The following is a 72,089-nucleotide window of genomic DNA, read 5'->3' as shown; positions in this document are numbered from 1 at the left end:
AGATTAGCTTTGCTTTCAGCTCATTTGCAAGTCCTTCTTGTTGACAGTTTTGATGTAACTCTTCATTTCTTGATCAATAAAGATGAATCCAACTTTGCACCAGCTCTAAATCTCTCTTGGGAGGCTGTAGCTCTTGGGGTTGGGCCCATCTCAAGCGCCCAGTACCTCCTTCGTTTATCTTTATGTGTTTGCTGCGTTCTTAAAATAAAATCTGCTATTTGTATTTAAATCTTGCTTTGTTATTTAGATTTCTTTTGATGGTTAAAGTAGATTCTCATGGTTAGAATAGATTGGTAGGATAATAACAAGAAAAAGGCTACCAAACACCTTGGATCTCACCTCCCCCTCAGTGGAATCTTGAGTTGGGACCAATGTGACTTTGCTGCCAACAAAAACGTTGTTTTGCTTTGCCATGCAATTCTTAGTGTTGGAATCCTCTTTTGTAGATGTTGATATTAGTAGTGTTTAAATGCTTCAGTTGATGATTTATTAGTGGCATAAGTTAGTTCATGCATTTCATTTCGAATAAACTGCTGTTCATTTCCTTTTGTTGTTACTTAGGTCAGAATAGAGTAAACTAACTAGGACATAGGTTTTTTTCAGTGTTTGTGTGTTCAGTTTGAAATACCAATTGCAGAGTACCTATTACCCTTCTCTACATGCACATACCCCATCCAACCTACCTGTTTCATCCTTCACTCAGAACCCTTACCTTACATTTACCTCATTCGCTTACTTTGCCATGATTCTCATCTTCTTGTACAACATCGTTTCATCCCTCCTTGAACAAATCTCACCATCTACACCTTCTCCTCCACTCCAACCTCCAAGTCTTGAACTCCCCTACACCCCTATTTCACCTCCATACTCGTTCCTCCACCTTTTTCCCTCCATCCATTCTCCAAATCCCTCTTTTCAGAACATCCTGTAGAAATCTCTGAACATCCTGTAGAACCCCTGCAGACTTCCTTTAGAAGCTCATAAACACGGTTTCTTGGCAGCCAAACTTTGTGAGACTCTCTGGAAGGGTGTTAGGGACCCTTTAGACCCTCTTTGAACCTTCCCAACCTTTCCCAAGTGCTTCTTCTCCTTGATCCACCTCTGCACAGTGAAAAGCTAATTGAAAGCACATGCATGATAATTCTAATATCTTAATCAAAAACACAAAAAGATGTTCTCTTCAGATAGTGATAACCTAGACACATGCATTTTACCTTCCTCGAAGTAATGGCATCTCTTTCAGTAGTTTGCATGCTCTCCTTTGCGTCAGTAGGACTAGCTGGTAGAATTAGGGTTTGCTAGGGTTTGCGTTCCTTTTTGGCTTTCATTTTATTTTCGCAATTAGATTAGCTTCCTTCGAGTTAGCTTTCATCCATCAATTAAAAAGCTTCTTCTAAGAGCTCATAGAAGTTGGCTTAAGCTCCTAGCGGACTTGTGTCAGCTGACCAAGTGACAGCTGCGGCAAGAGCTAGTACTTGTGCATACAGCACCGTCGCTTCCAAGTTTGTTACGAACTACCGGGTTGATAAAATTAAAGAAGGGAGTTCCAGGAGTTGTAGCATTATTGCTACAATACTGGAGCCCACCATCTTTTTGGCGCCGTTGCCGGGGAAGCATCAGAGTATTGGTGATTGCCACTTTTCTTCTATTTTCAACTACAATCTTTTGCTAAGTAGTTTATTTCATTTCCATTATGCAATTTCATTTATGCAAAAGTAGATTAGCCTTTCCTGCTTTCATAGATTAGCATTTCAATTCAGTAATTTCATTTCTGCAAGCGTAGATTAGCATTTCAATTTCGCAAGCATAGCCTAGCATTTCATTCCGGCAATTTCATTTGAGCAAAATAGATTAGTCCCCTCCTGCTTTCATTTCAATTCCGCATTTTCATTTCAGCAAGATAGTTAGTTGTAGTTCAATCTATTTTAGTTTTGCAGGTACCAGAGAAAAAAAAAAAAAGCAATCAAAAGTCTTTCCATTTCATGCCTTGTAGGAGTAGAGATAAGTTAGAAAAATGATTGCACAACACCCCCACTTCTTCACACAGCCAACCTTCTCTCTCTTCTTCGATGGCTGTGATTAAAGAAACCTTAGGTGGACCGCAAGACATATTTGAAGAACCTTAAGGGGAGAAGAAGAAGAAACCATTCCTTTGGAGCAAATGGCTACAAGCAGAAATGTTGGGAGCAGTCCCTTGTCCAAAGATGAATTTGAAGATCAGATAGAAGATTTCAAGAGTGATATGAGGCAGTTTCTTGCCATGCAATTGGATACCTTGTGGATCCAAAAGAAGCAAGAGGAAGCCAAGAGGGCTTTGGTCATCTTTTTTCCTAGGTGCACTAGAAAGCATCCTAGGAACGAATGTCCAATGCACTCCCTAGAAGTGTGTTTTGTCTGTGAAGAATACCATCCTACGAATCAGTGCCCTTCCTTGCCTGGACTTAAAGTTGCATATCAAAGAGTTAAAGGAGCCACTGAACCACTCTATCATATGAACCAAAGGAAGCCGCCTGGACCTAAATCTTACCAGCAGGAACTGCAAGGGACACCTGAGACCTATTATGACCCCTACCAAGCCACTTTCATGCCTTCTTGGGGTCCCCCTGCTCATCCTTCCTGGTTCACACCTCCTCCTTGTTCCTTCACAGATCCATATTATGCCCAACCAGTTTCTCATTCATTTCACTCTTATGCTCAGCCACAGCCTCAATGGAATGCACCTTATCAGGAGTGGAGGCCCCAGTACAACTCTCATCCCGCTCATTTTCCTCCACCACCTGCTCATCCACAACCATCGCCTCCTCCTCCACCAAGGCAACCCCAAATGCCTACCCAACCACAATGCCATCCATCTCCATCTCAATTTCACACCTCCACTCAACTACCCGTACCATTTCCAAAGCCATACAATGGAGCAGCTCAACCCCATTGCAAATCTGAGGCACAACATATGCAAACAACTCCTCTTGAGCTCAATGATCTTCACCATAGCTCAGGAAGAGTGTTGCAAAGCAGAGACTATGTTGCAAGCATTGAAGGACCGCATCCAGCAAAAGAAGATTCAAAAGAGGAGATCAAAGAACCATGGGCTGCACTTGATGAAGAGAAGAGATCAGAATCAAAGATCGAGAGAGTTTCCTCATGGTTACCATCAAATCTTCCATGTATTCAAGAGAAAGATCAGCAAAAAGAGGAAGATGAGGAAGTCATGATAAAAGGTGACATGAAGAATGATCCAAATCAGCAAAAGGACCAAGGATATCAAAGCTATATTAAGACATGGTTCCAGACAGTCACTAAGTTGCAGCAGTACTCTCTTCCCCAGCTATGTTTGATCCCTTCAAGGTCAGATCATTTGGTCTCTAAGATCTGGATACCTATCCAAGCATGCATTTCGAGCCTCCACATCATTTTGTCTCTAATCTCGATGTGCACATGGCTCCATTGGAAGTATTCTTATACTTGAGAACGATTTTGTTTTTCAAGTAGGGTAGGGTAGAAAAAAAGAAAAAAAAAAGAAAAAAGAGAAAAAAGAAAAAGAAAAAAAAATGAAAAAAGAGGAAAATAGAAATCTAAGGTGAAAACCTCCTCGAAGGTGCCTTAGATTGGCTCATTGATTGAAAACCTCCATGAGGCGGTCAATGGGTTGAAAAAAAAGAGAAAATAAAATGGAATAAGATCCCTGTGTGAAAACCTTCCTTGGAGGCGCCCAGGGCAGGCAATTAGGGTGAAAACCTCCATGAGGCGCCCTAGTTGTTTTTCAAAAAAAAAAGAGAAAAAGAAAAATAAAAATAAAACTAATTTCCATTGGCTAATTGCAGGTTGCAAGAAGGACGTTTCATGACAGGAGGAGCACTCAAATCAAGGTCGAAGGAATTTTTCTTGTGCCTTCTACAGGAAGCTCTGTATTTCTACAGTAAACATCCCGTAGAACCTTTGGACGAGCCAAATTCAATTTCAAAAGTGAATCTAATGGTGGGAGTCTATTGGTTAGGCCTGCAAGCACTTGTGTGTCCATCCCTCGCCTTCCTCCATCATCTCCACACCTGTATCACAACCCAAGTTCATTTTTCATTCCATGCAAAACTTGCAAAATGCCTTAAAGAGAAAATACATAGAACAAAATTTGTTTTTGCCATAACATGAAAACCATGCATCCATTTGAAAAACCAGTTTAAGGGAAATTGTACAAGGGTGATGGCAACATGCTTGAGCAGTTTTAGCCAATTCCGGTGCACGGTTTCCAAGAAATCAGCCTCCATCACCATCAGCCATTTTTTCATTTTCTCCATATCCGTGCTTCCATTTCAAAACCTGTTTCATGGGGATATGCATGTGAGTGATGGTAACCTACCCAAGCAGTTTCAGCCAATTCTGATGCACGGTTTCCGAGAAATCGATCTCTGAAATCTTCAGCCATTTTCCATTTTTCTCAAAATCCGTGCATCCATTGATCACGATTTTGCTATGGGAGATGCATAATGATGATAGGAACACGCTCAGCAAGTTTTAGATCAATCTGGTTTACCGTTTGGGAGAAATGGCGAAAACAAGTTCTGGTTCTGTGACATTGTAGCAGCAGCAGCTTGAACGTGTAGATCTGAACGTGGAAACAAATGCATGCAGCTTAGATCTGGTCAAAGGACACCTGCACAAGGAAAAGCAATAAAAAATCATCATCCAAGCCCTCATGCAACCAAAGGATCCAAGCATGCAGCAGCAAAAAGCTTCACAAGCAGCCGTTTGACTTTAGGTACGTGACTAAACCTTGTTCATCTATTACATGAATCTAGTCTAAGCATTGCATGAACGAATGGAATGGTGAAATTAAGCCATGAATATAGCAAGACATCCAGTTCTCTAGCACTCATGAGAAATTCACGCAGCATGCATGGATCAGTCATGCACGTGAAATTTAAAAAACACGGACAGTGTGGGTAGTCTAAACTCCAGTGCAACTGATGGATGAGATCACAGGCAGAGAACACACAGTTAACCACTGCAGTTCATGATAGCACAATAGTTGCATGGGCCAGCACACGTCTTTGCCACCTCACTCCACCAACAATCACGCAGAAATTAATGAGCGCTCAGCTGAAATTCGTAGGCTGTTATCCAACTTGCACTTACAAAACATGTTCTTTTTTTTTCACCCAAGCTGGCTACGTTGTTGCATCCAGGAAGCAATGTTCGGGTTTTCTTGCCTGGTTCCCTTTCTCACATTGTCCAGCACACAGCTCCAGGTTATAGATCTTTACCAAAACCAGGTAGTCTGTGTCAGATTCAAAGTTCCGCTGATATAAATGACAATACATCTTTGTCTTCTGATTGTTCCTTTAGTGAAGGAAGTTTGCAGGGCCCTGAAAGTGGATCTGACCAAGAAATTGATCAATCACATGTTAAGTGAAGGCTCAGACCTTGAAATTATGTGCAAGGATAGGTCAAGACATTCACCAAGTAGCTTGACTAGAAACTCTTGTGTGAAGTTGAAAGCTTCCGAGTCAAATGATAAAATGAGTAAAGATGTAGAAGGAAAGAGCAAAGTTGGGAAAAAAACATGTCGAACCACTAATCTCTTTATCGGATGGTGAGCATGGAAAAGACAAAGAAGTTGATCACTATGATCTGTCTACAATTTCTGACAGTATACCGCTGATGTGCCATGATGCATTTGAGTCATGGCTATGGCCAGTCCTGCCTGTTCCTGGCCCTTTTTCATCTGCAAAAGAATCTATACTATCTGGCTATGCCAACTTGTCAATAGGAACTATGGATAGAGAGCCCAGGAAGTATACACTTTTAGATTTTACAAATGGGGATGGTATGAATGTCATGTATGCATTCTCTAATGAACAGTCATGTTATTCACCAATGATGGTCTGTGCTCGTTTTTTTTATAATCGTTCAGCAGATGCAATTTTTAACATTGTTGTCAAAGCTAATGAGTCAATCGAGTCTCCTGTTGAATCTAGAGCACCAACAGCAGAATACATGATCAACCTGTGGTTTCATCAGAACCACCAAAAGTTATTCCTATGCAAGAGATTCCCTGTCTTGGTCCAGGTCAAACAATAGAGGCAGAGTTGTATGTTTCTTTTCATCATCAGTTAGTACCTCTCAAGTTGGGTGTCTATTGCAATAAGGATGGCTAATGACAGCAGTTCCTCACATATCTACAGAGAAGAAAACACTGAAGCAATTACAAGCTCGGCATACCTGAAACGCAGTATCCTGGATGGACAAAGAAGACTATGTATATATATATATATTGCAGAAATAACAAGGGTTACATCTCGGCTCTATATTCAGATCTGTCTAGACATATCACAACGAATATATGTGATACTCAGTATACCTATGATTAAGAAATATCTATGGAGGTATAAACCTAGGAATATATATGAACATCATCTTGTCAACCTGCAAGTGTTTTCATCAAAGAGATGAAGTTGAAGGATTTGTCCTATGATCAAGGATCTCAGCATACAATTTATATTGGCCTGCATACCTCGGTGTGAACTGTAATTTGATATCTCTCAATGGGTATTTGAAATAAAATTCCACGGTTGCAATCACAGTTTAGACACACATGGAGATCTAACCTTCAGGTAGACTTCATGGATATGATAAAGAATCAACGGTGAGGGTCTCAATGATGATGTAACAAACACAAGAAAGACCACCACAGAAGGAACAGGAAGAGGAATGAGGGAAAAGGACAAGCTGTTGAGGCCAAAGCAGGGGGTGGTAAAATAACACAAATGCCAAGGGAGAAGCGGTTGCAAGCACGAGCAGAGAAGACTGAAAAAGGCCAAACAAGTAGGGACACACCCAAGGCAGCCATAGCACAGTTCAAGGAGAAGGCACCCCCAGCCAAGCAAGCAAAATCAGAGAAAATTGGTTCTACAGGAAGTTAGTAAACTGTTTCTACAGGGAGACAGAGGACTGTTTCTACAGGAAGCCAGCGAACTGTTTCTACAGGAAGTTTGAAAAGAGGGAAGCCAAAGGGGAAATCGGCCGAGATTTTAGCCAAGGAGGCCACCAGGGCCATCAAAGATGAGGAGAGAGATTGGTTGCTCAGAGTATGAGGAACACTTTCAGTAGGGGGGTGATGATGAGCCCCAAAAATGGACAATTATTTGGGCTCATTCAACCTCCTAATTTGACTTAATCCACCATTCTCATTAGTTTATTGCATGTTTTTGATTATATTTATGTTAATAGAGTGAATTTGGTTAGTCATTATGCCAACAAGTCTAATGGGTGCTTTGTGTAGCCTTTTTGGTCAACTTGGAGACAAAATTGAAGGTCTTAATGAGCACTTGGCAGCCAAATTCGTGGGACAACAAGCTAGAGGATTTGTAGGAAGGTGTCCCCTTCATTTATGGGCCCTTACCTCGAATTCTCCACCATCAGCTCGGAGTTCAAGGGCCACCGAATCAATCAGCACAAGGGCAGCCAAGCAAGTCAAGTAGGACTGTTGTTAACTCCAAGTTTTGGGCAGCCGAGTCCCTAAAGTTTAGGAGGACTGTTGGGTCCTCAATTTGTATAAATAAGAAGGCTTAGGGCCTCATTTTGGTTAGCCAGTGGATGTTATCTAGTTAGCCAGTAGATAGTTAGCTAGTGGTTAGTCATTTTGTAGCCAATAGTTAGCTAGTTTATGGTTCGATTTGGATGCAATAGATTAGCTTTGCTTTCAGCTCATTTGCAAGTCCTTCTTGTTGACAGTTTTGATGTAACTCTTCATTTATTGATCAATAAAGATGAATCCATCTTTGCACCAGCTCTAAATCTCTCTTGGGAGGCTGTAGCTCTTGGGGTTGGGCCCATCTCAAGCGCCCAATACCTCCTTCGTTTATCTTTATGTGTTTGCTGCGTTCTTAAAATAAAATCTGCTATTTGTATTTAAATCTTGCTTTGTTATTTAGATTTCTTTTGATGGTTAAAGTAGCTTCTCATGGTTAGAATAGATTGGTAGGATAATAACAAGAAAAAGGCTACCAAACACCTTGGATCTCACCTGCCCCTCAGTGGAATCTTGAGTTGGGACCAATGTGACTTTGCTGCCAACAAAAACGCTGTTTTGCTTTGCCATGCAATTCTTAGTGTTGGAATCCTATTTTGTAGATGCTGATATTAGTAGTGTTTAAATGCTTTAGTTGATGATTTATTAGTGGCATAAGTTAGTTCATGCATTTCATTTCGAATAAACTGCTGTTCATTTCCTTTTGTTGTTACTTAGGTCAGAATAGAGTAAACTAACTAGGACATAGGTTTTTTTCAGTGTTTGTGTGTTCAGTTTGAAATACCACTTGCAGAGTACCTATTACCCTTCCCTACCTGCACATACCCCATCCAACCTACCTGTTTCATCCTTCACTCAGAACCCTTACCTTACATTTACCTCATTCGCTTACTTTGCCATGATTCTCATCTTCTTGTACAACATCGTTTCATCCCTCCTTGAACAAATCTCACCATCTACACCTTCTCCTCAACTCCAACCTCCAAGTCTTGAACTCCCCTACACCCCTATTTCACCTCCATACTCATTCCTCCACCTTTTTCCCTCCATCCATTCTCCAAAATCCTCTTTTCAGAACATCCTGTAGAAATCTCTGAACATCCTGTAGAACCCCTGCAGACTTCCTGTAGAAGCTCATAAACACGGTTTCTTGGCAGCCAAACTTTGTGAGACTCTCTGGAAGGGTGTTAGGGACCCTTTAGACCCTCTTTGAACCTTCCCAACCTTTCCCAAGCGCTTCTCCTCCTTGATCCACCTCTGCACAGTGAAAAGCTAGTTGAAAGCACATGCATGATAATTCTAATAACTTAATAAAAAACACAAAAAGATGTTTTCTTCAGATAGTGATAACCTAGACACATGCATTTTACCTTCCTAGAAGTAATGGCATCTCTTTCAGTAGTTTGCATGCTCTCCTTTGCGTCAGTAGGACTAGCTGGTAGAATTAGGGTTTGCTAGGGTTTGCGTTCCTTTTTGGCTTTCATTTTCTTTTCGCAATTAGATTAGCTTCCTTCGAGTTAGCTTTCATCCATAAATTAAAAAGCTTCTTCTAAGAGCTCATAGAAGTTGGCTTAAGCTCCTAGCGGACTTGTGCCAGCTGACCAAGTGACAGCTGCGGAAAGAGCTAGTACTTGTGCATAGAGCACCGTTGCTTCCAGGTTTGTTACGAACTACCGGGTTGATAAAATTAAAGAAGGGAGTTCCAGGAGTTGTAGCATTATTGCTACAATACTGGAGCCCACCAGTGGGCGCATTAGGTTGAGCGATACTGCGTGGCCTGTGCATTGATAACGCTTGTCCCCATTAGAGGTAGGGTAGGTAGGGCGATGTCGAAAGAGCGATGGCGGCCTTTTAGTTCTTCAAGTTGATGGCGGCCTTTTAGTCGAGCGTGCTAACGCACCCTTATGGTCGAGCCTGCTGTAGCATCCTCTCACTCTCCCCGGTAATCGAGCAATAATTTTCCCGTGGGTCATTCTTTATATATGTAATTATTGACCGATAAGAGAGATAATTACATATATAATATATGCTTTGAATCTCCCTCATTCATCCGGCGATGGCATAATTACATATATAATATATGCATTGATAAGAAAGCGTAATGACATATATAATATATGCATTCACGCTCTATCGATCGAATAATGAATTCGATAGCATAATGACATATATAATATATGCACTGTGTCTGCTTCTTCCAGTAGTGTCGAAATGACGCGTAGAGAGAATAAGAGCGACAATGACGTAATTACGTATATAATATATGCATGATCTGCTAAAGCGTCTCTAATGGCGCGAATCGAATATGAAGCAGAATCGGCTGCTCGGCAGGGGAAATGCGTAATGACATATGCCCATAGATTGTCTGCTAAAGCGTAATTACGTATATAATGAATGAACGCATAATGACATATCTCATTCATAACTTCACGTACAAGGACAAGGTCCTTCGTGATTGATCGATTGATGGGTGCCGACCACGCCATCAAAGCGGTGTGAAGCAGGTTCAATGCCTGCAGAAGGGTGAGGAGCGAAAGCGCTCACCCACCTCAATCCCCGGTGAGGAGCGAAGGCAGCGGATTCTCAGGGTCTAATCTGATCAGAAAGACACGTTGGATTCTAGTTCTCTTTTCCTGCCAACCAAGGCCCGGTAGGGTGAGCTTGCCGAACTCTCGACTTCAGGCCGCCATCGACTCAGCCGAGGAGGTTGAGGCCGCCATCGACTCGGCCGAGGTTACGAGGTTGAGGAGAGGAAGGAACTATTAAGACTCTTTCCTTCCAACTAGGGCAGTACCACTAGTATCATTATTCTTTTTATCCCCTCTTACTCTCGATGAGGACAGGGACTACTCATACCCTTCCTAAGCGAGGTAAGGAACTACTATATCCTTTCCCTTCAACTAGGGCAGGCTACTCTTTCCTCTCCTTCGATTAGAGGTCGGGGGCTTATATACTCTTTTTAGAACTCCATCCCCTTCCTTCATCTGTGAGGTAAGGAATTAACTAGACCCTTCCAAGTAGGGCAAGCACTAATACCTTTCCTTCGTCAGATTGACTTACTTTTTTCCTGAGAGAATTATTCCATGAGGTATGGAATTGATTTATACTCCTTCAAGTAGGGCAATACATTGATTCTCTCCCTCTCTCCTCATGAGGTACGGAATCGTTATACTCCTTTCAAGCAGGGCAAGTACTAGTATTTCTTCCTTGTAATAAGGTAAGGAAATACTAATATCCTCTCCGTCCGGGCAAGCACTATCATCTTGCCTCCCTTCATCAGGTGCTCTTTGATAGACCCATTCGATGAGGTATGGAACTATTTATACTCCTTTCCTTGAAACCGATGAGCACTATTATCGCTCCCTTCCAATCAGGTAGGGATCATTTTTTTCCTCTCCCGTTGGTCGAGCCTGCTTACGCATCCTCGAATCAGTGCCATCACCCTTCTCACTAGGTTGGAACTATTCATACTCCCAGCAGGCAAGTGCGTATCTCGTCTCCGTCTTCTCCCATGAGGCAAGGAACCAGACTCTATCCTCCCAAGTGGGTCAACTACTACTATTAGACTTATCCTTTCCCTCTCAACGGGGTAAGGAACTACTATACCTTTTACCTTCACCCTTCCACTATGAGGTGTCGAAAAAGACGGGGTTGGAGCCTTGTCAAAGTGGTAAATTCAGTAAGCAAAGGTGGAATGGGTAAGGGAATAAGCAAGTGCAAGGGCAGGGGAAGCACACGTTGGTGAGTACGTTGATCCAGCAGATTCAGCCTTTTCTTCTTACCTTTATTATGCAGTCCTTTATACAGATCCAAAGCCAACACCTCGTCTAGTAGTCTAGAAGGAGCAACAGAAGCAAGGGTAGTAGATGCATCAGTAGATTCTGTTTAAGCAGCACGAACAGTTCCATACCCAGGAACAACATACCTAAGAGCAGGAGAAGCACAGGTACCTAGAGCAGCAGTTGCTTCAGTCGATCCAGCCATTGATTAAGTACAGGGCCAAGACCCTACAGGACAATACCCTACGGGACCAGATCCGACAGGCCGAACACAGAACCAGTAGTGAGCAGCAGCAATAGCAAAGGTAGATAGCACAATGGTTTCCTCCTGGCTGTATCGATCTGTGCACCAATGAGAATGTAATCCAATTGGCCTCTCTCTCCTTGTGTGTGCTTATGTGTGCTTCACTTCAATTAAAGGAGGTAGGCCAGGAATGAGTAGGAGCAGTAGCCAGCTTAACAAGACTATAGATAGCTCCTCCTTGCAATACTATTTATAACCAACTAATCCTCTTTGACTCCACTAGATAGAACCTCCTCCAGCTAACTCGCTTCGGTTCTTTCATGTCTAATTTGAATAGGGAATATCTTGCTAGTTTCATAGTGAATGTCATATCGAATAATCATACTGATCTTAGCGAAGAGTCATACTGGGTTATATAATCATACTAACTGATCATAGCGAATAAGAGTGATCATACTTGTGAAAGATCATGGTGGTCCTGTTCTAGGTAACGTAAGTCATAGCAAGAATCCAACTTATCGAATCCGACTTCTCATCATAACTCCACTTGAATAATCTCCACTTCATATCATGCTCGTAATCATAGGGCTAACTTTGGGTAGTCGTCATGGGTAATAATCAGACTAGAGATCATGGTCCCATTTTGTCGGGGTAAGACTAAGATGATGGTCCCATTGGTTTTGGGAACAAAGATAGGTTGCATGGTGCTGCTCCACTATAGGAACAAACCCTGCTGCTACTGATGAACAACCATACTCTAGCAGACGAGAAAACCCTGCTGATGAACTTGGGGTGTAGTTGACATTAGAATCCTAATAGTGCAGTTCCACTTGATAAGAGATACCTGGCTTGGTTTTTCTGGTCTTTTTCTAATGGGGTTTATTCGCCAGATGAAATGACCATTTTCGATGCCCACACAACTTTCCTGGCATAGAGATTGGTGTGGTATTGACAAACAAATGCCAGGAAGGTGTTTTGGGGCACTATTGTTGGCTTTCAATGTGACTTCAAAGTGAAGTGACTCATCTGGTAGCGGTGGCTATATAGTCTAGTTTTTGTCTATCCCACTACTATGCTTTCAATTCCTTATGCCTGCCTTCCTTACCTGCCCGCCCCCTTACCTTATATGTATGCTTGGGGGTCTTTTTAGTTAAGTGGCTCGGCATTGACGCCTCGAACGATTCGACCAGAAGCTAATAGTGATTCGCATTGAGCTAAAATAGCCGGCTGATCCTCCCGGAATAGAAAGTGAAAGGGCAAGAGCTAGCTGCTTTCTTATATCGTCGAATGAATACTTCTTTCTAACCGATGACCCTCAGCTCAATAAGGGTATTCATAGGTTCCCTCGGCTTTTCTTTTGACGTCGTTCTATGAGCAAGCATGCCCTGGTAGCCGGTAACACAAATGCATGCCAGCACTGCCAGTAGCATGGATCTTATATCTTCCTTCCTCAGTATTTGATCTCGACAGCCAGTGTCTGAGAACTAACTAAACTTCTCGTTTCATCCAGCCTCGCAGACAAGGCCATTAGTAATGTGAGGCCTGTTCTTACTGGCTGGCTGGAAGAAAGGTATAAATGCCCTGTTGTTCCGCTTCTTCAGGGCTTCTCGATCTGATATTTTAGGAAGAAAGAAGTAATAGATGCGGCGCCCATGGAAAGTGTGTGATAGTGTGTGGCACCCCACCCCAAATAAAGCATTTCGCTTCATCCGATCTAGAATTAGAAACCCGCCCGTAGGATGCTCACTGACTTCAAGGCTTAGGGCTTTCTATTATGTCTGTATGCAATAACTAACTCGAGTAAGTGTACAGCATCTGCGCTTTATTGAACATGTTCAATCAATTTGGGCAAGTGCAGAGATCCCTTCCACTTACCGGGTGAAAATCACCTTAGTATTGGAATACCGGAAAAGAACACTGACTTACCTTCCTTATAAGATAAGGCAGAGCTATGCTTTACTTACACTCACTTCTTTTTCCTAGGGGGAGGTAAATAAGAAATCTCAGGTATTGCCATAAGATCGTCTATAAACATAGATCCCATTATATATTTATATTATATAATAGCGTCTGGATTATGAGAGCATCCCAGACGATTCCCCATAAAGAAATACAGAAAGAATTATAGATATAAATAATGACCACTTGAATTGCCAGCACAAATAAAAAGAAGTCTTTCCATCCCATCCATCATACTCATACTCATACTACTGCTAACAAATATACATCATCTACGTATAGATTGCTATATATTCAAATAGATATAGGAACAAACCATGTACCTCGGCGAACATCATTGAATCGATTCATAGTGGTAGAGGTCAGGTAGTTCAAATGGTGATATTCCCATTGGAGTGGGGAGGACCAACACCGTTCAATTCGATCAAGTGACAATGCATAATTACATATATAATAGTTGCGTGAATGAAGACTAAAGGCCTTCAAGCGTGAATGAAGTGTGTTAGTTCACTGCTATCACTCACTGCACTTCGTTCATTCTTCCTAGAAGCGCTTATAAGAAAAGGGAGCGAAAGAGCAACAGACAAGCATGACTATCTATTATGAGCACCATGACTATGTCCATTCCCTCTGATCGCGAGGGGAGAAGGGTAATCCGAACGAAGTGGGGATCCAACCTCATAACTGCTTTTTGGAACGAGGTTTGAAAGGTCTCGGAGGGCGCTTTCCTGTAATCAGGTAAGGGATATTCTTGTTTCGATGATAGTCTTTATCTGTCTAGTTGCAACCCATGGTACTTTGGGAAAGGCAAGTGCCGCTTCCTACTTGAATCTTTTTTTTGAGAAGCCCACCCTACTATTTTCGTCCGGGCCGGGAGGTTGGTCCAATAATCCCGGGGAGCGCAAGCAGTACATATTGGTCACTGGGCTGCTCCTACACAGGGCTAGCAGATAGAGGTGGATGAGATGGGCCTGCAGAAGTCTCATGCACGTAGTAGCTGACACCATCCCGCATCATCTAGATCCCACCCAAATGCACCACACTCTTAGGTCTGTATCGATCCGTCCAGTGGAAAACCCATTCCGGTAGATGTAGGCCATCAATCCAATAACTCACTCCTAATCGGTGCACTCACATCCTCGCAGTGTTGTCAACGTGAACCCTGCTTTTTTGTGTCCCTATATGGGCTGTCTAAACCGGTTGGCATGGGGGCTATTTATTGGAGACCCAGGTGTAGTTAATCTCTAGTGTTGTACCATGACTGTACCATCCGTGTGTCGTGCCATCCCGTGCCCGGTCAGTTTTGAACCATCCGTAGTCCACCCCGCTCTGTCTCTGTTGGCAATGAATCAATTTCATCGATAAAGATCTCTCCATCCCCTGATTCAATCCGATCCGAGTAGAGTAGCCCATCCAAGTATAGTGGCCAAGTAAAGAGTAGCCAAGCGGAGTGTCCCAACCCGGCGACTGGTATGATTGGCAATTCCTATAGCTTGTAGCACTGAAATTCTAAAGCAAAGACTAGAGCTTCTATCACGGAGCTTCTAGCAATGACCTTAAGGCTCCTGCTACGACTGGCTAGACCTTATGGCTAGGCCTCTTTCCTAGCTATGATCGACTTCTTTGATCGGCATAGCTATGACTGTCTATGACTACTGGCAATGACTAGAGCTTCCAGCAATCAATGAGACTGTCGAAGACCTTAAGGCTTAAATGATACTGGCACTGACTAGCTGCTATGACCAATGACCTAGTGTCAATGATACTGGTAATGACTAGAGCTATGACTGGAAAGTACTAGTAGCAATGATCGACAGCTATTATTAGCAGCTATGATCGACTATGATCAGCTATGACTGGCTATGATTAGAGTCGTTGTGTCGTATTTGGTCTCCAGCAGAGCAATTTAGAGGTTTGATTAAAAGTCCAATGTATGAAGAGCCCTCAGATCCGGGAGAAGCCTAAGTGAGGGAGAAGCCTACTGCCTGAGCCCACCCAACCCCATGCAACCTTCCAACCAAATCATCGTAGAAAATATCCCGGTGCCCGCCATCGGTCCCATGCTCCCTATCGGTTTCGGTGATCCAATTCTAGTTATAGTGCCCGACCGCCCGATAGTGTCAGGGTTGTGGCAGGTCTGAAAAAACCAGCCAGTATTGTATAGGTTGGATGATCAACCACTAGTATTATGGCATAGCATCATATATAATATGCGATGATCTGCCCGCCTATCTTTCCCTAACGGCCCATACAGAAATGAATTAATGGGCAGTATGGCCTTTTAGTATTACCCACCCATGTACGGCACCTACACGCACGAAACAGGGGCAGCCTGCCTTTCTCTCTCTATATGATATTGGGAGCACGGAATGAATGCGTAATATCGGGATTAGGGGGGGGAGGGAAAGAAAGGGGGAAGGAAGCAATAAAAGTGAGGGACAGCACCGCACGGAAACTCACACGCACGAGAGTCCCAGATAGGACTTGTTGTCTGGGGTGTGACTTCCTTGTTGGTTGTCCAGATCTATGTTGGTATCTGACTTCCTTGTTGGTTGCTTACTGGATACTTATTCTAAAGGATGGACTTATTGTCTATGTACTTTTTAGAGATGAATGAATCTTTCTTTCAAGATCCATGAAATAGATGTATGTCATTGATAGAATTGGTTCGAGTAATGGAATCTAACTAATGGATTGAATGAATTCTTCGGTGAGCAAAGAAAGGTAGCTACTGGTTGTCCTGCAGAGCCCGGCCCCCAGGAAACACTCCTTTTAACCTAATGATGCCTTCTTTATGCCCTAATAACCGATAAACCTCCAGATTCGTCTGTATGCAAAATGAGAAGTGCATAGTCCGTCTCAACGTTTGTGAATGCTTGAAGTCAGTTTCTTGTCCGTCCAGTGCTATTCTGGTCAATCCTTCTTAAGTCAATTGGTTAGGGACTCGATTGAGGAGAAGCCTAGCTCTATCTTTCTTTCATCTAATCCCGCGAGTGCATTCGTTGAATCGTTCGAAACAGATTCTCCCAAAAGCTTTTTCCATAAGTTAATACACCATAAAATAGGTAGGGTAGGAAATTACTTGCTTTAACTTTCAAATAACCCAAATATAATTTAAAAGCACCTCCAACTCTGACAGTACCTCCATCCTCCATCCTTCACCCCTCCACATTCCTTAAATGCTCTCCCTGATTCTGACACCTTGTACAAAATAGAACAAATCTAGCTTGGGTGGGTACACCATTTTTAGCAGAGTTATCCCAGCCCATATATTGCGTGTGACTTCCTGCTCTCCCTGATTCTGACACCTTGTAAAAAATAGAACAAATCTAGCTTGGGTGGGTACACCATTTTTAGCAGAGTATCCCAGCCCATATATTAGGTGTGACTTCCTGCTCTCCCTGTGGGAAAAACTGGCTGTATGCCTGGTAATGACTCCTCTACCAGGCCTACCATCTGCCAAGGTAGATTATCGTCGGAACTTAATCCAAGGATCCATACGTGCTAAAAGACGGAAAATTATGATATGGAAGAGGATACAACCGAATGTACATTCCCTTTTCTTTTTGAAAAGAAAAGAAATACCCGCTTATCCTAAAGATTATTATGACACGTCCGATTCTGGTAGAGTGGATCTGGGTCGATGGATCACAAATAGAGATTCTGTAAATTGCTTTAGAGTTGTTTTAGTTGCAATATTTAATTTCTGAAGGGAACGTCTTTATTGAGAAGTATCTAAAGGGAAGTATCTCAAGCCATCTGGTCATCCCTATGGCTTCTCTCGCTAGCTGTTGGGCTGAAAAGCTGTGACCCAAAACAAGCCACCTGCCCAAAAGAAAGGGGGATCAGAGATAGTGAAAGACTTTACTAAAGTGAAGATATTTTGGCATAATATAAACGTAGCTCTAAGCTCAGATCCCACCGAGTCATAGCTATAGAGCATATCCAGTTTCACAAGGACCCCATATCGTTATCATACCCGAGAGATGAGGAAATTGAGCTGGATGAGTTACTATAACAGAGGAAATCGATCGATATGTCTTCTGAGAGGGGTGCACAAAAGAACTGTCTTATGAGATGGGTCACCAACAGCCTGTCTTCTGATATAGGTGCTCCCACGGACGAATGACTGCCCACATCCTCACTGGCCGAGATAAAGGAGATGTCCCTATTGAGCCACATACCCTCTATACGCTTCTTTGCCCCTTGAGGTTGGAACCTACCCAGGAAGCTATAACGCTTATACCCGTGAAACAGGACAGAAGCATATACCTTTGATCCTAAACGAGAGATAAACATAACATAGGGTAAGTTATAGATGTAATTATCCTTCTCCCCATACTTCCTTTAGTCCAACTACTAGCCAGTAAGTAAGTCCCATGGGAGACCTTAATAGACTTCTTAGTCCATGCATTAAGAAGTTCTAAGGAGACGATGCATTACATACGTGAAATTCACAAGAGGGAAACCCGGTCCCGCTGGCAGATGTGGAAGGAAGTAAAGAAGGAGGAGCCCTATGAAGAGGAACACCGGAACTGGAAACTGGGTATATATTCCCCTGCGAGCCAGCCCGTTGGGTGCTGAACCCGAGCGCGTCAAGCCAGCCTATGTGTTATTTTAATGACTCTTACCTTGCTAGTCTGTCTGGGAAGTCAATCCCCAGGTCATAATGGGAAAGAACCCAGTGGGATGTACCTGGAGTTCTAAGTGCGGCCTTGGCCTCCCCACCTTCTCCTTTGGGAGCCTTCCGACTCATTAGACACTTGTGAAAGCATAAAGTCGGCATAGGGGTAATCCCTCCCATTCAGGCCTTTTGATTTATTCCCCTCAAAGCACAGGTGTTATCATACTAAGGGCAAGGAAATTGGCTATTGGCAGGCATAGAGGCAGTAGCCATGAAGCTCTTCCATAGAATGTGACTAGGGGTAGCAGTTTCAGGGGTAAGGGGAAATATATCCTATTGTGGTACCTCCTATTCCGATTCCTAATTAAGTAAGTGGTTGTTGGGCAGCACTCCATCGACTAGAGTACTACGTATGTAATAACTAGTATACACATCTCAATAGAGATAGATATGTAATTACACTTACCTTTCATGTTTGTTGTAACTCTGTATGAAACATCTGCAGGTTAGTTAATAGGGATCTGCTCATACCAAACTAGCTATCATATTCAATAGGATAACCCTATCATGTAAGCTATACTACTAGGCTGTTGACAAACCTAATCAATATGGAGATCACTCATTCCTGGGATTCAAACCCATTACCTTTGTTAAGCCTATAGAGTAAGCTCATATCTTATCACAGTAAGCAGTTGTATGTATGGTACCTGTAGTTTATGTAACAAACCGTATCCAGTTTGATTGGTACCTGTCTTATTAACACATACGTAACTGATGATTGTTTCAGCTTAATAGATTACCTCACCTTTATTGAATGGTAATAGCTCATCCTTAAGCTTAGAATAGGGGTGTAGAAGGAATTGAACAGAGCTGATTATATTAGTACTACTTATGTGTATATAGCTTATGAATCCACAGCTAGTAACATAGAGTAGCCGAGGTGAGGACATAGAGCTTTCTCTTCTCTTGTAGCTTCACTGATGTAACTGCAACCCCCGTGATGGCCTCTTTTGCTTCTGGCTTGTCCTGCTCTCGGACAATTTCCTCTCCTGTTAGTCGAGCCATGCTTACGCATCCTCTTCATTCCTTTGTCCATCTTCCTTATGGACCTTTTCATCTTCCTGCTCCTCCTGCACTCAATAATCTTTACCTTCGGATCTGACTTCAAATTTGGTAGCCTAATCATTGTTGCCTACTCCAACCTCTGCCATCGCTGTAACCTCTGCATCTGCTTTATCTTCTGCAGTCTCCTCATGGACTGCAATCCCCTTCACTGCTCATCGGCCTCATCTTGCTCTTTCTTATACAGCAGGCAGGATTTCATTTGCTTTGTTTAGCGCCTTGATCCTTGCCATATAGCCGATATCACATACCATATATACGTTTCTTATTGAATACCTGCCATGTTGGTTACTTAATACCTTTTCGACTTGCTATGGGGCTTGACCTGGGACTATGGAGGCTCCTATAAAGAAACTATCTCTCCATGAAGAAGGCCTATTTCTACTATGCTGCTATTGGGTGCCTACCTCTGAAGTTTGAAGCAGACTTGGACGGATACACTGCCCAAAAAAGTACATAGACAATAAGTCCATCCTTTAGAATAAGTATCCAGTAAGCAACCAACAAGGAAGTCAGATACCAACATAGATCTGGACAACCAACAAGGAAGTCACACCCCAGACAACAAGTCCTTGAAGGTCGAGACATATAGCTCAGCGGTTAGAGCCTTTATCGGGTCGCAGGGTTCGAGTCCCGCTGTGTCCGGCATACCAACAAGGAAGTCACACCCAATATACCAGAATGATGATTCCTACAAGGCATGGTGTTCCTGGGTTTGATGCCATCTCGGGAATGAAATTGACCATACTCGTATGCGGCTCACTCCGTGCAGGCAATATTGAGCTTGAAGCAACACTGAGCCGTAAGCCATTGGGTGCAAATAATAGTACGTCACACCTTTAAAAAGGGCATCAACAACCCTATGCCTTGTCCTGGAATCACTAAGGCACTGAGAGTCCTGTGGGGCTATCATTAATGATGGAGTTTGGCCTTCTCTGTAGATGTTGACTCTTATCGGGACGTGAGATGAAATCAAGTAAGAAAGCTAATTATGTCCCAACTCAATGATGATTTCTTCCAAGGACTTTATCCTATTGTCCTTGGCCAGAGAGGATGCCTTTTCCAACTCTAATTGGGCAGATGTATTGTTTAGTGAATTCTGAAATTGTTGAGCTTGTATGGCTTTGTCTACCAAAGTGGAATAGACCATTTCACCGGTTTGCCTATGCAATTCAACCTGGTCCAAAGGGTGAATGCCTTTGGCAAGAACCTCCAGATTTGTTTTAATATAATCGGTAGCTGACTGTGGCTGCTGCACTTTGGACTTGAAATGACTCAAGATCAATTTCCCTTCCTTGATATCATATGCAGACATCAATCTCTGTTGTTTGGTAGGAGTCATTTTGAGGAACTGATCGTAAAGCTGCATTCTTATTGGCTCATTTTGTGCTTTTATGTCCATGAATGGCCTCTTAATATCAGAACTTTGTTTTCTTTGTGGCCGTGCTGATGAAATTTCCATACTAGGTTGTTTTCCCAATTGCTCTCCATGAGAACTGGTAGGTGATTCTATCACTGGGGAAGTTAGTGGGCTAGCTACCCTTTCACTTCTTGGACTTTCAATGATCTCCTCAATAACTTCCTCTTCAGGTAGAGGATCCACTCTCTGTCTCTTCGCTTCTGGCTGCTCTGTTGGCCCACTTATGGGTGTGGCCTCTTCCCGGTCCCTTTTTCTGCCCTTATCCTCATTGAGAGGAGTCTGCAATGCTGATATCTCTGGTGCATTGGTCTAGGCAGGAGGAATTTTCCCTTGGCCTTGCTGCTGTGATGATGTTGACTGATCGGTCATTTCTTGTTGCCCTAAGTGCAGCGCTTCTTTGCCTTTGGATGTCCCTGCAGGTGGAGTATTTTCTTGGGCAGGTTGTTGTGAAGTTGTAGCAGCTAATGTGCCCGCTCCAATGTGTTGAGGCAATTTGAAAGAGACCTGTCCAAAAGAGTCCAGGTCAAGAGTTTTTTCAAGGTTTTTCATTGCCTGCTCGATTTTCTCTTCCTCAGTAATCTGTTCTACCAATGTACCCTCTACCCATTCATCTTGATTAGCATATTGTTCTATATCATGGTTATTACAATGTTCATAGCCTGATAGCCTATATTTTATCTTTCTATCATGGATAAATCCTTTTAGGTCATAGGGTACCCACCAAAAACTCCTTTTTCTTAGCTTCAACTGAGCCTTTTTCTTGGCATCATAAAAATGAGTCAAATCTGAGCTAATAAATTGCCTAAAGTATTCAAGGGCAAACAATCTCATAGGCACATACTTTGGCAGCTTGTAGGGGCACAATTCACAGCCATAAATCCTGATCTCTATGTGATTTTGGTAAAAGTACCAGTCACCTATTTTATAGCTTTTCGACAGCTGCAAGATTTTCTGCATTTCAGCTGAGAGTCTAGGAGGGGGACTTCTCATCAGCATAGATGAGACTAGATATATGAATAGATCAATGAACTCACAATAAGTATAAGGAGAATTATGGACTATATGGAAGACTGGGGTCCAAAATATGACAGATCTCCTTTCTCCTTTTGCATCCAATTTCTTGACAGGGAACTGAAAACTATCTGTTTGATAGTATAAGAACAGATGATATATAGATGTTGTATACTTGAAAACCCCTTCTCTATTTAGGCTCATGAATTGTTCATGGATTTTGTTGCTAATGAAGGTAGAAAAGTCAAACTTGATGGCAGGAGGGTGTCCTGGAATAAATATGGACATCATGGCTAAAATGGTCTCATCCACATACTCACTTGTTCTAAAACCCAGGACATAGGATATCATGTCTATGACAGTTCTCCCAACTTCATTGAAATAGACCTGCTGAAAAGGAGGTGAGTCTTTGGGTTGGGAGTCTGGGCTCATGAATAACTTGGCAATTCGGCCTATTTCTATAGAGGATAGTTTGGAGCCTTGGTCCAGAAAATGTTTCATAGACAGAGGAGCCAGAGGCTGATTAGGCTTGAAATGCAACATCTCATTGATTGAGTCATGAGTGATATAGAATAGGACAATGCCAGTTGGGGACATGACTGCTCTTTGAGTAGGCTCATAGTTAGCACAGCACAAGTGGATTATATCTGGAAATACATTAACTGATGGAAGATAATATATGGGCAGATTGGACTCCCATATGCCATAGAGATCAGTGTTGTTTAGGTAGCTGTTTCTAATTTCACAAAATGTTTGCAGATGGTCTTTGATACCCATTAAGTCTTGTATTTGGAGGTCCCTATCAGCTAAGGGCAACCATTCCAACTCCTTGTGTGGTGCATTCAAGGGGGCAACATTGAGGAGCCTCCATTTTTCAATCTTTGGTGATTTTTGAATTTGAAATTTGGGTTTCCACAGCAATAGTAGGTAAAACAATGCTTTTGGGTTCTTTCTACAAGAATTGCAGGTCGAAATGAGCTTGAACTTTAGCTAAACGGGTAAATTTGCAGAGGGAGTCACATTCTGAGAAATTTCTCAGAAAAAATGGGCCGAACAAAGGTTAAAATGCAGAGGTTCGGGGGCAGTACTGTGTTTTTAGTTATGGAACTTTGGTTTTCTACGAAAAAATGGATAGAACAGGTTGTTTTGTTGGAAATAAAGTGAAAAACAGGGATAGCTATGGTATATTTCTCAAGAGTTGTAGATTTGATTTGCACAATTTTTGTTTTCACGGATTTAACTCAGAGAAAAAGCGAAAATACACATGGTTCGGAGGCAATTGAGTAAATACCTGCTTCAATGGGCGCTCTGTGCAAAATGCAGGTGGTGGGCCGAGCTTGAAGACTATTTTGTAGGCTGGAGCTAGCTGGGTGGCGGACTGTGCAATGAAACAGGTATTTCGGTTGAAAATGGAATGAACGCCTCGTATAGAAAAAACCAACACAAATGGGCGAAAATGACCTTTTCACACCAATTTGACAAAAAATTTGGTTTTGGCGGGTTTTGGCGTGCCTTGGTTGGGTGACGTCAGCATGACGTGATGATTTTATCGTATAGCAGGGGTACGGAGGCCGACTTGGCAGTGACGTGGCGGACACGGCAGATGATACAGAGGCGGGGTGGCGGATGACATGTCTGATGACGTGAGGGTGACGAGCGGGTGACGTCAGCGCGGAGGGGGCATAGGCGGTAAGCGGTTTGGCCCCCACACCACTTTTGGGCCATAGTGGTATTGGAGGGGGGGCCAGCGATCACCCCGGGCGCCTGCCGCATGTCTCCTGTACGGCGGAAATACCGCCCATCCCCCGGATGCTATCGTTCGGCATATAAAGGCTTGCGATATGCATGTGGGCCGTCTGATCTGGGGGATCGGATCCGACGGCTAGCGGCATAATAAACAGGCAGAGGGGTAATATATGGGACCCACCATGTTATTTCATCGTTTTTTAAGGTTTTTGCGGAGAATTACAGTGTATTTCAACTTTGGGTTTTGCGGGTTGGTTATTTAATCAACCAAACGTTAATTAAATCCCATGGTTATATGTGTGCGGATAGGGTTGTCAACAAGGTTTCGGGTAAACCTTGGACCCCCAAAATATTGACATATGGCTTTAATAAGCTCGGGGCGGGATATTATAAAGTTTGGGGTTGTTTTATGTATTTTATGTATAATAGGGGCGGGGAATATTATATGGGAGCTATACAATAAGTTAATGTGTTAATATGCTTTTATGAATGGGGAACGTTAAGTTTATAAGGTAAGAACTTAGGTTTTTAGGGAAATGAAAGGGAAATGGAAGGATCCTTTTACACAAGAAATGTGGCTTGTTTTGGCTAAGTAAACACAGAGTTCCACTTAGTATTCCTCATAAAATGAAATGAACTAGGACCACTGAGCAGATCTCACTGTCCTTGAAGGGATGTTAGTAAGTGTTCTTGGGGAAATGAGAGGGGAAATTAGTCATGCTTCAACTGTTTTGCAGTCACCTTGCTATGGTATTTGTGATATCCATGAGATAGATCATATTCAACAAGACAAAACTGATCACAAACCTGCTTCTGCAACACTAAAACTGCCTACCCAGCTTATTAATCCTATCATTTTTTCTTCCTTTTTCAAGGTGCATTTGAACTAGCAAACCCTTTTTCTCTTTTGTTTTCTTTTAACTTCCCTCCTATCTAAGTCTGCCCTTATCTCTTCCAGGGGCTCAGATTTAGCTGTTGAGCACCCTTGCTTCTCTACCTAACTACTGATCTGCCAATCTTAAACTGTTGGAACAGATCTTATTCTCTAGTTCTAAAACAATAAATTTAAACATGGATTGGCCAAGCTTGAGCTGTTTGGCCATCCATCAAGTGTGACAGAAGTCACTAATTGCATATTTTTAAACTTCTTTGCAAAAATAGGATAGTAGTGGCATTTTTACTAGCACACTTTCCTGGTCTTTTCTTCGGGGTTCATTTACTTTCTTTCTTGATCAATTCATTCTTTTTGCCCTTTGATTTTTCTTTTAGGGCATACCCTCTTTACATTTTTTAAATTTTTTAGTTATTTTGAAAATATGGAATCTTTGCAGCATGGAAAGGATGATCATATTTGGCATTTCCACAGTCAATCATGAAATATGGCACCTATTGGTATAGGAACCTAACAAGTCGGAGATGATGGAGGTGTATCTTGTCTATGCCTTGAAGTAGCTGGAGTTGTGGAGTTGTCGGATCACTACATATCATGACCGTCGGATTGTAAGTTACAAAATGTACATAGTAAAGAAACACACTTTACCTAACTCTATACTAGACCAAGTTATACTTAACTATTTCCTATGTGTCGGAATATCCTAACATCCCCCCTTAAAAACAACTTGGGATAGGATTGAAGGATTTACAAATATGACACAATAGGAGAAGGAAGGAGGCACTAGAGCCTATCCCCCCTTAGTGAAAACTTCTTGAACTCCAACCATAAATCGAAGTTTAGTAAACTTCGCCTCTGTGAGAGCCTTTGTAAAGATGTCTGCAACTTGATAATCTGTTGAACAATATTGCACTTCAAGAACATGGTCGTGAATGAGCTTTCTGATGAAGTGCATGTGCAGTTCAATGTGTTTGCTGCGCTGATGTTGGACTGGATCTTTGCATAGCTGAATGGCACTTTGATTATCACACCAAAGTGTAGTCGGATGCTGCTGCTGAAAGCCAAACTCTGATAGGATCTGACGAAGCCACAAGGCTTCCTTACTAGCTTCTACATCACCATGATACTCTGCTTCTGCTAAAGAAAGAGAAATGGCACCTTGTTTCTTGTAAGCCCATGTAATAGGTCCTGAACCAAGAGTGAACACATAACCTGCAATAGACTTTCGATCATCAAGGTCACCAGCCCAATCGGAATCAGTGAAACCAACCAATAGAGGAGCTGCTTCGGCACTGTAATGAATCCCAAACTGAACTGTACCTTGAACATAACGAAGTATTCTTTTAGCTGCTTTCCAATGACTTCCATGTGGGTTTTGCATAAACCGAGCAACAAGGCCAACGGCAAAGGAAAGGTCAGGACGAGTATGGGTTACATACAAAAGTTTTCCTACAAGTTGACGGTATAAGGTAGCATCAACTTCAGGAGAAGTACAAGTGACTGAAAGTTTGACTCCAGATTGAAAGGGAGAAGGGGCTGGCTTACAGTCTTCCATGTGAAAATGGCGTAGAATATCACAGGCATACTTGGATTGAGAAAGGGAAAGACCTTCCTTGGATTGCAAGACTTGAAGACCGAGAAAATAATGTAAGTGTCCTAAGTTTGTCATTTCAAACTTTCTTTTAAGGCTAGACTTCACATGGTTTATAAGGTTGGGATCACAACCAGTCAGGATAAGATCATCAACATAAAGAACAAGAATGATAAGAGACTTTCCCACTTTCTTGGTGTAGACAGTATTGTCAGAATGACACCTAGAAAAGCCATTTTCTAAAAGAAAGTTATCCATTTTGGCATACCAAGCTCGAGGAGCTTGCTTGAGACCATAAAGGGATTTCTTAAGCCGGCATACAAGGCTGGAGTCTATTTATATAAAGCCAATAGGTTGTTCCATATAGATTTCTTCATGCAAGTCCCCATGCAAGAAGGCAGATTTAACATCCATCTGATGGACTTCCCATTTGAAAGAGGCAGCAAGGGAAAGAATAAGGCAGATAGAGTTCATTTTGGCAACAGGGGAGAAGGTTTCAGTATAGTCAATGCCTTCAACTTGTGAAAAACCCTTAGCAACAAGACGAGCTTTATGTTTATCAACTTTCCCATATGGTCCATACTTGGTTCTATAAACCCATTTGCATCTAACAAGTTTTCGTCCCTTTGGTAGAGGAACAAGATCCCATGTATCATTTGCCAATAATGAATGATATTCTTCATTCATAGCTGCTTCCCAATCTGGATGGCCTGAAGCTTCTGCAAAGGTGTCAAGATCATAATTCACTGAAGCTTGAGCCAGTAAAGAAGAGGCTCTATCAAACTAAGAACGTGTACGTCGTTGATCTGTCGGATCACCGACAAGATCACCTGCTACATCCCGAGTAGCACGGACCCATTTTGGAAGCTGAGGAGCTGAAGGAGGATCCTGAGAAGGTGGGGGAGGATTGTCATCCTCGCTTTCATCATCTAAAGAAGAAATATTTTCAAAAGTAGAGGAGATAGGGAGAGGTGGCACATCTGCCAAACTAGGCTCGTAGGCCGATATATTTTCAGCAAACTTTACATCTCTTCTAATGATAACATTCTTGGACTTAAGTGGAATAATTCTATATCCTTTGACATCTTCAGAATATCCAACAAAAATACATTTTTCATTCTTAGGTTCTAAAGCTTTATGTTTCTCATCTGGAACATGGGCCCATGCTTCACTTCCAAAAACACGAAAGTGACTTACATCTGGTTTAATTGAGCTCCATGCTTCTTCTGGAGTGATATTCTTTAAAACCTTAGTAGGAGTGTGATTTATTATGTAATTTGCACAGTTAATTGCTTCTGCCCAATAATTAAGACTAAGTCCTTTAGATTGAAGCATACAATTATCCATTTCCTTTAAGGTGTGATTCTTCCTTTCAGCTACACCATTTTGTTGTGGAGTATATGGAACAGTATGTTGCATTTGAATTCCATTCTCAGTGCAAAATTTGATGAATTTGTTGTTAACATATTCTCCGCCATTATTAGATCTTAGCTTAAGAATTTGATGTCCAGATTGTTTTTCAACAAAGGCCTTAAAGGCCAAGAACATGTTAAATACTTCACTCTTGAGTTTTAAGAAGTATACCCAAGTGTGTCTGGAGAAATCATCAATGAAAGTTAAGAAATACTTGTAGCCAGAGAATGAAACAACTGGAAGTGGACCACATAAATCACTATGCACGAGCTGTAAAGGGGCTGAGGCGTGCCAAGAGGCACGTTTTTCAAAACTGTCCCGATGATGTTTTCCGAGTACACATCCAGAACAAACACCATCTCTGCAAGATACCATTGGAAGACCTATCACCGTATTTTCTTTACATAGATTCTGAAGAGAGCGATAGTTTAAGTGACCAAATCGCTCATGCCAAAGTTTGCTCACTTCATCATTATGAGCAACAAATACCGAGGGAAGATTTGATGACCCAAAGTTGTGAAACTTATACAACCTTGTAGAATCATCAGCAATGCCAGTAGCTAAAATCTGTCTAGGATCTCTTAGGTCATTAATTACAACATCGTGAGGTGAAAATTCAACGATTTTACCTTCACCTGAATGAGTTATCTGATATACAGATAGAACGTTGCAGGATAAGGTTGGAACACATAATACATCATTAAATTGACCATTGTCTATATGAACAGTTCCAGTCCCTACAACACTAAGATATCTATCATCACCAACATATATATTTTTGGTGTTACAATCATTTAAAGAAGAAAACATGGCTTTGTTTTTGGCCATGTGATAAGAAGCTCCAGAATTAATGAGCCACTCATGAGAATGTGAAGAAGAAGATACATTTAGTGCATAGCCAAACCGAGATGCTTGACAACCACATGCAGAAAGTGCTATTCCTGAAGATGAAGTTGAAGTTGAAGAGTGCTCCAAATGGATGTTATGCCTCTTCATTGTTGCTTCCAAGGCTTCCATCTTCTTAAATCATTTGGATTCTAAGTGGCCATCTCGATTACAAAAGTTGCAATGTCTATCAGTCTTCTTCCCTTTGTTTTCATTTTGAGGCTGAAATTGCTTAGGACCCTTGTTTGGTTTAGGACCATTCCTTTTAGGATACAAATTCTTAGGATTCTTTGAATTTGGTTGCTGCTGGGCGGCTAACGCTTTCTTAGAAGAGTTTCCAAGATTAAAAAAACCAAGGTGTAAGAGTTTTTCTTGTTCTCTTATTAAAGAATCACAAAAGGAATCAAAGGAAGGGGAATTGTAGCCTTGTCCTTGAGAAATGAAGGCTTCTCTTGTAGAATGGAAGGTGGAAACAAACACAGAATAGGCTAGTCCCAACTTAGTAAGAATGGAGTAGATAAGGATACTATCTTCTTTCTTAACCTTAACACCTTCCAAGAGAAGTCTAAGGGTCTTGAACTTGGACAAAAAATCTTCAATGCAAGAAAAATTATTGGGGTCCAATGTAAGCAAATCATTTTCAATTTGATGGGCTTTAAGTTCATTTTTAATTCCAAAAGCTTTAGTGATCTGTTTCATTGCTTCTTCAGGAGTATCAAGTTCTGCAATATGGAATCTAAGATTTGGAGAAATAGACATCCCTATCAACCCACGTGCTTGATATTGCCTATTTTCCCATTTAGCTACCTTATCTTCATCTTTAGGTTTGGTTTCTTGGCCTGAGGCTATTCTGTAGAGACCTTTACTTCTAAGTAAATCCACAATGTAGGACCACCATTGAAAGTAGTTGGTGTTGTCAAGAATAACTTGGCATGGACTTTCCATTTTAACAGAAACTGAAGCTATAGATGCTGAAACTAAGTGTTCCAATGGAAAGACCTCGAAAAATTAGGCTGGTTCAATAAAAAAGTTTCTGAAAACGGCTTCTGGATGAAGAAGTTATGGCTTTTTGAAGAAAATTTGATGAAGATGCCAACGAAGTGCGGGAATGTGTGGAAATGAAAAATCTGCCCCCACAAAAAGGAGACTTGAACTCAAGACCTCTACTCTCATAAATTAGCTTTGGACCAAGTGAGCTAAACAAAAAGTTTGAGAGAGAGAGAGAGATAGGGGGGGGGGGGGGGTTGAAGCTTTGGGTTGCGTGCTTGCTTTGAGAAAGCTCTTTTTCCCTACAAAACAAAAAACACAAAACCCAACACGGACATACAAAAAAAATGAACCTTGCGGCTCAAAGTTAGCTTTAGCTGGAAACTAAATATTTTCCTCAATGTTTCTGATTTTCCGAAATCACACTAAGGCGCAACAGAGCATACGCATGAGAAAAATCCTTCCTTTCTGTTTCTAATTTGCCCAGATTGCACAGAGTCGCGGAGCAAAGAGCATACACAGAAGTGAAAGGTATAGATCTGGTAATAAAAAAGGCTAAATAAACCGAAACTGAAATAAACATAGAGAAAATAAATGTAAACTGCAAATAAACACTTTATACCTCCAGATCTTAAAAATGACGCAGCTAGGGCTACCAGAAACCTTTTCGCGTGAAACAAAAGGGGTTCCTCACTGGAACAGATGCTCCCAACACAAAAGAGCAGTCCTCTCGGCCTGAAAGTAGTCAGAAACAGTAGATCTAGGAAATGGTAGTCGAATGCAGTTCTACCGGCTTCAAATTTGGATCACCAACGGACGCGGCCCTCAAATAGCTCTAATACCATGTAGGAATTTACAGGGTAAGTTCCTCAGACAGAACACCAAAGGACACCGCTCACAAACAGATCACAGATCAATACACCAGTATTTTTTACGTGGTTAAAACCCTCAAAGAGGGAAATAGTCCACGGCCTGAGCCAACGCAGCCACTTCAGGCAATTTATTAATAAAAGAATGAAAATTTACATAAGCTTCTCTCATGGACGGGTTAATCTACAAATGACCCTCCATGTTCTTTAAATAGAGATCATGGACCAATCGGGTGTTAAGCCACGGATCAAGTGTCGGTAATACCGAGGAGAGAATGAACCGTCATATCACTACATATCGTGACCATCGGATTGTAAGTTATAAAATGTACATAGTAAAGAAACACACTTTACCTAACTCTATACTAGACCAAGTTATACTTAACTATTTCCTATGTGTCGAAATATCCTAACATAAGATACCTCAGGTATAGGGAAAAAACTGCATATATGTAGTGGTGGATAGGCTTACGAAGTTCGCACACTTATTTTCCATACCTTCCAAATATTCAGCAACACAGGTGGTAGATTTATTCTTCAAAGAGGTCTTCCAATTACATGGGTTGGCGAAGACCATTGTGAGTGAAAGGGATAGTATATTTATGGGTGGCTTCAAGCAAGAGTTATTCAGACTTGTGGCGATGAATTTAACACCAAGAACTAGTTACTACACAAATATAATGGACAACCCGAGAGAGTCAATAAATAGATATAGGGTTATCTCATAAACTATGTATCTAGCCAACACAAAGCATGGGTAAAGTGGTTGCATTTGGGATAACATTGTTATAACACCACTTTCCACATATCAATTGGAATAATGCCCTTCAAAGAATTGTTTTGATATGATGCCCCAAAATTTGCAAATTGGGTACTTGGAAATAGTCGAGCCCCTTCAGCTAAATAGTAGGTTCATGAGAGGCAAGATATTCTACAGGTCCTCAAAGACAACTTGCAGATGGCTCAAAACCAAAAAAACATCTATGCAAATAGGCACAAAATAGAGTGTAGCTTTGAAGTGGGGGATGTGGTGCACCTTCATTTATATCCCTACGGGAAATCATCACTCAAAATGAAGGGGGGGGGGGGGGGGGGGGGACTAAAACATAGGTTCTATGGGCCTTATATAATGTGAGGCGAGTTGCAGAAGTGGCCTATGAACTAGAGCTTCTAGTGGGATGCTTTGAAAGGTGTTGTCATTGATTTCAACTTTCGTTAATGAACACTCTTAATATTTTTCTGGATTAAATTAGTTGGAAGCTCCAATGGAAGGATGGTTGGAAGCCGTAACTCTAACTCTAGGGTTTAGTTGGAAAATGATCATACCTCACACTTGTTAGAGGTTTTTGAAGAAGCAAATCATTAATTTTTCCTTGGATAAACTCATCATAGGATTTTCCTCGTCAAGTTGATTATGGTGATATGTGGCATGCCCCAAGATCCCCTACGGTTTGAGAGATATTAGTGTTTTAACTTGAAGCCCCTAATTTGTGGGCATAAACCCCAAAGGACAATGATGTGGCAAATCCTCAGTATACAAGTCAAATGGTTAAGTAACAAGGCTCTTCTTCAAAGAGTAAAATACTCTTACTTTTGGAAAAAGCCTATTTTGGAAGGTTTTCCAATTCAATGTAAAATAAAAAATCATGAAAAAGGTTTTCAATCTTACAGGGTGTTAGCCTCCTGCTGCAGCAGGTTAATCATCTTTCATGATCGACATTTTTACATGCCAAATATGTCGTACTATGCATGCTGCAATGCTCCATATTTGATATAGATGGCCAAAGAAGTGTCCATAAGAGGGTGCTAGTCTAAGTGCCACTGCTGTGTTCCAATTTTGATAAGCAATCCATTTTTCGGTTTGAGGCAGTTTTTCAGTTGGAGGTACTCAGGCTGGAGATTCACTAACCTCCCCTTTCTTCTCATCCCCCAAGTCACTTACTAACATCCCCCAAGAGGTCAAGATCTGCTTGAGCCTCTCAGTTTCATCATTTCCATGACATTTGCCTTGGTGAGGATCTCATTCACTCAAGGACTGCTCACTCATCATCTGTGAGTCTTCTTTTCCCCAAAATGGCATAAGGTCTCACACCTTAGCGCCCTCTTTTCATCTCCATATTAACTTTTAACTTTTTAGTTTTTCCCTTCACCTATTAAAATCATGTATATAAACTCCCCTATGTAAATACCCCTCCCTGGCAATATAGCCATATTCTCTATAAGTCCGGGAAATCACAGTCCATCTGGGGCTGTTTTTAGCCCATCCAAGTCATTAAGGAACTAGTTAACATCTGGTCAGCTAGTAACCTCTCCCTTAACCCTAGAAACCCCCAAAAAACCCATGTTTTCACCTTTCCCCTTGTAAAATTTCACCTTAACGCTGTAAAAAAACCATATTCCGCCCCTAACCCAAAGTTTCTGTGCATAAGTATTAAGCCCGCGCCTGTAAAACCCACATAAATCCTTTTCCTATAGTTTTTAACCCACCGCGCGTATATATTAAATTTGGAATATTCCTGCGAATATTCCCACCCGCTAACCCGCCGTTACCTCGTGATCACCGCCAACTGTTGGATCGCCCGCCCCACAGATCAATGGCCGGCGGGCATCCCCATCCCCGACACGCTCGGGCTTTAGCGTCTGGGAGTTCGGCAGTTTTTCCACCGTACTCCCACCACGCGTCAAGCGCCGGGCTGTGGCGGAGCCCCTCCCTCCGAAACTGCCATCCCCGAAAAGCGGTGCGTCACATACCGCTTACTGCCCTGCCCAGTGACGTCACACACCCACGTCACATGCCCACGTCACCCCCTGCACAGTCCCTGCTTACGTCATCCCTTGTCCAGTCACCCGATGAGTCACCTGCCTGCATGGCCTCCTGCCACGTCACTGCCACGTGTCCCCGCCACCGTACCTGCCACGTCATCATCCGTACGTGATGACGTCATGCTGACGTCATCCCGCCACATCGCCCTGCTAACAGCATGCTGACGTCACCCACCGTACAATGCTGACGTCATTAGCACTTTTTTGGGCGCAGAGGCACGAAATTCGCACTTCGGAGCCGCGGAATCCAATTCTGAGGCAGTTTTTGATGAGCGATTTGCACCTATCCTGTGATGAGCGATTTGCGCCTAGCGCAAATCGCTCATCACAGGATTTTTTAGGCCGAAATGGAGAATCTTCAGGGAATCTTTAAGGAATCTTCTCACCATGCGGCCCCAGGAAGCCCGAAAAGGCGCAAAAATGATCCGTTTTCTTCACAGAGCATACCAAAAGGAGCAGAAGATCATTCCAGATGATACAGAGGCCGAACAGCGGCCATTTACTGGTGATTAGACCCGCAGCACATCAGATCGGCAGTCCAGATTTTGTCAGAGAGTATCAGTGGAAGAAAGGACGCCAGAAAGTATCAGTCAAGATTTTTTAGGGGCTCGAGGCACCTAAACATTGATGAAGCCCCCAGAAAGTCAAATCAATAGGCATCAGCCCATCCTTGCCTCAAATCACCATCAAGGCATTCAAAGCACCAGGACAGCAAGAAAGCAGAAACCCATACTCATTTATTGCAGAAAACACTGCAGCAAGCCACCAAGGACAGCATCATTTATTCAGTTTTGATACATCGGCCTTGAGCACGGCCCGAGATATTTTTTGCATTTATTTCTGGATAGTATTAGGTTAAGTAGTCATTTTTTATGACCTAATTGGGTCAAGATGTAATAAAGGAACTCTGCAGAGAGTTTTTGCCCTATATATACCACCCTCTGTATAGTTTTAAGGGTTGGTTAATTGAGAATTTTCACTAGAGACTTGCTGTGTATACCTGAATTTTTCTGTAATCAAAGATTGCTTAAAGCTTGGAGAGCGAACTGTCTGTTGTTGATGAATGTCTTGAAGAGTTGAAGATGGAATTCCTACGCTGCGGCCTGAAGCAATAAGTGCCTCTTATCTCTGTTTATGTGTTTGCCATTATCTAAATAGCAGAAAAAAAGAATAGCCTAGAATTAGTTTAAATACTCTCTATGCTCAATCTCTGCTGTTTCTTAATGTTTTCCTCTAAAAGAATTGGTTATGAACATTGAATTCCTCCCGGCTCATGTTTACCCCAATTCACCTGTGTTGGCCAATTATCTAGGGATTCTTAACTGCCCCTAGGTGGCGCCCTGTTATTTTCTCTGCTAATCTGTTGGAGAGATTCTTAACTGCCTCTCTTTCTTTAGCATTCAGTTCATCCCTTAAACCTGAAGATTGCTTCAACCTCAGTTATCTCGCTCCATGTTCCCTCACTGTTATTAAGGAAGTACACCGGCAGTTCCCCTCCTCGACTCCACACCCAATGGCTTGAAAGATTCAGACTATACTCTGCCTCTCTACCTGAAAGTGTCAATTTTCCCACCAAAACTCAATCAAAACCCCTGTGCATCATATCTAGCCTAAAATCATCCCTTTCAACAAAGCTAAATCATAAAGAGAGAGCCCTCTCTGACTGCAGGTAGGTTAGGGCCTGCAGTCCAAAGTTGGTTTGTGGTTACCTCGGCTGTATCCCTTTAAGAGTCAAAAGGGACAACCTGAGTGATAACACAAGGAAAATTAATCTCAAACTCCTCAAAAGGATTTCACACTCCAAAATTTGAATTTGAATTTGAATTTCTCTCTTTCATAAAGGAATTCAGATGCCTCTTATGAAGCCCTTCCAAATCTATAAAAGAGAGATTCATCCTATCTCGATGTGATGGGTGCGGTGGTCTTTTGCATGCATATGTCTACTACCATAAAGAAAGGTGGCAGCGATATGCAAGTAAGTTTTCTGGTTATTGGCAATTATAGTGAGAAGGAAGTTGGTAGCTTCTGCAACTAAGTGAGTGTGGTTCAGTGTGTGAGGCAAGGGGACTCTGGTATCAGGTCGTTGCAGCATCTCCAGAAGTGACGAAGGTTCCATCAGCTCTAAATGAAGGAAATTGGGTTTTTCTCCTCCCCTTCATCATGCCCCTTGTCTGTGGTTTGGTTTGTGGGTTTTGCATGGGGAAAACTAGCTGGCGCGCAGGGGAAATTTGGGTCAGGGGAATGGTATGGTGTCGATAGCCTGGAAAAATAACTTGAGGCCTATTGAAACCTCTTCAATTTCAATCTGCTACGAGATTTTCCTCTCCCGCATGGGGTTAATTTGGCTATGGGGTAGGGGTGACAACCCTAGGGAATGGTACTACTTTTGGTTTGAAGGCCACGGGGTTGGGTGGTGGGATAGCGCTCATAAATATCTTAATGTTGAATCTATTTATGTTATGGTTGGGCAAATTTTGGCTTTTGGACTAGGTCGAAAGGTCTGGGGGATTGTTGTTATGGGGAAGTGTTGTCGGGGGTTTGGGAATTGGCATGCAACAGGGATTGGCTACGCCATAATTGGAATGTTGGGTGAAGGATGTTTGGCTAATGGGTCTCTAGCTGGTTGGCTTCCGGGGTTGGGCAACCAAGGCTTGCGTCGTAATGGACGCAAGGTCACTATAGAGGGGGTGAGCCACCTGAGGTTCTGCAGGGTTGTCAAGGTGGTGTTGCATTACCTAGGATTGGGGAATGGCCACAAAACGACTCGAATTGGATATGAGAGGCTTGGAATTTTCATTTTGGGTCGATATGTTATTGGGCCTGTGTTCGACTGACTGTTAGGGTGCTACACCCATGGCCTGGGTTGCAGTGTATGCAAGGTTGTTGCTACAGTGGTGCGCCAGTCAGGGCATAGAAATTTTTATGCAGGCACAGAAATAGGTCATACTGGGTTCGATATTTTTTATTTAGATTGTTATGTAAGAGGTCAGGGGGGCATGAGACTACATGCGTAATGGGGATGATGGACTTCAGTGGGTGGCAGAGTCCGTGGGTGATGGAACGACACATTATAATTGATTTCCAAATCTAGTTTCTTGCCTCCATGATAGGTACATAGAGTGCTAAGCCTCCCTGGGCACAAGGGGTTTCGAGGCTCGCCCTGTCACCGACATGTTGAAATATGGCAACAAGAATATTCTAATTTAATTTATCCTTGAATATAATTGTGAATTAAAATCGAATTTAGTCTTAACAGCTACTTGGAAATAATTAATTAATTTATTTTAAATTAATTAGTTGCAGAAATTCAAGTTAGAAGTCTTTCTGAAGTCATGCAAGAGTTATCCCTTAAATCAAGGAGATAATATTGAGTTATATTTGAGTTGTCCTTGAGGATTTATCCTTGGCGATTGCACAATTTTTAAGGAGGTTTTCCACTTGGTAATAGGCTAATCGTCCACAAGGAACAACGCAAGGAAATAGGAGCTTGGATGGCAGAGAGGAAGGCTGGAGAGAAGCCAAGATTTCCTATGAGCATCTGTGAGGATTGTACTGAGAGCTGGCTAGTTGTGAGAGCTAAGGCTTCGTATAATTCCTATGTGTTTCCACCATGTATGATAATACAATAGTGTGGGGTTTTTAGCTGAGGCTTTCCCCAAAGTATTTTCATGTGTATTGTGCCATTGATTCTTCTTCTTCTGGTTATATTATTCAACTCGATATTTAAGCTTCCGCAAATTGATAGTAGAAGTAGGTTATAGTATTTTGCTTTGATTTATATTGCATTATCGGGTTAACCTATCACAGATTTTCTACATGACACAGGGATTGGCTAGATCATATATGATTACCAAGTGTTAGGCATATGTGGCTATGGCTCAAACTACAAATACTAGAGGCCGAGGCAAGAAGCTACAGGGGACTGAGCAATAAAATGAACCTAGCTCCTTGGGAGGAAAATGAAACAGAAAAATTGTCCCTAAACTCATCAATGAAGGGGTAACAACTTATCAGGAGGGGACCAACGAGGAGATCAGGAGACTGATAGAGGAATGGGAAGTTGATCTAAACTTCCAGGCTAGTGTGACCGAGATAGAGATGGAAGACTGGTGAATCCTCATGCCAAACCCTAAACACACCCATGGGCGAGTGACTCAGTTTAAGCAGACCCTTTATCTATATTGGCTGATGAAAAGTCTCATGGGAAAGGCCATGGAGAAAATTTTGGTGAGCATGGTGACATTAGTTCAGGACTTTCCAAACTACAAACATGATTTTAAGAAGATGAAATTTCAAATGAAGAAACAAGAAGGATGTCTCAACTGCATTGAGAAACACCTTCCCTGTCTGCTCTCACAAACAGAGCCGCTTGGATCCAATGCCAAAGATCCGGCTCTAGTTGAATCTGCATCTACTGAGCAGGAAGATTAGAATGTTTGCTTACTGTTAGTTTTTGTTCAGTACTTATGCAGATAGATTTTACTTTTCAATATGCAGTTATATATGAGTATAGGAAACTAGAGTATGGTTGTGGACATGAGAATAAAACTTATATAGCTTAGGTAGAAAGACTTCGAAATTTTTTCTACTGGATGGCTTATCATGCGGTTAGGTGGCCAACAAACTTGGTTTCCCACTGGGCAAGTTGGGGTCACCTAACCTATTTTATGTGGTGTTAATTTTCTTATTATTAATGAAAAAGAAGGATCTACCAAGCTTACAAAAAAAAATATTTATCTACGGCCATATTTTCTTCAACAAGTGTGTGGTTCTCAAAAGTCTCACTGTTTCATTTGAGCCTTGTGGTCCAAGCTCCTTGTCTACAGTTAAAGTGCCTTCAACACCAGTGAGTTGAGCACAATTCAAGGGCATCATTAAGGCACCATTTTAAGGAACTAAAATAATGGTTGCAGATCTCCTCCACACTTAAGGATACACATATAAAGCTCGGTCTCATGATATTAGGTCAGCGAAGTAATTTCTAATTTGGTGAAAGCAGAACAGCATATACTCATCATTTTCTTGAGACTCAGACCTATTGAAATGCATCTGTAATCAAGCCTATCCTTTTCCTCCTAATCTTGAAGAGGAATGAAATGGTATGACTAGTAAGAAGTCTGCGGCCCATTCAGTTGTGGAATTATGCGTATAAGAGATGGTCCTGGAGAATTTCAGTGGTAATGTTTAGGTTCAATTTCCAAGCCCTAATTGCAAACCTAATTGTTGCACCTTTCACTAAACTATTGGATCCTATAAATAAATATACCATCATCTACAACTCTACAACAATCCAACATCTGTTTGTGACTTGAAAGAGTTGAAGTAGACAAAGACATATACTTGAATCCCTAATCATTCAGTGACAACATCTTGTTCTTGGAAGGATCTTACAGTGCTTAGAGTAAGGGTTTACTCTTGCAATTTTTTTTTATATCCACTACTTAGTACCCTTGCTTTGAAGGAAAAATTTGAAGGTTGGGGATTGAATTTATTTAATAAAGATAGCAATATTGTTTCCCTTATCTGGTGGCCAGTCATTGATGCAAAGGAGATATTCATAACAATGATGTAACCATAATTTTCATGAAAATGATCTTTCCACATGATAACAGTCACCTTGTTGACAATATGGACTTAATGATAAGACAATAGTGCATATATGTATTGACTTGACATGATAAGTGGTAGTGACTTTTGGCACAACAATCTTGATGAAAGACAGTGAAACAATCGCCTTGCCCTTATAACATGATTCATGACAACAATGACTTACAATAATGTGACATGTATATGATGTATGAAAGTAAGGTATGCATTTAAGATTGTAGTATTGACAATGATATTGTAACCCTTGCCAATTTCTCCTTACAATGTCACTACAAGATTGCATGAATTTTTACACCGTGAGATAGAGAGATTTCATACCTGTGACTTATACATATTTGTGGCTTGAGGCTGATTGTTGTGATGCATTGGTAACATTAGTACAACAATATCCTAGGCATGGCAGTGATTTTGGGAGAAAGTCAATAAGACAGTGATATGATATTGTGACAGTGATTTCACTTTTGATATATGACAGAATCAATACTCTTGATATGTGGCAGTGCATGGCAACAAGTTGTGTGTGTTTATGGCAACAAATGTCATATGACTAAAAGTGATTGAACACAAATGAATTGGTTGAATTTGATCTAGATAGGTGTTAATTTTGCATCTCAGTGAAAAATTTCAACCATGGGACAAGGTTCCTCTTTTCGAGAGGACCAATTTTGACTATTGAAGCGCTCAATTTGGACAAAGGAAAGTGTGTTTTTGAATTAAAAGCCCACAAGCATGCAGACCTATGCATGTGTTGAAAAGTTTCAACTGCACACACGACACTCTTTGCATGTGGTTTGGACCTAGGGTTTGGTTTTTTAGTTGACTGAAATTTTTTTCAGTTGACCACAATGTTCAACAATTAACCACAAATAGTGACAATTTATTACATGCTTCTGAATCAGGGTTTTCAATATTAGCATTGTTGGGTTCATCTCATGGATGTTGTTTAGTTGATTTTGATGGATAGGTTTATGATTGAAGATAGGGATCATTGTACTCTCTTTTATTGAATCATTCAATGACAATCTAACACGAAGAAAAATTTGAAAGAATTTTTCCCATAGTGGGTTTTGCCCTGGTCTCTGACCAATCCTGGTGTCTCTATGTGTGAATTTTTTTCTTTTATTGTTCCTTTATGTTCTGTTGCATTGATGATGATATTTTTCTTTCTATATATTTGCATGTGTTGTTGAATAATGATGTAAATATGAATAAAGATATGATACTATGGGGTGAATTTAATGTGTAAATAATGCAATGAATGTATCAAAGAAAAGAACAATATAGTCCTAGTAAAATTTAGCATGGTATCGGATCTGGGCTAAAGAAAAGTCATTGAATATCACCACTATGAAGACACAATTAATGGAAGCAAGAGAAGATGGAGGGGACGTAAAATAATACTAGGGTTTGATGGAAACCCTAGGCAATTTGGTTATTAGAGTTTGATGGATATTATGAGGCTAGGGCTTGGGAGAAACCCTGGTTTATGGTAAAGATTTGAGATATGAAATTTAGAAACCCTAGCATGACTAATGTGAATATGTTCAAGTACTTGTCACAGATTTGATGAAGCCCTAGATGGGATAGTCTCTATTAGGCCTAGTTGCTGATGAAGTTGGTTAAAATATTGAAGGCAACATTGTCATATGGATAATGGATGGTAATGACCCTTGAAGGTTGGTTCAAGAGGGAGAAACTCTTCATAAACCTATTATCATTTGCATTAAATGTATAGAATATTCTTTACTATTGAAGTAAAAATTTTAAACATGAATAGACAAATATCTGATATTGTTGGTTTGTAGCAAGTTTTGGTCTAAGCAGAGTGGGTTTCCCTTAGTCTAAGCCCCAACAACACAAAAGAAAGCTTATCAGTGCGGTTATAAGCCTCACAAACACATAGAAGAAAGCATATGGGTGTGGTTATGCATATAGGCCGCAAAACTAAAACTCTATGCATAAAATCATAAGTGCACATGAGTATGACAGTTCTACAGACATGGAGAAAATAATAGAATGAGCTATGAGCAAGGAAGTTTGAATGTTTTACTTACCAGAGAGAATTTTTTGACTAAACTTGTGTTTGCAGGCAATCTGAATATGGATATCAATATGTCATTTTGATTTAACTATTGAAGCTAGTGTATAACAGTATTTGATAACAATATTTTGGTTGATTGATATAGATGAGACATGTTTGTAGTTTTTTCATGATGCTTGATGATTCATAGATATGTTTTGGGCCATGGACTAATTAAAATCATTGTGATAACAAATTAGGGTTTTGACTTGATAATTGATGATTTTCCTTGATGACAATACTATGTGGGCATAGTGACTTTCAATGATTAACGTTAGCATTGATTTTGTATTGGCTTCATTAGCTTTGACACAATCGTTGAAGTATAAACAATTGTGATCCAGTATGCAGTAATATCACTATTATGTAGGATCTACAACTACAGACAGAAGTATCTTCCCTAGGCCTGGTGGACTGACCTAGAACAACATAAAGACAACATGAATAATGTTTTCCTTAAAGTAAATAGATAATGGGATGAAGCCTACCTGTAATTTGTCGTATGCTTCACTCCTTCCTTGGCTTGAATGCTCCAATCCTAGCTCCAATAGCTATAATTAGAACTTGCACAGTTAGATAACACAAGCCAACAATCCAAAAAATCTATGCAACATCATCTAATCACTTTATTCATTAGATCAACATGGTATTGAAATATACAAAACCATAACATCATATATAGGAAAATAAAGAACTATTTTCATTAATAGAAATGGAGTGAGTTAAAACCAAAAATAGGTGTTGATCTTGTAGAAGATCTCCTCCAAGTTGACATGTCCTTTTCCTTATCACAAAGTGCACCTCTAATCACCCTAATGCATGAAAGATATCTCTCACAATAGTAGCATAAGGGTAAAATCACTCTCCAGAAGCCAACCCCTTGACTATGGATGGCAATAAATATATAGGTGAAGGAGGTAGTTCATGAATTCTTATCCTTTTACCAAACTAGGCTTGAGATCCACTCTTAATGGGAGGATGAGCTCAAGGGATAAGGGATGAAAACTCCAAGGTAGGATAGGATAGGATTCAATACTTTTATCTGAGGTAAATGGTTACAACAAATCCTACAAGCTTCTGGAAGAGGAAGCTTCAAGATTCTTTTTATTTTCCTGAATTTCTAGAATCAATGCACCCCCAACACTGAGCAACCCTTTGGTGATCAGCACAGGTGCAGAGTAGGGAAACTTGGTAGCCAACATTGTCCAGTAAGATACCAAGGTGAGTTGGTCCTTAAAATGATTGAAAAGAGGTTCTTTCAAGCAGAAACTTAGGGTTTAGAATGAGTCATGCTTAGGGCTTAGGGCAAGGATGATGAAAAGGGGTCAAAGGATGTTGATTGATCTAGTTGAAAACCTATTGACCAGATGTGACAAAATGGCTTATAATAGATTTCCCCCTAGAGCACAAATTCATAAATTATAGTTAATGACTAAAGTGCTTTACCTTGTGACAAGTCGAGATTAATAACATCTAACAAGATCATCATCGGTTAAAATACATTTACATCATGACATCTTTGCTCAGGGAGACATGCCCATACTCAGCATATAAGCTAACATTACATGTACAATGATCAAAAGACATTTCCATGGATGACTGATGGTGGATGACTAGATGGATGTCTATATGATCATAGCCATCATACATTGTAATCTTGTATTACTCTTGAAATCGCAGCCTGGATGGATGAAATTAGATCTGGGGTCTTCTATCTCATTCACACGACCAACCAATGTACAATTCTAACCATGTGAATCAATAAGTGTTGAAAATGGCAACAAGGAATGCTAAAAATAGAAGTACTAAAAATAGCACTGCCATAAATAGTAGTTTGGGTACCAGTGTTGGATTGAGCAACAAGGAATGAAAAATGGAAGTGCTAAAAATAGCATTCTATTTTTAGCAGTTCGGGATGGATTCCTATTTTTAGTCAATCCCGGGACTAAAATAGGAAGTAAAATTCGAATTTGAACTTAACATCTATTTTAAAATAAATTAATTAATTCATCTTGAGTTAATTAGTTGTGAAAAATCAAACATGAAGTCTATGTGAGGACATGCAACAATTTCTCTATTAATTGAGGAATTTATCCATCAGTTAAAGCGATAAGGATGAATTCTAATTTGAGTTGTAATTAGTTGGCTCGGTTAACTGAGTCAAATCCAGTTAGATTGATTTAAACGGTTTGTTTAAATTAATGTGAGTTCAGTTAGTTAATGCTTGCATGCATGTAGTTGTTGTTCTTTAGATAACTGAATATTCTCTCATGAATGACTCATGCGTGTCAATTCAGACAGAGACCCAGTTGAGATCAGAGGAGGGACAGTGTACTATTAGTTGGATGGATTTTTCCTATAAAGGAAGCTCATCCATGGAGAAGGATTTATCTCCTTTAGGATTGCGCAGTTAGATCAGAGGTTAGTGAGTGTGTGAAGAGGCCAATTCACACAAGTGGTTGCACTAGACCCTAAGGAAAATTGTGCAAAGAAATAGGAGGCTTGGAGGGCAGAGGAGAAGGTTTGAGAGAGGCCTTTGACTGTCTATAAGCAGCAGATGGATTGTAGAGAGAGCAGCATAACTTGTGAGTTGATTCTTTTTGTAATCCGGACTATATTTCCACTTGTATGATAATACAGAGTTGGGGTTTTAGGCTGAGGCTTTCCTCAGGTTATTTATTCAGTGTTATGTGTGATTGCTTCTTATTCTCAATTATATATGTTCTTGGTTGATACTGCTCATATGTGATTAAGCTTCCGCAAAGTTTATGGTAGAAGTAGATCTAGTATTGTGTTTTAGTATATTGCATAATTTGTTGATCTACATTGGGAATTTCTACATGGTATCAAAGCTAGCTGATTTGTAGAAAAATTCTACATGGTATTAGAGCAAGGTTTTGTAGAAAAAGTTCTACAATAAGTTGGAGTCAAACATGGTAGGCACCATTTGATTACAGGCCAATGATGTAAGCAATTAATAGACACGAGAGAAACCACTAATGATGTTAATGGCTCTCAAGGTACTGCAGTACAATATGTATGGTGCGAATAAATGAGTTGATGTCGAACACTAATATTTCAGTCAAAGGCCAATGACGTAAACATGTCGCCAAGAGTGAGGAAACTTTCCATTGATGTATGCAAGCACTAAGGTACCGAAGGGGTGTTTCTAAGTCAACTTCCTGGATAATAAACTGATGTCGACATGAAATGACCTATTGCGAGAGAGCCTTGATGTATCCCCCATCAACGACACGAAATAGGTATGATGATTCGAGAAAGAATGATCAAAATGATGTTGATATAGAACTGGATCAGGAAAGGAAGACATGGAATGGAGGCTTAAGAGTATCTTAGCAGATATTGATTGAATGACTTCTCTTGAAGCACGGCGCAGACACTGAAATGGAGTTGGCAGCATTGACCCAAAACCAAAAGAAAAGGCTTTGAAATGGTATGATAAACCAAAAGACAAGTATATTTATGAAACCAACAACTACGGAGGTGAATTGGAAGAGTGACGTGTCCAAGAGCATCTCATCGCCATTAACAATTAAATACCCTATTTTCCCAATTTCCCCAACCATACTGGTCAATACCTATTTATTTTTTAACAAGCTTGAGGAGAATAACATATACTTGATCTGTAATTTCATCCTTTAGATGAATCCCTCTGAGAATATTTAACAAACCCGTAGAAGGAGTGGTTCAGTCCCGTCATGAATGACAAGTCCATCACTGTTTGATGTTTTAACGAGTCCAGTGAAGGTGAAAACTTGACTCCTTTTTCATGTTTAGAGAGTTTTAAAAAGAGGCGAAAAAGAAAACTCCAAATGTTCCTTTTCGTAGATAGTCCCTTAGGTACAAAAAGGTAGAAATAATACCGAAGAGAACCTCTTATCCATGTTCAACTAAGGTATTCCTTTTTCGTAAATATTCTATCTCAGTCCGGAAAAGGGTTAAACTTATACTGAGTAGACGTCTTTTCATTTACTTTAACGAGTTTGAAAAGACAAGTGCTCGACAATATTTTCATATTTTGGGAGTCTGAAAAGAGCTTAAAGATGACTCCTCCCGGAGGAATGAGTGGTATAAATAGTAGCAACTAGTTGTGGTCATGGTGGAACTGCTCAAAGCACACAAAGGTCAAGAGGTTGGCTAATAAGACCACTCGTTGCAGTTGTTCCTCGGGAAAGGGTTAAAAAACCAAGTGAAAGTGTATGATCGGCCAAATAGATGGTGACAATGGAATGAGAAAACCAAGGCTCATCTAGAGAAACATGTTGTTAAGAATATAAATCACAAGAGGTAGGATGAAAAAGGTTTCATTTTTACACAAACTTGAAACATGATAAAAACTATGCTTGAGAGTGGTTTCATTTTTACACAAGCTTGAAACAAAGAAAAACTATGCTTGAAATAAGTTTGCAGCCCCCAACATAATGACTCATTTTAGGTACATGCCCCCTAAGCTTCATTTCATTCACCTCAGTAGACCACTGGTTTCCAACAGGTCGATGAAATGAAGGTTCATTAATAAAATCAAGTGAAAGAATCGATTGGGAATTTACGAGATCTAGTCAAAGACTTGGATTGGAAGGGAATCTGTTTCATTTTTTTAACGAGCTTGACATAGGAAAATAACTTTGCTCAAGGGATTGTAGAAATTTTGAATAATATGACACTTATTCATAGAGATTATCCTGATTATACACTATTGTAGAATACATGCATAATACATAACCTCCTCTACGTTGATCATCAATTTTGCGGAATTAAAAACAATGAAACATCAATCGCATACGCACATTAACACAGTATGTAACCCAAGGAAAGCATACAGCTGAAAACCCCACACTATCTGTATATTATAATGATTGAGAACATGTAACAATACATAGTACAATACTCCTCACAAGTACTCAGTACTATCTCCACCTGTTACACACAAACTAGCTCAGATCTGATGCTTCAAATCTCCTCCACTGTTTTCCTGCCTCCACTGCGCAATCCTGCATGAGAATAATGATGAATGGATGATCCAAACTCGTTTTTCCTTGGCTGAACCACGCAATCCTCATTGGCATTACTCAATCCCATTGATTGTGCAAGATCTCATGCACAACTATGGTCACAACTGATAGCAATCTCAACCTCTACCACTTGTCTCCACTGAACTGTCCATGCACTGAATTAACTGATGTATTCTTTAGTTTCTTTATGAGTTAATAATTAGTGAATTAATTAACAATTAATTCACATCACTCATCACTAGTGTATTCTGTAGTTAGACTAAATACAACTAGTTTAACCAAGTCAAACTGAACACAACTCCATCAACTCCTCAATCAACTCCACCAAACTCAACCACATGAGTTCTAACTGAAGTCTTGCATGCAATAGCTCAACTGGCCCATAAGAAAAGCATATTTCCTTCTGACAGCTGCATGTGCCACATCTGTAGCTCAAACTGAAGTGCTCCAATAGGATAAGATAATGTTTATAGTCCAAATATTATTATGAGCTAATAATATTCAACTGTTCTATTTTTAGCCTGGCAGTCTAAAAATAGAAACCACCCATATGTCTAAAAATAGAAGTCCATCTATTTTTACCAACATGACCAATCATCCACAAATAGCATCTTGCAACTCATAGACCATGATCCATATGTCTAAAAATAGACATAGTCTAAAAATAGACTTTGCGCCAAAAATACCCTGCAGGCCCACTTAGTGAAGGCGACTCCTTTCCACTAAGCTCCATCATCTTGTTGCATTTTCAACACTCCCTCTCAACAAGATATGGATTATCTGCAACCCCTATCCCGTAACTCTGGAATGTTCTGTATGCAACACATTTGCCCGGTCCACTTGCTCCAACAACTCTTGGAACAAAAACACTCCCAACTGACCACTCTATTGGACTAGGAACATACTCTGATGTTGAAGCTCTACCTGCTGCTGACAAGTGCTCCCTCTCTGACATCTGCGCTACTGCAACATTTCCATGCATCTCGCACCATTGCACACTTCTCTGTGCCACCTAGCACTGTGCAAAACACTTGTGCCTCTCGCATTGCTGCAGCCTGCTAGCTATGCGATGTCCTGGGATTCCCTACATTGTTGCTCTCTCTGCCACTCCATACGCATCTGTCTCTACCCAATCAGTCAGTTCCTGCTACTCCACATCGGGGCTCCCGTAGCAAGGTCTCATCCAAGAGGTTGGGTACTTCAAGGATCTTGCCCCTCCTCCTTGGGACGATCACTCTATATCGCCCCACCTCCTACATGGAGGTATGGCTGCATGTGATCCCTCAGCCCACCTAGCTCGAAGTTTCCCCCTACTGGAGGTCTTTGCATGAGTAGATGTCTCTACTTGATCTCCTCTCAGCTTCCCTTGTTGTGGCTACTCCACAACCTTCTGAAGCTGATGCACCAATCGTGGCTCCTCCACAGTCGTTTGAGACTTCTTCTGGCTCTGCATGTTGAGAGGTAATATACGCTCCCTCTCAACCACCAAGTCTCCATCAGTTGCCTCAGTGCTCAAGGCTTTTCATGCATGTTTAACCTCAAGAGAATACAGGTTATTGACCCGTGAACCAATCTGCTTCACCTGTCTAGTGATGATGTGTCTAAGGAAAACCTTTCCCTTACTGAAGACTACATCACAGCCTCTGTCTTCGAGCATCGCGATCGACACCAAGTTTCTCTTCATTCCTGGTACATACTTGACATCGATCAAGGTAAGGCGAGCTCCATGCTCCCTCTGAAAAATAACCATGCCTGCACCTTAGACACTATACTTCTCATCATTACCCATTGTTATGAGTATCTGGAGATCTTTCTCCTCCAAAGTTCACCGGTCATGTGGAAAGAAGCTCCACTATCAAGAAACCAACCACTTCCCACCATGGATGAAACCATGCATGCGAAGAGTGTGAAATCCAATTCAAACTGTGAAGCAAGTGCCTCACCTTCTAATCCTTCCCCGGATCCCTTCTTGGATTTCCTCCATGGACAATTTGCAGCATAATGGCCCACCTCATGACAACGAAAGCATCGCACTTTCGATTTTTCAACCTTCTTCCCATCATTGGAAGAACTAGATTCGGAAAGAGAACCCTTCTCCTTCCCCTTCTTTGCTTTGGCAGCCAAAGCACAATTTTCTTCATCAGATGCCTTTCATGAAGATCCGTCCCTAGTATTCCGCCTGATCTCCTCTTGCACAAGATCTGACCAAATTCTCTCCCATCCTGGCAATTTCTCCCGACCATTGACAGAGTCTTGATAGGAATGCCAACTCTTCAGAAGACCAAGGAGAGCCAAGCTCACCAAGTCCTCATCATCGACAGTCACCCCACACTTCCCAACTCATTCCGGCATTGAGTGAACTTCATGAGATACTTGGGCATACTGTCTCCTTTCTCACACTTAATGTTTCTAAGTTTATCCTTGAGCACCAACTTCCTCTGGTCACTCTTGCTTTGGAACAAATCTATCAACGCTTTCCACATCAAGTATGGAGAAGCCTTTCCATGCAGGCTGGACACAATGTGATCCTTCACGCCCTCCAACAGAATCCTTCGACACTTTGCTATCTTCTTTTGCCAAGCCACAGCTTCAGCAGCATCAGTAGGTTTTGGAACTTCAGCATCTATGAAATCGTTCAACCCATTGTCATCTAACACTACCTCCATCCTATCTTTCCATGCAATATAATTCGAGCTGCCCTCAAGAGCATACTCCAATCGCAATCCATTGAAAGACATTTCAACTTTGACACCAAGAAAACACTGCTGCAAATTCGAATTCCACCCACTCAAAACTCAACCGCTTCTGATCTAAAATTCATGAGAACAAAGTATTTCTCGTACAAAGATTGATTTTATGGGCATTCACCGGATATATCGCCTTCCAAAGGAAGGATTAATCTAGAGGCTACCTGGCCCGATTACAGACTCTGCCTGAAGAAATAAAATGTAAACACTTTCTGAATAATAGATCTGATGATCAAATCTGCTCTAATACCATGTAGAAATTTTGAATAATATGACACTTATTCACAGAGATTATCTCGATTATACACTATTGCGGAATACATGCATAATACATAACCTCCTCTACATTGATCATCAATTTTGCGGAATTAAAAACAATGAAACATCAATCGCATGCGCACATTAACACAGTATGTAACTCAGGGAAAGCATATAGCTGAAAACCCCACACTATCTGTATATTATAATGATTGAGAACATGTAACAATACATAGTACAATACTCCTCACAAGTACTCAGTACTATCTCCACCTGTTACACACAAACTAGCTCAGATCTGATGCCTCAAATCTCCTCCATTGTTTGCCTGCCTCCATTGTGCAATCCTGCATGAGAATAATGATGAATGGCTGATCCAAACTCGTTTTTCCTTGGCTGAACCACGCAATCCTCATTGGCATTACTCAATCCCATTGATTGTACAAGATCTCATGCACAACTATGGTCACAACTGATAGCAATCTCAACCTCTACCACCTGTCTCCACTGAACTGTCCATGCACTGAGTTAAATGATGTATTCTTTAGTTGCTTTATGAGTTAATAATTATTGAATTAATTAACAATTAATTCACATCACTCATCACTAATGTATTCTGCAGTTAGACTAAATACAACTAGTTTAACCAAGTCAAACTGAACACAACTCCATCAACTCCTCAATCAACTCCACCAAACTCAACCACATGATTTCTAGCTAAAGTCCTGCATGCAATAGCTCAACTGACCCATAAGAAAAGCGTATTTCCTTCTGACAGCTGCATGTGCCACATCTATAGCTCAAACTAAAGTGCTCCAAGAGGATAAGATAATGTTTATAGTCCAAATATTATTATGAGCTAATAATATTCGACTGTTCTATTTTTAGCCTGGCAGTCTAAAAATAGAAACCGCCCATATGTCTAAAAATAGAAGTCCATCTATTTTTACCAACATGATCAATCATCCACAAGTAGCATCCTGCAACTCATAGACCATGATCCATATGTCTAAAAATAGACTTTGTGCCAAAAATAGCCTGTGGGCCCACTTAGTGAAGGCGACTCCTTTCCACTAAGCTCCATCATCTTGTTGCATTTTCAACAGGGACTTTGTTTCATTTTTTAAGGAGCTTGACACAAGAAAATGAACTCTGCTCCAAGGACCTTATTTCATTTTTTAACGAGATTGACACAATAAAAGGACTCTGAAGAGATTGTTTCATTTTTTAAGGAGCTTGACACAAGAAAAAGAATTGTGCTCTGACGCCTTGTTTCATTTTTTAATGAGCTTGACACAAGAAAAGTAACTCTGCTCCTAAGAACCTTGATTCATTTTTTAACGAACTTGAAACAAGACAAGGAACTCTACCCCAAGGACGTTGATCATGACTGCCAAGATATCATAGCTTCCAAGAGGTTCTCATCAAATGGGAGAACAACACTCTGGAAGGGATACATGTCAAGGGATCTAATGGAAATATCAGGCTCCAATGCCCCTAGTACATGATGCACCACATCACCTACTAGATTATCAGTAGATGCGGGCATGGAATAGGTTGTCACATAATTAACCTGTGGCAAGGAAGATAACACTTGCATATAAGGATCATTTAGGTAATTTGGTTGATTGGGGGTTAGATTAGGACCAACAAATGAAATTTTATTGATAGTCATGATTCTTCCTTCATGCGGGAAACACATCACACGAAAGAGTGAAGAGACAAGAGCTCCCATGACATAAACATAGTCATGTCCAAGGACTACGATCACATCGATATAGACATCATTTCCTTTAAAAGTAATAGGAAACTTAGGAAGGATCCCTAACGGTTGATTAGTTCCTCTGTTAAAATCCAACAGATTCTGGGTAATGGGTACAAGCTACAGAGAACCTAAAGCTTGCAAATTAATTGAGAACAAAATACTAACAGATGCGCCTTCATCTATGATTGTGTTAGGTACGACTACATTATAAGCATGTACTATGATCTGGAAGGGCACGTAAGGAGGAATATGATATCTTGCCAATCAACTCCAAGGAAGTGACCATGCTACTTAAAGGGGATGTCGTGGAAACGAGAGGACTGTCCCCTTGTGTTATGGGAATAGGTGAACTTCTCTCTAGTGTTGTGGGAATGGGAGGATTTCCCCCCTCTGTTGTGGGAATGAGATAACTATCCCCCAGTTCATTAGAACCTGAAGAAACGAGAAGAACCTAAGCGATATGAACTTCACTCTCTATGAGAAAGGTACGATCAACTGAAGGTGGAACCGAGTCAACCATTTTCTCAACCAATGGTTGATTGGGAATGGACTGATGGGATTCACATTCAGAGAGAGCAAGATTAACTGGATACGGATTTTGATCAATTAGTTCATCAACTAGTGGAGGATTAGAGTAAAGCTTTTGATAACCAGTCAGAAATTGAGGTTGAGAAGCTATAAGGTTTTCCAACACTTTTGAGGTTTCATCCATATAAGGACAAAGGTGAATGTGTTAGGGTCCCACCCTAACCCCCTTATTTATGTAATGGGATCAAGTCATAGTCAAGAGTCAATAAAGCCCATATTAATAATTGTAAGTGGTTAACCTGCAATTAATGATGGGACCACAGTTAGTTGCAAATGGGCCGCAGTATTAGATAGATGGTATTAATAAAACCATGGTATTGATCCTTGGTATTGCATGTATGAGTCATATATAAAGGATAGAGACTCCCTGCGAGGAGCATTGTGTCTAATTTTGGTATCGAGCTCTGCTCTATTGGAGGTTTCCCCCTCGAAGAGGCCAGTGAACATTGCTTTCTGAATAATAAATATTTGTTGTTGTCTCTCACTATTCTATGTTCTGGGTATCTTTCTTCACATATTCTGTATTTGGGTATCTTTTTGCAGGTTAAGAGCATAACAAGTGGTATCAGAGCACTTTCCAGGGCCAGTGGAATCTCCATTTCTTAGCAAAAAACTTTTGGCTAGAGACATGTTCCGGTGTCTTTAAACCACGGGATCTGTCGTTGAGCGCATAAACCTGCGGATTTGGGAGGCATGCACGCAGGAAATACAAGAGGTGGTCACGCTTGTTGGACTCCCTTGTAACCCCTGTGGGTACCCCTTCGAGTAGTAGCGCATTAGACAGAACCGCGTACGAACTGTCTTCCAAGTACCTTCTGGGTATATCGGAAGCCCCTTAGCTCCTCTGCAACCTCGCCATAGATAAACCATCGGTCGTCTTGCTACTACAGTACACCGAGAACAGCACTCGGAGAGATTACTCGCCCGTATGATAAGGTAGTCGAGTTGTACGGCTAAGGGTATGGTTGATCCTCCTTAGTTAGAGCCCTGAAACATTGGGCCGAGTACTACTGTCAGACCCTTATGTATATTGCGATCTATAGCACCTGACACTCCTTGAGACCATAGTTCCCTTTTCTATCTGGGGATCACGCATCATCTCTACCAGATCAGCGTGCAAAGACGTGCAGCAGCAACAGACATCAGTTCTGCAGTTCCGAAGCCATTCCGATCTATTAGATCCATCAGATCCACAGCAGCAGTCTATTTCGCCGCCCAGAGCTATCCGATCCGCCATTCAGATCTCTCAGATCCACCAGATCTGAGTAGTTGTGTGGGGTTCCTATACCGGAGTATAATTTTCGCAGGAATTTTGGCCGCATTGACATTTTGAGGATTTGGCGACTACAGTATTCATAAGGAAGGAGTAAAACTCTGTCAGGAGTTTTCAGAAGAAAAAAAAAATTGGTGATCTAGCCCATCAGAATTAGGACGACGAGCTGAGCACAGTGGTACCATTCAATTCTTAATGAAAAAGAAATTAGGCGGTCCCAATTTTCAAGAACATCAGGTCGATGCATGGTAGAAACTAGAGCTCAAGCTATGGCTAATGAAAGGATGGACAAACTTGAAGAATCCTTGCAATCCCTCCACATTCAGCTTGACCAACTAAATAGCCTGATCCCAAGCATAATCCCGACGGGAAAGGAGGAAGCCCATGAGGAGGCGTATATTGGCAATGGACATAGTGAGGGTGATTCTAGCCACTCTCTTCACCTCGGGGGCCCCCACCAACAATCCCGTCCGCGATCTCCTAAGTTGGATATGCATAAATTTGATGGTTCTCACCCGGCAGCATGGATAACACAAATGGAGCAGTATTTCAATCTGAATAACATCTTAGATAATGAGACTGAGCTTATGGTGGGGAGCATGTACTTGGACAATGAAAGGTGGCAATGGTGGGAATGGCATCAACATTTCAATGGACCTTTTAGGACTTGGAACTCCTTCAAAAAATCTCTTACAGAACGCTTTGACCAGGAATCTTCTTTTTTGGGTTGTCTTACTAAGCTCCGACGGACTGGCACAGTGGATGAATATATTACAGCCTTTGAAGCCTTAGCCTTCCACACTAGGGGTCTCTTAGATGTGTTCTACACGGAATGTTTTATCAGCGGTCTTAAAGAAGCCATAAAAGCCCACGTCGTACTGCACCACCTTCCCACATGGACGGAGGCTTGTAAGGTAGCTCGTAACGTGGAACGTGCATTAGCAACCCAGTACAATCGCCCAAATTTCATCGCTAAGGGTCGCCCCCCATAGGATCACAGCACGACTCAAACACTTAAGGTTCAAAAGGTGTCACCTGCAGGATTGGCCGAAAGAAGAAAGCAAGGATTATGTTACTACTGTGATGAAAAATACTCCCCAGGTCATAAATGCAAGGAGCCCAAATTTTTTCAAATTGATGCCACTGATTACAGCTCATCGGAGGAAGATCCACCACTAGAGGAACATGAGGCGGTGGAAGAGGACAACCAAAAGGACAATGTCCCTGATGAACCAGTTATTTCGCTGCATGCTTTGGCAGGATTTCTTCACCTCAAACTCTCAAAATCAGAGGTTTTATTAAACATCGCCCAGTAGTAGTCTTGATTGATAGTGGAAGTACACATAATTTCATCCATAAAAAAGTTGCGGAAGTAGTGCATTGTTTTGTATGAGCAGTTTCTAACTTCCAAGTCCAAATTGCGGATGGGGACACAATGAAATGTGAAGGCCGCTGTGAAAATGTCAAACTTCAAATGGGGGATTATCAGTTGAAGAGCCACATGTTTGCCATACACATGGGAGGGTGCGACATTGTCCTCGGTGCTGAATGGCTTCGCACTCTTGGGCCAATCACAATGGATTTCCATGAGTTATATATGAGTTTTAAGCAGAACAACTCCACACATACCCTCCGTGGACTCCAGGCAGGAGCTCCCTCTATCATCAGCTTGCATAGGATGGAAAAATTGCTAAAAAAGGGCCATCATGGAGTTATAGCTCAATTTAATGCCATCGAGGCAGTCGAAACCAAGTCTCGGCCGATTCATCTTGAGATGCAACAGATTTTAGATAACCATCTGCCAGTCTTTGACAAGCCTCATGAGCTTCCACCCTCGAGAGGGGAACATGATCATAGCATCACCTTGGTTCCAAGGGCCCAACCCCCAAATGTGCGCCCATACAGATATCCGTTCACCCAAAAAAATGAAATAGAAAAAATAATCAAGGAACTTTTAGAAGCAGGTGTCATTCGTCCCAGCATTAGTCCTTATTCATCACCAGTGGTCATGGTGCTCAAGAAAGATGGGGAGTGGCGGATGTGTCCAAACTTCAGGGCCCTCAATAAGTTGACAGTCAAAGATAAATTTCCCATCCCGATGGTTGATGATTTGTTGGATGAACTCAATGGGGCTCAATTCTTCACTAAGCTGGATCTTCGCTCGGGCTACCACCAAATAATCAAGGAACTTTTAGAAGCAGGTGTCATTCGTCCCAGCATTAGTCCTTATTCATCACCAGTGGTCATGGTGCTCAAGAAAGATGGGGAGTGGCAGATGTGTCCAGACTTCAGGGCCCTCAATAAGTTGACAGTCAAAGATAAATTTCCCATCCCGGTGGTTGACGATTTGCTGGATGAACTCAATGGGGCTCAATTCTTCACTAAGCTAGATCTTCACTCGGGCTACCACCAAATTCGCATGAATGAAGTCGACATTCCAAAGACTGCTTTCAGAACTCATGAAGGCCATTATGAGTTCCCGGTCATGCCATTCGGTCTTTGTAATGCCCCCTCTAATTTTCAGAGCCTTATGAACCACATTCTCAAACCATATCTCAGGAAATTTGTCCTTGTCTTCTTCGATGACATCCTCATCTATAGTTGCACTTGGGCCGCACATCTTCAACATGTAGATCTACTCTTGCAACTGCTCCCCAAGCATAAATTATTTGTCAAGATGTCCAAGTGTTCGTTTGGCATGGAAGAAGTTGAGTATTTGGGCATCATTGTGGGGCGTGAAGGTGTCAAGGTGGACCCCAAAAAGATCCAGGAAATGCAGGATTGGCCTCAACCTAAGACCTTGAAGAGCTTGAGAGGATTTTTGGGTCTCACAGGCTATTATCGTAAATTTGTCCGCAATTATGGTCGCATAGCGAAGCCCCTCACTCAACTCCTGAAGAAAAATTCATTCTTCTGGAATGAGGACGCACAACAGGCATTTACAGCTCTCAAAAATGCCATGTGTTACACTCCAGTCTTAGCACTACCTGACTTCACCAAATCTTTTGTCATTGAATGTGATGCTTCGGATATAGGTATTTGGGCAGTCTTAATGCAGGAAGGGAGACCTTTGGCCTTCACAAGCCAACAACTAAGTGGGAAGAATCTGGGCCAATCTACCTACGAGAAGGAAATGATGGCCATCTTACATGCAGTAGAGACCTGGCGACCTTACTTATTGGGGCGACGTTTCCAAATCTGCACAGACCATCACAGTCTTAAATATTTTTTGGAGCAACGCCTATCCTCCCCACAACAAAATAAATGGCTCGCCAAAATGCTAGGATATGATTATGAGATCATTTAAAGAAAGGGCAAGACAATAGCGTAGCAGATGCATTATCTCGCCAATTTGAGGAGGAAAGTACTCTGCTAGCAATTTCCCTCCCCATTCCAGAATGGATTGAAGAGGCTTGCAGGGAATGGTTTTCACATCCTGGGCTCTCCCAACTCATGTCTCAGTTGCAGGTAGATCCAAATTCCACTAAGGGCTATTTGTGGGAGGATGAGATTCTTCGCTACAGGGACAGAGTCGTAATATCACCAACATCCACCCTCAAAAGTCGCATTTTGGCAGAATTGCACTCATCCCCCATTGCAGGACATTCAGGCTTTCAGAAGACGTATGCTCGCACCAGAAGATCATTTTTTTGGATAGGCATGAAAAAGGACATCCTTACTTTCGGTAGCAGAATGTGATGTCTGTCAACGCCACAAAGGGGAGACCGTCAACACACCAGGCACATTACAACTGTTGCCCATCCCGGCATCAATTTGGAGGGAGGTTTCTATGGATTTCATTGCAGGTCTTCCAAAGTCAGGAAACAAGTCAGTCATCATGGTAGTTGTGGACAGACTTTCGAAGTATGCTCATTTCTGCGCCCTACCCCACCCGTTTACACCAACTTTGGTTGCTCAATCTTTCATGGATTAGATCTTCAAATTGCATGGCATGCCCACTTCTATTGTGTCCGATCGCGACCCGATCTTCACCAGTAATTTTTCGCAGGAACTCTTTAGGCTACAAGGCACTCAACTAAAACTCAGCACTTCCTATCATCCGCAAACGGATGGTCAAACTGAAGCCGTCAACAAATGTCTGGAAACCTACCTTAGGTGTTTCACTTCAGAAAAGCAACATCTTTGGGTACAGTGGTTACCTCTGGCTGAATGGTGGTATAACACCAACTATCATGCCACCACCAAAATGAATCCCTATGAAGCAGTATATGGTCAACTCCCTCCTTCCCCTACTTCTTATATCAAGGGATGCTCAAAGGTACAATCAGTGGATCAACTCCTACAACACTGCGCAACCATGCTCGCCCATCTTAGAGAGAATCTTCATCAAGCTCAAAACCGCATGAAGCAATAGGTAGACCAGCATCGCTCAGAGCGCCAATTTCAAGAAGGGGATCAGGTTTTTTTGAGGCTACAACCATATAAGCAAACATCACTCAAAGACAAGGGTTGTTAAAAACTATCTCCAAAATTCTACGGATCATATCAAGTACTTCAACGCATTGGAGAAGTGGCTTACAAGTTGGCTTTGCCACCTACTGCAAAAATCCATCCAGTTTTCCATGTCTCATGCCTCAAGAAAGTGATTGGGCACAATTGCAGAATTCAAACCAGTCTACCTGAATTGGATGAAGAAGGGTCAATCTGGCTCCAACCTGAACAAGTCCTAGACACACGATACAGGCACCTGCGGGGCCGCATGATTAGGGAAGTCCTCGTCAAGTGTAAAGACACCTCTCTGGAAGATGCAACTTGGGAACCAACCACTATTCTTCAGCAGTTTCTGCAACTTCAGCCTTGAGGACAAGGCTAGTCTTAAGGGGGAGGGCATGTTAGGGTCCCACCCTAACCCCCTTATTTATGTAATGGGATCGAGTCATAGTCAAGAGTCAATAAAGCCCATATTAATAATTGTAAGTGGTTAACCTGCAATTAATGACGGGACCACAGTTAGTTGCAAATGGGTCGTAGTATTAGATAGATGGTATTAATAAAACCATGGTATTGATCCTTGGTATTGCATGTATGAGTCATATATAAAGGATAGAGACTCCCTGCGAGGAGCATTGTGTCTTATTTTGGTATCGAGCTCTACTCTATTGGAGGTTGCCCCCTCGAAGAGGCCAGTGAACATTGCTTTCTGAATAATAAAATATTTGTTGTTGTCTCTCACTATTCTATGTTCTGGGTATCTTTCTTCGCATATTCTGTATTTGGGTATCTTTTTGCAGGTTAAGAGCATAACAGAGTGAGATGATTCCCTTCACATAACTTACAGGAAATTTGACTGTACCCTTTTTCCTGTGGACCTTAATATCACTAGTTGAAGGTTTGTCACCATCATGATCTCCAGAAGCTTAAAACAAAGGCTGATGTGAGCCTATGCACCACACTTCTAATACCTTGGGAATACCAACACAATCTCTAAGAAGGTGATCATCCTTACATAACTTGCAAGGGAAAAGTACTTTGCAGGGTTGATTGGAATATTTTCCCATACTAGTTGTATCAGTAGCAATGATTTCTTGGTTTCCCCTCTGCTTATTTTGCTTCTTCTTCTTCGTCCTCTTCTTCTTATTGTTAGCTTCCTGGTTACTAGAATCAAGACTTTCATCGAGTGAGGAGGAAGAAAGGGATGAATAAACGATAGGTGAAGAAGGAAAAGAGCCAACTTAGGATCAACTTGAGGTTGATATTGTTCAGGTGAAGAAGAACTTGGTTCAGGAGAAGTTTGGACATTCAAAACCATATGGGTCAAAAACAACCAAATTGGCAAACCAATGGTAAATCTGGGAAGGGAAAAGGTTTCCATATAAGAAGCACCAATATTTCCAAAGGAAGGAAAAGGATCAAGATTCCCGTAAGAGGGGTTTCATTGACTGGTGGACTCAAGAACTATTACCATTAGTCTCAACCTAAAATCCGCTAAGGAGTTGTTCCACGGGGAGGATGTTTTTTTTTGGTCAATTAATTGATTTTGAATATTAACAACACAAAATAAAACAAAGGGGTAAACTAGGAAAAAGGTTATCAAGCAACTGTGAACTAAAATATACACCTTGGAGAGCTAATGACTTAACGTCCGTGCAGGTAATCTCCCAAAAATTTGTGTTTTGTGTATCATGGTATAAGGGGCGGCTGACTCGGTTACTTATGGATGGATAACAACATATGGTGGACTTCCAAAATATAATTTACAGTATGTGGAAGTGAAATTTGTAGTAGTGTTGTCTAATGCATAACAGTTCGATGAGAGCGTTCCCATGTACTTGACATGCATGGAGCACCATCCAATATGCCCTAAGGTATGTGGAGAATGATCTGATACACTTACGTACATGGAATGGGATATCACCCCCAAATTGCAACAGTGGAAAAAATGACAACTCCTACGTTTAAAGACATCAGAACACATCTCTAGCCTAGAACTCTATGTGTGTTGTTAAGTTTCAAATGCTCCTTAGGTTAATTGAGTGAATTTTAAATTTCGTCTTGAATTAGATTTTAATTTTAAGGCTCAAAACTCGATGTCACCTGAACACGCCTATGATGCAACTAATATGACAAAAATAACTCTTTCCATTTTCCTTTTAATAATGAAAGGACTAATTAAGTAGGGGAAGAATAAATCAGTAAACAATGCAACAAACAAGTGATGCAACAATCAATCTCCACACTATTCCAATCAAAATCAAAGCCCTATATGCGATGCAAAGAGATTTTTATTTTATTTTCTTTTAATGTTCAAATGCAAAGAAACATATGAACGCAACTTGATTGTTGACGAAAATAAACCACGCATAATTTAACTGTAATGTAAAAGTGTCTTTTCAAATTCAAAAATCAATCTATGAATACAACCTGAATTTGAAAAGAAGAAAGAAAGAACGAAACAAAATTTTATAGAAAAGGTGATGTCACTCAGAGGTGATTAACACGTGATTGAGGGGGAATTTTTTTTGCAAAAATTAAAGCAAAAACACATAATTTCACACTAGGGAATTCCAATTTCATACACAATACCCTAGATGCAAATGCCGATATTTTTCTTTTCAACTTCACTTAATTTTCAAATATGATGAAAACTAAGATGCATGTCTAATCACTGATAAAAACACTTTTCAAAATGATGAATAAAACACCAATTCCTTCAAGCAACTCAATGATCAAGAAATCAGTTTTCTAATGACCTAATGGCAAGAACAAAGGAAAATCTAAAGAAATACTTATCAAAGGCATTAAAAAACAAAAGCAAACTAAATGGAGGCTTAAGAGAGATCACAAGACACTCCAAGACTCAAGGAAGAGCAGCTGGAAGAAGGTTGATCAGAGAGAAAATCAAGACAAAAGAAAATGTGTGCATGAATAGGGGACAACACAGGTGCAAAGTAGGCACCAGTGCTATGAAATGCGGGCTTAAAGAAGGCTCAGTTGGGGTGCAACGCTCTATCACAAGACCAGAGGGTGTGTTGGTTTAGGGATGCAAAGTTCTGACACAAGGATTTCAATTGAGATTTAGTGAAAGGTCTCCCTAGGTTTGTTCTTGAATAAATAAGACAATAAAGGTCTAAAGAAGAGGTAAGACAATCAGAATGGACAAAGAAACCACCAAGTGAATACACCATTCCCTAGTATGGTCCCCAATTTGTTATGCGAAATCTATGATTGTGGACATAAGTATCTTCCCTAGGCCTGGTGGACTGACCTAGAACAAAAAAAAGACAAAGGTATTAATGTTTTCCTTAAATTAAATAGATAATGGGATGAATCCTACTTTTAATATGTCGTATACTTCACTCCTTCCTCAACTTGAATGCTCCAATCCTAGCTCTGATTGCTATAATTAGAACCTACATAGTCAGATAACGCAAGCCAACGATCCACGGAATCTGTGCAACATCATCTAATCACTTTATTCAATATATCAACATGGTATTGAAATATATGAAACCATAACATCATATATAGGAAAACAAACAACTCTTTGCATTAATAAAAATGGAGTAAGTTGCAACCAAAAATAGGTGTTGATCTTGTAGAATATATCATCCCAATTGACTTGTCCTTTCCTTGTCACAAAATGCACCTCTAATCACCCTCATGCATGAAATATATATCTCATAACAACAACATAAGGGTATAATTAATATCCAAAATCCAACCCCTTTCCTATGGATGGAAGTAAATATATAGGTGAAGGAGGTAGTTCATGAATTCTTATCATTTTACCAATCTAGGCTTGAGATCCACTCTTGATGGCAGGATGACCTCAAGGGATAAGGCATGAAAACTCCAAGGTAGGATAAGATAGGATTTGAGGCTTTTATCTGAGGTAAATGGTTACAACAGATCCTGGAAGCTTCTAGAGGAGGAAGCTTCGGGATTCTTTTTTGTTTTCCCGAATTTCTTGAATCAACGCACCCCCAACACTGAGAAACATGTTGGTGATAAATGCAGGTGCAGAGTAGAGAAACCTGGTAGTCAACGTTGGCCAGTAAGAAACCAGGGTGCATTGGTCCTTAAAATGACTAAAACGAGGTGCTTTCAGGTAGAAAATTAGGGTTTAGAATGAGTCATGCTTAGGGATTTGTGCAAGGATGATGAAAAGGGACCAAAGGATGTTGATTGATCCAATTGAAGGCCTATTGACTAGATGTGACAAAATGGCTTATAACAATCACAATGAATGGATGGAACTTATTTGATTTGTCTTTGATGTATGCATTCATGTTTAGTGATAGAAATTATTCATGTTATGGTCATAAGGATGGATTTGATTGGATAGTGCCTGGAAAATAAAAGGTTGTTGTAACTTGGTATTTGGATGTGAGCTCTACCTGATACTTAGTCTGAAGTGTTTGTCACAAGGATATTGGTAGAAACTTTTATGATTTTGATATTAGTTTTCATTTGGCATCTAAGGTTTGATAATTTGAGCTAGTTGATTTGATTATTGATTTATGTAAGGATGGGCATATTGGTTTGGTCAAGTGTTATGTTTATAGAAAGAATTATATGAAGCAAGCTTCTAAATCTTGGCATGTTTTGACTGACAGTCATATGGTAAAGCCAGGAAGATGTGCCCATCTAAACCTCTATTTCAAAAGTGGTCCAAGGTATGACTTTGATTTTGGTTTTATGTGCTTATAGTATATTATTGATAGGTAATGAGCCTCTGATGATAAAAGTAAGAGGGAGTTGGTCTCTAAAGTTTGAAATGAAGAATCATGGCACGATGAATTACTTTCTGAAGTATGGAAAAGAAAAATATATATCGTGAAGCTATTAAAGGAAGTGGAAATGTGAATCCTTGGACATTCTGATTAAATTTCAAGAAGTTATGAAGAGATATTGTTGAACCTTACTTGGAAACCAATAGTTGATTGAAGCAATGATGTTCCTTGTGATCACCCATTCGTATATATATCTATATATATATATATATATATATATATATATATATATATATATATATATAGATATATATATATATAACTTGATTGAACTGCTTCATACACATTAGTTTCGACGAATCACCCTTCAAGATATTTTCATGGGATGATAAATTTTTGGTCTAAGATGTCCTTTTTACGATATGTGGCTGCATGGATGTACTGATGCTGATCGGGATCACTATTTATGATATAAGAATATCTTTGTGTTGTCTTAGTATGAGATCTACCATGATATTTTTAGATAAGAACTCTTAGATTTAAGCAAAGTTGAGATTGAGTATGATGTTGCTAGAATGATTAGTTGTGAGGCAGGTTGAAGAAGCTCTTTACAGAGTTATTTGAGCAAGTTTTGGATACGACAAGGATACATTGTGATAATAATGAGTGGGATCCGACTAGCAGATATCCCGTATATAGTTGGGACCGAGATATCTTCAGTCAGTGTTGTTGTACAAGAAAATCTTAGGCTTGTTATTGTTGCCTCCTTTTTGTAAGATATCCATAAGGTATCATTTTTGTGATATATATATTTTGTTCTAATATTACGTTTGATTTGATGTCTTGCATGAACAGGAGACTATTTCTATTGTGACATGATGATTAAGTTGATACCAGATATGAGCACAATGATATGTTTCTGATCTACAGAGAGAAAGACTGATTGAGAACACTAAGCCAACTCTCTCCCCCTGTCTGAACTCCCAGGGTGAGGAATTGAGATGAAGGGCTCCTGGGGTTGAGGGATCTATGGATAATAGGGTTGTAGATGTTTCTCCCCTATCTATTACCCATAGGGTTGGAGATTTTTCTCCCCTATCTTGGTCTTTGCAGAGTATACACTAGATGGCATCTTACCCACAAGTTGGGCTTGTTGGGTTTATTGCTCCCCATTTAGCCAGCGGGTTGAGAGTGTACTTGGAGGTGTACAATTGAAGTTGATTACGATGCAGGTGTTCTACCACGTGATTCTTGAGGGTCATTGTTGGGAATATCATTGGGAAATAGGATGGGTTGAAATTTGCTTCTTGATGTGGTTCTAGGTTGAGAAGGGCTCCCTGATTTTAAGCTCTCTGATGTTTCCTTGAGTGGTAGCGTTGGGCTCCCCACTAGTAGATATTTTGTGTTGAGATGTGTTCCTTGATGTAGTTTCAGGTTGATATGCATTCCTTAATATTGTTTCGGATTGAGATGTGCTCTCTGAAGTGATAGAGGGTGGTAGCTTAGGCTCCCCTCCGATGTCAAATTCTTCTTTTAGATTCGGGAATGTTCAACATATAAGCAAGGAAAATAAAGAGATAACCATGAATTAGCAAGAGATGAGAAATGATGACATTCTTGATGATGAGATACTTGAGATTGGATATGATTTTATGACAAAATTCTTACAATGATTACATGATGTAATTGGAATTTCTCCCTAGCTGAGAGGGAGTGTTAATTTGGCAGCTCAGTGATAAATTCCAACCACGGGACGAGATTCCTCTTTTCGAAAGGACCAATTTGACTCTTGAAGTGCTCAATTTGGACAAGGAAAAGTTTATTTTGAATTAAAAGCCCACATGTGCATATTTGTTCAGGTTGGCACTAAAGCAAATTGGACACCCTTTGAAGGGTATGAATACAAGTGACCTCAACCTCATTTAGACAACCATCTTAGATCATTCTTCTATTCTCTTTTTTGGTTTTGGCTCGCATAGGTTGAGGCAGGTTTGTGGAGGTTAGCTCACACAGGTTCGAAATTGTAGTGTCCAAAGCTTGCACATATGTTCTAGGGTTTTGGTTCTCAGCCACAAGCATAACACAGGAAATTTTTGGCTATAACTGCACGCATGCATGCCTATGTGTGGGCTCAAGGGTTTCAGCCACATGCATGATACTCTTTTCATGGGGTTGGGACCTAGGGTTTGGTTTTTCAGTTGACCGAAGTATTCGTCAGTTGACCACAGTGTTCAGTAGTTGACCGTAGACAGTGACAGTTGATCACAGGCTTCTGAATTAGGGTTTTGAGTATTAACAATGTTGGGTTCATCTCATGGATGTCATTTAGTTGATTTTGCTAGATAGGTGTATGATTGAAGATATGGATCATTATACTCTCTTTTGTTGAATCATTAAATGACAATCTAATAGTAAGAATAATTTGAAAGGGTTTTCCACATAGTGGCATTTGCCCTGTTCTCCGACCAATCCTAGTGTCTCTATGTGAATGTTTTTCTTCTAGTATTCCTTTATGTTATGTTGCATTAATGATGATATTTTTCTTTCTATATAGTTGCATATGTTGCTAAATAATGATGTAAATTTGAATAATGATATGATACTATGGGGTGAATTTGATGTGTAAATAGGAAATGCAATTATCAAAGCAAAGAACAATATAGCCCTAAGAAAAATTAACAATATGTTTCATGTGCAGATTAGGTAAAGGTAGATTTGTATGGATATTGAAATACAGGATTTGATGTACATAAGAAAAATTATTTGTTGACAAGTTGTGCAACAGAAAAATTGATTATTGGGTTTGAGCAGAGTTGAGTAGTGAGGCTACCAGGGTTTGACAATGATATATGGAAGCAATAGACATTGTATTGAAATTTCTTTGTATTAGTTTTTGAGCACATGTGGATTCAGTCTGAAAATTATGAAACGTGGTCTGTTGGCTGATAAGGGTGGTAGGATGGTGCAAGGCAGGAGAGTGGAGTCTCCTTTAGGTTGGAGCCTGAGAACACTTCAGGGTGGTAGGGTGGTGCTAGGGCAAGTTGGAGCCTACACAGGGAGTGTTCATCCAATTGCAGTTGGTAAACAAGGTGTTGGAGCATCCTTTAGGTTGAAGCCTGTAAACCAAGGTGTCACAGCGTACTCCCAATTGCAATTGGTAAACAGGGCATTGGAGGATCCTTTAGGTTGGAGCTTGTAAATCAATGGGTTTGAGCATCCTTTAGGTTGGGTCCTGTAATTCAGGGGGTTCGAGCCTCCTTCAGTTGGAGTTAAAAATTTGATGTAAATCTTTTGAAGAAAAATATTAAGAAGTGTTTGCTGGTTTTTGTCCCAAAGGGGTTTCCATCTAAAAATCTTTGTGTCTATTGTCCTTATTTTTGTGAATTGTTGAATGGTGTTGATGAATGTTTATATTTATCTAATGATAATAGCAATTAATTCTTTGTGAAATTAAAAGTATACTAATTGATAATAAATATTGATTCACCCTCTCTCAATATTTTCAACAGAATGTAAAATTAACAACTGTAACAACCTTGGTGAAAATTTCATGTAATAAAAATTAATAAAGACAAAATAATAACCACGGTTGATGGGGCACTTATTCCAAGCTAAATGTTGGGCAAGACATCCTATTGTGGGTGTTCATTTGGTTTATTATCGCTAAGGAAATTGACAAATGAAATGGCTAAGGAATTGGATATACAAAATGGCATTTTTGGCACATTTATTTATGAAAATAATGGAAATTAAGAGAAAATGAAGGTGAAAGGTCACATGTTGCATGTGAAAAGGAAAATGAAGGAAAATAATAGAAAATGAAGAAAATAGAGGCCTAATTGATAAAAAAGTCTTATGAGGATCAATTGGTACCTTTTGTTCGTTCAGTTTTGGAGTCTCTCAGTATTCTCTCTCTCTCTCTCACTCTTGGACACTTAGAGTTTTCTTGGAGCACTTTGGCATTGGATCAAGAAAGGAAAAGTATGCAAGAGGAAGGAAGGAGCAAGCAAGGAAGAGTAGGATCAAGTAGCTATAGCAGGATTCTTTGCAGGTATCGATTTGCATGTGTGTTTTCCTTGCTAGATTTGGCAGCCATGGTATTTCATGCAGTTATTTGTTGTTATGGCATGGGTTTTCCCAGGTGTGACAAAGTTTTCAGTCTAGCCTTTCCATTTTTTGATAGAATAGTGTGATGGGGTTCTCATGTTTTGGTTGAGTTGGATTGTCGAATGGATTCAAAGTTGAGTGAGGTGGATCCCTGAAAGAAGGAACACATGGACTAGTGATCCTTGAACCAGATTGTGGATTGTGGTAAATCCACTGGCCTAGTGACCCCTAAGGAACACATGGACTAGTGATCCCTGAACCAGATTGTGGATTGTGGTAAATCCACTAGCCTAGTGACCCCTGAACCAGACTGTGGGTTGCGGTAAAGCCAGGTATTGTGTGCCTCGATGGGCCTAGGAATCCTCAACCGGTTAATGGAGGGATATACAATAAATCCTAGAGGTGGTTGCACTTGATTAGGCCTAGGAATACTTACTGGTGAGTGGCGTGATATATGATAGAGCCTGGAGGGTGGAGTCTCGGTTTAGGGCCGAGTGACCCCTGGATCGGACTATGAATTGCAACAAAGCCTAACAGACTAGGAGACAAGAAAATTCCTCACAGTGTAGGTCGAGAAATCTGGTGGAATTGATGCTTGTTTTGGCCTAGTGATCTTGTGAAGATCATTCTAAAGCCTGTTATTACATGTTTATTATGTTGGCCTAGTGATTCGGTGTGGATTGCAATAAAGTCTAGTTCCTATTGATGACGATGAGGTGGTTTAGCCTCAGAATGCCCTGGTTGGTTCTTTTGTTTTGAGTCCCACATTCATACTTGGAATATGGCATGGAGGTGATTGGTTTAAGAGAGATTTGGCTTAGCTAATCTATCGTCGGGTGGAACATGGTAGTCCCATTTCAGGTTGGATTTTGCATTCATTAATAAGAGGTTATTTCCTTGGCATCTTATGTTAAATGTATTGGTTTATATGTGGATTATATGGCTGATGTATCCTTGATATTTCTGTTGTAATTATGTTGGTTATAAGCATGTTTTATGGCAATGATGATGTATGTCTCTCCTCATGTTTTGATTTGTAAATGAATAAACAATGCATCTATGACCTAATAGATGATAATGCAGCTAATGATATAAGGGAGCAATGCTTCTTAGTGATTCTTAGATAAGTATGAGACCTCTATGCTCATATATGTTGTTTAAAACTTAGATTACAAATTTGTGACATGTTTGACGAAATGCCTATCATGGCTAGTGAGGTTCCAGTCAAGTCCTTGTTCAAGTAATTGCATTTGTATAATTATTTTATTGTTATCTTTCAGTTATGAAAGTGTCATTGAGTTTTGGGTAGTGACCTGGACTCTAGGCCTAAAAAAGTGGCACAAATCTCGAAGCCATTGGCACAGGTTTGAGGAGAAAAGTCCCCAAACACATGCATACCCATGTTGTGGGAGTGTATGGAGCCTCCCAGATGCACCCTTGTCCATATCATGGGAGCGTCTGGGGGTTTAATGGTCTAAGAACTTAGTGGGACCCAGGCATTGGTTACCAGAGTGGTTGGTATGGCTCCTGGAAATTTAGTTATTGATGTGGAAGGTCTGTGTGGTGTGTTTCCGTCGATTCCACTTCCTTAAGGTCACCTAGGAGGTTGAATCCCATTATTGCGGCCTCGCATCACATATTTACCTTGGTTGGTCAGTTACTTGGGTAGATGTGGAATAAGGGTGTTACAGAGTGATATCAGAACATGGTTCACCCCTTGGACTGGATGGATGGTGTGCGTTGGTCATGCATTCATGTCGGTTGCATGTGTGTTAATCATCCTTGTAGTCTTTTCACATGGCAACAAGCATATAGACTACAAGGATGATTAACACACATGCAACCGACATTGGTTACATGTTGTTTATGCTTACATATTGTTAGTGTACATTGGTATGGTTGTTCTTTTCATGCATGAGGTCATGGTATGTGTAGTTGATATGGTCATGCATTAATGACTAGACTCTAGCTAGAATAATGGCTATATGGTTATGTGCTTATGTATTATATGTATATATGCTTTCATGATTATGTTATAAAATTACTACATTGATTGGTTGATCTCGTAGATGGGATATCCTCCCCAAATTATGCTAAGGTACATTGGTTTATTGTGGTTTGGTTTAGCTGACATAGTATGCCTTGTAGGAAAGAGATAAAAAATGACTAGCAAGATGGTAGACTACAGAGATTCTCCCTATCAATCAAATGAGAAACATGGTGTTGGGAACTCTTCTGACTTAGTAGACACATTAAGAAGCTTGAAGGAAGAAATAAGGAGTTGTAAGGCGGATAATGACAAAATCATGCAGGCTCAAGAAAAAAAAGCAGAGGTTAATGCAATACTCCTTCAGAGTAGAATTGCAGTGATAGGGGCCACTTCGGATCAGCCATAGGTAGGAGGACAAAACTAATGGGGCATATGGAAGTAGGTTTCATGGTGGTAATAGGTCATATATAACTGACATGGTTAGAGATGGCAGATTGTTGGATATTCGGGATAGGAGAGGTGATGGGTACAGGTATTATTATAGTTATGGTTTTGATAGGCATCATTATCATCATCATTATCATCCATACAGGAGGAGTGATAGGGGATACTTGCCAAATGAATTTAAGAAAGAAAAGCCACCCACTTTTGATGGGGACTTGAAGAATACGGAATATGCAAAGGATTGGATACTTGGGATGAACAAGTTCTTTGAGTTGCATGAGTACTCTGAAAACATGAAGGCCAAAATTGTTATCTTCAGCCTAGAAGGGGATACTTGCCAAATGAATTTAAGAAAGAAAAGCCACCCACTTTTGATGGGGACTTGAAGAATACGGAATATGCAAAGGATTGGATACTTGGGATGAACAAGTTCTTTGAGTTGCATGAGTACTCTGAAAACATGAAGGCCAAAATTGTTATCTTCAACCTAGAAGGTAAAGCAAATATCTGGTGGGAAGATGTGAAGTGGGTCAGAGATATTAGGATGAAGGAATTGAGTTGGCATGAGTTCAAGAGGATTTTTAGGAAAAAGTACTTTTCATAGAGTTACTACAACGGTAAGACCAAAGAATTCTATGAGCTAAAGATGGGATTGATGATAGATGAGGAGTATACGACCAAGTTCCTGGAGCTATTGACGTATGTATCGTACATTAAAGATGAGAAGTATAAAGTTTAGTGATTTTCCAGTGGTTTTCCACTAACATTTAGAGATTGGATTGAGTATGATGAGTCTCAGTCACTTGAGGAAGTTATTAGGAAATTGAAGCATTGTTGTGAGCAGTCGAAGTGTAAGAATGAATCTCAGCAAGGATGGAAAGGGAAAGATAAATGTAAAGGTAAACGGGAGCTAAAAAGAACAAGGCATCAGAATGCAGAAGAGAAAGAAAATGTGGCACCAAAAAAGAAGTTCAATGCAGCTAGACATGGACATGGATCACAACATCAACATAGAGGTGATGGTACTGAACAGTTGGAGTGTTGGACATGCGGTAAGGAACACATTAAGAGAGATTGTCCATAGAATAAGGGTGGTAGGCCTCAGATATATAATGGACATGTGTCACAGGCTGTTGGGGATGTTGGACAAAGAATTCCTCCTATCTATGCAACACTGGACAATAGACAAGAAGACCATCAGACATCTATCATTGAGATGGATGGTAAGCTTTGTGATCAAGTTGTTTCTATTTTGATTGAACCTGGATCTAATTATATTTATGTTAGTCCTAACTTGGTGGATAAGTGTGATTTGAATAAAGAAGTGCATGAAGAATATTAGTGCAGTTGGCTACAAATATAAATAAAAGAGTTCATCATTGGGTAAGAGCTTGTGCATTTGAGTTGAATGGCATGTCTACAACAGCGCACTTGAATGTATTTCCATTGGGATCATATAGTATGCTATTGGGTATGGACTGGATATACATTCATAGGACCAAGGTGGATGGTTATGACAAATCTGTTGAGTTCTTGGACGACAATGGGGAACCAAGAGTCTTACATGGAAATAAGAAAGCCACATCAGTTAGGATAGTGACAGTTATGCAGGCCAAGCGTAGTAGCAGGAAAGGGCATGTGTTATTTATATTACATAACTCTAGTGACAAAGGTAAGGGAGTTGAGGATGTTGATGTTTTGAGAAGGTACCTAGTTATACAACAGTTTCAGGATGTATTTCCTGCAGATATTTCATAGTTTCCACCTAACAGGGAAGTAGACTTTTCTATTGATTTGGTGCCAGGGGTGGCTCCAGCATCAAAAGCACCCTACAGGATGAGCACACCTGAGTTGGTAGAGTTAAAGTTGCAATTGAAATATATGCTTGACGAATGATATATTATGCCAAGTGTATCACCTTAGGGCACACCAGTATTGTTTGTAAAGAATAAGGATGGTACTCTCAGATTGTGCATTGACTACAGGCAATTGAACAAAGTGACCATCAAGAATAGAGATTTGTTGCCTAGGATTGATGACTTCTTCAATCAGTTGAAGGGAGAAACAATGTTCTCGAAGATTGATCTGAGATTCATATATCATCAGTTATGCATTAAGGAGGAAGAAATTTTCAAAACAACTTTTCGAACCAGGTATGAGCATTATGAGTTTGTTGTAGTTCCATTCAGTTTAATGCTGCAACTACCTTTATGTGTTTGATGAATAGTGTGTTGCATCCCTACTTGGATAAGTTTGTTATTGTGTTCATTGATGACATATTGGTATATTATAAAAATGAGGAAGAGCATGCTGAGCATTTGGCAGCAGTGTTGAGGTTGTTGAGAGAGCATCAATTGTATGTTAAGCTCAACAAGTGCATTTTCTTTCAGACTAAGGTACATTACTTGAGACATGTTGTCTCCAAGGAGGGCATGGCAGTAGATCCAGAAAAGATAAGAGCTATCAAGGCGTGGGAAACTCCCAGGAATGTGAATGAGGTGAGATCTTTCATGGGATTGGTAGGTTATTACAAGAGGTTCATCAAAAACTCCTCACAGATTACTTATCTTATTACATCATTGCAGAGGAAAGGTAAGAAGTTTGACTGGACAGAGGAGTGTGAGGCCATTTTTTAGCATCTCAAGCAATTTCCAATGCATGCACCAATGTTAAATATTGCAGATTCGAGCAAAGAGTTTGTAGTATGTAAAGTTGCCTATAAGAGAGGACTTGGTGGAGTCCTTATGCAGGAACGACATGTAGTGTGCTATGAGTCACGGAAATTGAATGAGCATGAGAAGAACTATTCGACACATGATCTTGAGCTAGTAGTGATCATACATGCATTGAAGATGTGGAGGAACTATATTCTTGTAAGGAGGTTTGTACTGACGAGTGATCACAGTGGTTTGCAGTATCTATTTGACCAATCGAATTTCAACAGAAAGCAAGCTAGATGGTTGGCCACGTTCAGTGAGTTTGACTTCAAGATCAGGTACATCAAGGGAAAAGAGAATAGGGTTGCAGATTCTCTTAGTAGGCGGATATAGGTGAATCATATAATGGCTATGAGCTCTTATGGGATAGACTTACGGGATAGGATCTTACAGACATGTCAGGAGGATGACAGGTATATGGAGATTGTGCACAGGTTACAGCAAAGGAAAGGTACAAGTATAGGTAGTAGTATAGGTACAGGTATAGGTAGTGGTACAAGTACATATGTAGGTGCATAGGATGTGGACTATCGTCTCACAACAGATGGATTGGTCAAGTTTAGGGACATGACATATGTGCCAGATAACAGTGAAATCAAGAAGGTGATCTTGAGGGAGTTTCATGCGAAGCCATATTCTAGTCACCCAAGCTATCATAAGACATTGACAATAGTGAGGAAATTTTATTATTGGTTGAATCTGAAGAAGGATGTAGCAGAGTTTGTGGCTAGGTGCTTAGATTGTTAGCAGGTGAAGGTGGAGTTTAAGCATCTAGGTGGACTGCTACATCTGAGTGCAATTCCAAAATGGAAATGGGAGGTCATTTCCATGGACTTTATCATAGGTTTTCTAAGAATAGTGAGACAACACGATTCCATCATGGTTGTCGTGGACATGTTGACAAAAGTTGCACACTTCATTCCAGTGAAGACCACATATTCAACTAGTGACGTGGCACATGTGTTCATCAGCAACCTGGTCAGATTGCATGGTGTTCCAAAGAGATTGTGTCAGACAAGGATGAAAAATGTTCACTTTTAAGTTTTGGAAGGAGTTGTTTATAGGTTTGGGCATGGATTTGGTGTTCAGTACATCTTACCATCAGCAGACAGATGGACGAACTGAGAGGGTCAACAGGATATTGGAGGACATTTTGAGGATGTACGTTGTTATCACTTAGAACTAAAAAAAAATTATGCATATAGTTGTTTGTCCTAGTCCAATTACAAAGGTCTGTGTCAAGTTGATTTCGTTTTATATGTCTTACTTAGGATTTGGAGTTTTAAAGTTTTTGATTTAAACTATACTCGAATCCTATTGGTTCTCCTCCACCATCATTGTTCCATAGTCATGTCTTGTCTCATCCGAGTCACCGAGTCTTTTAGGGATTTCGCAG

Source organism: Pinus tabuliformis, chromosome 9, assembly GCF_031772625.1.
Source record: "Pinus tabuliformis cultivar Carrire ecotype Pingquan chromosome 9, CPIR1, whole genome shotgun sequence".
NCBI lineage: Eukaryota > Viridiplantae > Streptophyta > Pinopsida > Pinales > Pinaceae > Pinus > Pinus tabuliformis.
Note: the sequence above shows the minus strand (reverse complement) of the source record.